Source organism: Durio zibethinus, chromosome 25 (genome assembly GCF_047325235.1).
Source record: "Durio zibethinus cultivar Kanyao isolate XHJ-2024 chromosome 25, ASM4732523v1, whole genome shotgun sequence".
Lineage (NCBI taxonomy): Eukaryota > Viridiplantae > Streptophyta > Magnoliopsida > Malvales > Malvaceae > Durio > Durio zibethinus.
In genome coordinates this window covers 8,013,675-8,080,352 of record NC_143186.1, presented here as the reverse complement: position 1 = coordinate 8,080,352, position 66,678 = coordinate 8,013,675, and the positions used below count along the sequence as shown (strand labels likewise).

Below are 66,678 nucleotides of genomic sequence, written 5' to 3'. Positions count from 1 at the left end.
ATATATGAGAAAATTCATAGATAAAAGGTGATATTTTGATAATAATTAAAATGTATTATCTTTTTTTTTCTTTTCTTATTAAAAAACACTAAATTGGCCTATATATATACATATGAACTAGTGAACTTTTGAGGGTATAGCCTCCATACAATTTAGGATTTGCCATTTAGAGTGGTCGGTGTAACCTAAGCTACCCTACCATAGGGAATGGCTCGTAAATTTTATGCCATGGTCCGTAGGCTAAGGCAAGGGTGAGCAACCCTATTTTCGCTACAAAATTAATTAACCTCTAGTTAACCACAAAAAATTCATTTCATAACCATTCAAGGAAATAAAAAACACAAAATATACACTCTACTTCTATCAATTGCTACTCATTAACTTGGTTTTTTTACTTTTCTCCATCTTGACAGTTTAGGCAAAATATTGTTGCCCTAAATTAATTACATTGATTATATACGTCATATATTCCTTAATCGCAATTAACTATTTCATTTGTTCGATAAGTTATTCGTTAATCATTGGGAATGTATCACAATTAATGTACCATCAAATTAAGTAATAAAAACCCTAACTATAACTTCTTTGCACCAATCTATTGACTTACAATAATAGCTTCATTTTAATCACCTTCTCCATTAGTTTTGTAATGACTTATGAGGCATTTATCATGCAATAAGCAATAATTCAAGAACAAGCATGTACATCATAATTGTCTGACATCAGCTATATGTATGTCTGCGCACGAAACAAGCATTATTTTCATCAATAAGATTTTACATATCACATAAAAAATTTAAATTACATTATTAATTTCTCTGTCTCATTTTTTTGTATAAGTTTATGTTGGTGTAGAGATTGAGAAAAAAAAACATTTATTTTAGTGTATTTCATACTAAAATTTTAAAATATTTAATGATATTGATGTTTTAATAAATTTTATGCCAAAAATTGAAAAAAAAGTAAACAAATAATATGTATAAAGTAAGAATATTAGATGTGTTTGAAAATGGAAACAATAGACATTCCAAAAATAAAATAAAAAATTTAACGGAGAAAATATGAGATAAACAACCATTGATAACAGTACTTATATTTTATTAATACGTAAATATTTAACATTTACTAATCATGTAATTTGTTAAAAGAATAAATCTATTTTTAATAACCTCAAACAATATGTTACTATAAATGATTAGGTGATAATTTAAAACAATAGGATGATATTTTGTATTAGGAAATTTATTGAAAAGAAAGGGATGACGTTGGAATGTTGTGCCTCAATTTTGGTTGCTTTGTGGTTTGCCATTGCGTGGTGAAAATGGCAATCAATAAAGCGTGATGACGAACGCCATAAATGTCCTTATTAGGTGTTTGATTATCAAAATTATTGAACTTAATTTAGTAGATAACGACATAATTAAAGTCGTTCACATTGTTTTTCTTTCCTTGAGGCCTTATCAAATAAAATTGTTAGAGTAAAAGAAAAAAATATAAGAAAATAATTATTATTTTAATTATAGCCTAATTGATATGTGACAACATTGTAAAATTTATAATTTATTTATGGAGTTTAAAATTTAATTGTTGATATATAGGACTTAATTTTTCTTTTCATTTTATTATATCATCATGTTATTCAAACATTTCATTTAATGGTAGGTACGATTGCTGGATGAAGATCTTCAATTCCTTTCCTTATAAGAATATATATATAATAACATTGAGGAAAGAAAGGGATTTAAATTTTAAATCTTAGTGTTCTCTATGGTGTGAGTAATAGCTATTGGATCAAATTGTTTGTTGTAATTTTGTTTATACTCAATGCAATTTCTTTTTACTAAATGATATGTCCTTGTTGTTCGGCTTTCCTTCTTCTTTACTACAACAAATAATTAGGATATAAAAGTAAGGATATAATTTAAAATTTTAAAAATTTAAAAATTTAATTCAATTGATTCACTTATTTGTATATAATTGTAATTATTTTAATTATATTATTTAAGATTGACTCAATTAAAAGACAAATTACTCCTTTAAACCACCTAAAGTTATCCTCTCAAAGTGCTTATGACAAATCTTTGCCACTAATTTATATTCACACTTATAAGGAAAAATTATAGATTTTTTTTTATTCAAAAAAACGTCTTATTACATGAAAAAAGAGAGGAAAGACTTGGTTGGAACCCAAACTCTAATATTTTTTTTAAAGTTCCTTTTGCCATTAGGCCAATATAAAAAAAAATTATAGATTTTATATAAAATAAAGAGTTCATAAATCCATAAATATCAATTTCATTTCACTTTTGCAAAAGTTCTTTTTAACTTTTTTCATCACCTTTTAAGAAGATAAAAAAAAAAAGTAACGGGGTTACTTGATTACTACTCCTCAAAAGAAAGATGTGACATAATCTTAATCCCAAAGAGTTTTTCATATTTGATTTTAATTTTTTATAATTATATGTTAAATATTAAAATAATTATAAATTTATTTTTAACACATTATCAATAAAAAATAACCATAATAATCTTACAATATTGTAAAATTTAAAATTTTTATCAATTATATATGAGACAATTTTTTGATAAAATATCCAATCAAATCATGAGATTGAAAAAAAAAAAAGATTTATAGGATTAGAAAAGGCAATCTCTTGGATGTATATGGAATCCAATGAATTCGTCAAATAATATTCCAAAGAAAATCTTAACGTATTGATGGATTACACAAATAACACGAAATTGATAAAAGCCAGATGTTTCACCCAGAAAAGATCACCACAAATTTGAAAGATTACAAAACTGTTTTTTTTTCAGTTAAAGGAAGAAACATTCGTACCACTTCTTTTTTACTGTCTTTCTCTGTATAAACAGCAGCACATAAGCGCGTGGAGTACACGTGATTTGAGTAAAGAAATTTCATTATACGTTTGTTTCTCACGCCGTAAAAAAGGAATGAAAAAGAGAAAAAAGTGACACGTAGACAGAAAACATAAGAGGGTCATGGGATAATGAAAGTCACGGAAATGTACTGCAATGGACTACGGTAAAGTAGCATCCCTCCGGAAATTGCGCTGCCCCAACGTTTTCTTGTACTTTTTACGCAAAAGTCGGTAAACCAGAATAAATGAAAAAAAAAAAATTAGTCGTTAAAATTTGAATTTATAATTTATTGGATATTATTATTCAAAGGTGGTAATATAAATTTTGAGTTTAACGTATTCTTCTACATTGTCTCTATCTTCCTCTTGCTTCCCAATTTGTTTATTTATTTATTTTATATTTTATAATGCCAAATTTTACTTGGATAAATAAATGGTTTTTTTTTTTGGCTAACTAAAGGCTTAATGATTTTTTAAAAATTAGTATATTAAGCAAATATCATTTTCAATAAATTAAAATTATTTAATTAATTGTCAACTGTTGCATTGAATACAAAAATATTATATAAGATAATATTTGAAATCATTTTTTAGATAATTATGATAATTTAATCACTGATCTTATTACCTTTAAATTTTGGTTAACAATCATTTATTATTAAAAATTAAGATCATATTTGGTGTATAAGATGGTGGATGGGATATGATAATAATAATTTCATATTATGTTTATTTTGTATATAAAATCATCATTTTGGTATAAGATAATTCAATCTTCTAAAAATAGAGAGAATTATTTTTAATCAATTGGATTAATTATACCTTTAAAAATTATATTAATAATTTAAAACTTTAAAAAATAATAATTTTTATCAATAAATAAATTATTCTATTTTAATTCTTATACATATTGGATACAAGATAGGATGATATTATTTAATTTAATCTTATTCATAATATTATCTGATCCTATCTTATCATATCTTGTATACCAAACACATATTAAAATTATTATATTTGATATTATTTAAAATTAAATACTATTTTATTTGAAAATATCAAAATAAACACATATATTAAAATAGTTATTCAAATTAATGATTTTAATATTGTTTGAAGCTAATAATTTGTAAAATATTAGAAATTTTTTATTTACTTCATAATAAAGTATATTAAATCATTAATTTAAAAAATATATATTTATTGATATATAAACCAATTTTTATAATATAAATTATATAAAAAACATTTAAATTAAAAAATAAATTTAAATATATTAAAAACATAGAAAAAGAAAATTAAAAAGATTATATTATATATAAAATACTAAAAAGGGTTAAAAGATAGCTCATAATTTATTTTTAAATTGGATAAAATGAATATTGGTTTGAAATTATAAAAATTTATAATATAAAATAATTATAATTTTAAGAGAAAATATGTTTTTAATTTTTTGGTGTCGTGCTCTGACCTGAGGTATTTTTATAAATGCAGAAGGAAAGAAGATTAGAGGTAAAGACAGGGGTGTTCCCTATGTTTGTACTTCGATGCGCAACTTAATAAGGATTAAGTTAGAAATGAAGTGAGAAAGTAAGAAGGAGAGAAAAATATGAGTTAAATGAACCTACTTTCATGGTGCCTAAGTCTCCATATTTATAGGTAAGTTGAGGGGGACAAAAAGAGGACAATTAGGATAGAGCTGAGTTGAGGTGGCACTGGAGATGTCAGACCGACCTGACTTGTCAAGTCGGCACAAATAACCAGATACCCTTAGTTGTTTGTTAAAGACTGAAATAGAAAAAAAAGATCATTATGCCCTTTTGATCATTATATGCCTCTAACACTATATCCCTCCATCAAACAGTTTGAGTATCATATCGTCAAACTTGTTACTAATGTCCTTCGTGTGGGGTAAGTGGTTGCATATTTCATTGAAGGTTGATGTTGTAGGGGGAGATCGACTCTGAATGATGACAAGCTTTAAGTCATAATTCAACTTGGCGGTTATTCGATCTTATGCGTGTGTTTTAGGATAAGTGCATAATTGATTTAAAGGTTATTGAGGTGATAATAGTTTGGGGTGATTCAAGATTATAGTTAGAGTTCGTATGGTAGTGGCGAGACTCATGTTTTCTTTCAAAAATTTAAACTTGAGTCTTTATTTTAAACTCTGAAAGTGAATCAGGCTCTCGATTTACCCCTGATAATTATTCAGTTCAGCTAGTCCGATTCGAGGTTCACTGGTTAGGCCAATCTGATAACATTAAATGAAGAGAAAGATGGTTTGAGTAGGGATATTTTAAGCAAGAAGGCAAGAAGACAAAAAGACATTTACCTGTCAATGCTCGGACACATGGCGAAGATCATGCCATCCCTCTAGGCTGAAGCATGTTTATATAAAGGAGCTAGTAGGGCTTTAGCTTTTCATTTTTCATTTTTTTTACTTTCAATCTGAGCTAAAATTTTTTATCTTTGCAGCTTTCTTACCTTCAAAGTTTTTTTATGCCTATTTCGATACATATTTATAACTATATCTTCTAGTATGAGTTTTGAAAGAATTGAGAGCTTTAGAGTAGTGCCAAGAGAGGTCAACAAGAGCAACAGGATAACGACTTGATCTTCTATATTATTGGAGGCCACAACTATATAAAGATAGCCTATTGGTTCAATCCGATGTTCGAGGAAGGCCAGCGACGTAATGAAGAGAATGTTCAGGCAAGATACGAGTGAGTTTTGAGCACTAAAGAGTTATGTGCTTAGATCAATTTCGAACTTCGAAATCCACTTGCAGGTCGATCCATCTTTTATGGCAGACCTTTTTTCTTTTTTAGGTATTCCTCATTTTGAGGTTCAATCTTTTCCAATTTTTGCCACTTATACTTTCTTCCCTTAATCAATTTTTCTTGACATCTCATCCTCTCATTAAGGTTTTCACTTTGTCCCTCTTTTTCTGAGATCGAGCTACTTTTATCCACTATTCTTCTTCAGAATCGACCTTTTACTTTAAAGTCAAATTTTTTTGACGAAAAGGGTTTCGAGGAAGAATAAGAGAAAGGGTGTACCTCAATCGAAAAAAGTGATGACGAAGAAGAGAGTCTTGTAGAGCAGGATGAATTCATCAAGATTCTTATATATACTCTATGTGACCTCGATGTGATCCCCAAGGGCATGATGAGTGAGCTAAAGGGCAAAACAAAGGTTCAGATTAGGTGAATAATAGACTAGAGCCATATCGACTCTATGTATATTAGGATTTGTTCATAGTCAATCTGAGGTTTTCACTTCATCTTTTATTTATTTCAATTTTTAATTCTTAAAATTTAACCATCACTCATCTTACCCTTAATTTTGTTCAATACATAGTCTCTTTTACCATTCTTTGTCAACATTTAAATATTCTTCCTTCTTTCCCTCTACTTAAGAAGTTTTTTTCTCTTAAAAGATATTTTAGAGATAGTAGGTGGTTCTATATCACAGTTTGATCGAATAAAAAGATTTTTTTCGATTGGCCAAGCTGGATAAAAAATTGAAAACTACTTTTCTTATACCTTGAAAAATAGAAGGCCAATAAAGATGATGAGCCTAAGGTTGGGCTTGGGAAATAATGAGTACACACAGGTCTTTTGTGAATGCACTGGTGGCATTTTTCATTTCTAATCTATCAAATCAAAATAAAATTTTAAATTTTACATGTAAGGCAAAGCTCGTTATCGATGCTCATGAGCTAACCTCCCCAGAAGTAATAAATAATACAAAGTATTATGATAGGTTTGAGGTAACCTCATTAGATTTTGTTTTGAGTTGATTTTTCATCTAATTGTCAGCTCAATTTTACATATATGGCTAAAGCCAGTGAAGACATCAACGTCACATTATATTAACATGTTCTAAGGCCTAATAGGGGAAAAAATCCAGCTTAGGGCTCTGTCATATAGCAGAGACAAGATAGTCAGCATAACTATTCCTCGTATTCCTTCAAGTCAAAATTTAAAGGCTAGGGTAGGTCGAAACTTGTCTTCTATGTCAGCGTTGATGCCACTTGTAGCCCAAAAAACCATGAGTAAATATGTTATCCACTCCTCTTGAGAACCCAAAGGCTAGGATGCTAAGACTTAGCTCAAAAAGAATAATCATAGGGTTAGAGTTTGCTTCAACAAATAACCCATTTTTCCAACTTTGATATTGCTAAAAGGTTTTTTAAAGTCGTAATTCCTCCTCTTAGTGAGTATCTCCTGACCGCAGCTTAGTTTTTTTCTTACTATTTTTATTTTTATTTTTCTAAGTCTAAGATCTTTCTGTGCAATTCAAAAAAATTTCTTACCTTAGCCCGTAGAGAACAATAGCTGAGCCCTCTATTACACTTATTTTGTAATAAGACATATGTTGAAGGCAGAAAAAGATATGGTTATCCTTGCTAAAAAGCATAAGAAGAGCTTGGAAGCATTGGACAATGTTAGATTAAGCCTCACTATATCCCACAAAAAGGAGGTAGAGTTGAAAAGAAAATTAAATGACATGGCAACAAAGTTGAAGGCCATTTTGGTGGATAAGGCTTTAGCAAAATTGATGAAAGAATAGGTCGACCTGAAACTAAATAATGTCCAGGCTAAAATTGTAAGATTGAGGTCCGAGCTGAAAGTTCAAGATAAAAGGGAGGAAAAACTACGAATGAAGGCTATGAAAGAGTACAAAGCCTCCAATGAGTGTCTTCAGGTGAAGGTAAAGTTTAAACAAAAATGTATTTATCTTCTAATTGGCTAAAGAAGAGGTGTAGTTCAAATTCTCCTATCTAAATCTTAATCTCTTTAATATTGATATCAATAATATTAAATCGAGGTCTGTTCTAAATCAGCATGAGAAATATGAGAAAGAATAAGAGAAAAATGAGAATGAGACCTTACAAAAGAAAAGCTAACAGCTACCATGGGGACAAAGAAAGAAAACGTGAAAGTTGTTGAAGCTGAGGTCGTTCCTCCCACTGCCACTGATGAGAGTACTCCTCTCATTGCTGCTACTACTATTGATGAATGAATTTGATGGTTTTTTTTTATTTTTGTTTTTGATTTTATAGACTTTTTGTAAATTTTTTAACTTTGAAGTCAGGTTTTTTAAAGACTTTTCATACTCCAACTAATGTACTTAGCAACATTGAAATGAAAAAGAGAGTTTTCTAAGTTTTAGCTTGATTTTAGTATTATTTTTTTTTAATTTACGTTAGACTGAGAACAGTTCAAATGACCTGGCAACAAAGTTGAAGGCCATTTTAGTGGATAAGGCTTTAGCAAAATTGATGAAAAAATAGGTCGACCTAAAACTAAATAATGTCTAGGTTGAAATTGTAAGGTTGAGGTCCGAGCTGAAAGTTCAAGATAAAAGGGAGGAGAAACTACGAGTGAAGGCTATGAAAGAGTACAAAGCCTCCAATTTGTGTCTCCAGGTGAAGGTAAAGTTAAAAAAAAAACGTATTTGTGTCTTCTAATTGGCTAAAAAAGATGTGTAGTTCAAATTCTCCTATCTGAATCTTGATCTCTCTGATATTGATATCAACAATATTAAATCGAGGTCTGTTCTAAATCACCATGAGAAATATGAGAAAGAATAGGAGAAAATTGAGGATGAGACCTTACAAAAAAAAGTTGAAAGCTACCATGAGGACAAAGAAAGAAAACGTGAAAGTTGTTGAAGCTGAGGTCGTTCCTCCCACTGCCACTGATAAGAGTACTCCTCTCATTGCTGCTACTGCTATTGATGAATGAATTTGATGGTTTTTTTTTAATTTTAATTTTTGATTTTATAGACCTTTTGTAAATTTTTTAACTTTGAGGTCAAGTTTTTTAAAGACTTTCCATACTCCAACTAATGTACTTAGCAACATTGAAATGAAAAAGAGAGTTTTCTAAGTTTTAGCTTGATTTTAGTATCGTTTTTTTTTTTTAATTTATGTTAGACTGAAAATAGTTTAAATGACCTGGCAACGAAGTTGAAGGCCATTTTAGTGGATAAGGCTTTAGCAAAATTGATGAAAGAATAGGTCGACCTGAAACTAAATAATGTTCAGGCTGAAATTATAAGGTTGAGGTCCAAGCTGAAAGTTCAAGATAAAAGGGAGGAAAAACTACGAGTAAAGGCTATGAAAGAGTACAAAGCCTCTAATGAGTGTCTCCAGGTGAAGGTAAAGTTTAAAAAAAAAAATGTATTTGTGTCGTCTAATTGGCTAAAGAAGAGGTGTAGTTCAAATTTTTCTATCTGAATCTTGATCTCTTTGATATTGATATCAACAATATTAAATCGAGGTCTGTTCTAAATCAACATGAGAAATATGAGAAAGAATAAGAGAAAAATAAGGATAAGACCTTACAAAAAAAAGTTGAAAGCTACCATAGGGACAAAAAAAGAAAACGTGGAAGTTGTTGAAGCTGAGGTCTTCTTCCCACTGACACTGATGAGAGTACTCCTCTCATTGTTGCTACTGTTATTGATGAATGAATTTGATGGTTTTTTTTAATTTTTGTTTTTGATTTTATAGACCTTTTGTAAATTTTTTAACTTTAAGGTCAGATTTTTTAAAGACTTTCCATACTCCAACTAATGTACTTAGCAACATTGAAATGAAAAAGAGAGTTTTCTAAGTTTTAGCTTGATTTTAATATAATTTTTTTTTTAATTTACGTTAGACTGAGAACAGTTTAAATGACCTGGCAATGAAGTTGAAGGCCATTTTAGTGGATAAGGCTTTAGCAAAATTGATGAAAGAATAGGTCGACCTGAAACTAAATAATGTCCAGGCTGAAATTGTAAGGTTGAGGTCCGAGCTGAAAGTTCAAGATAAAAGGAAGGAAAAACTACGAGTGAAGGCTATGAAAGAGTACAAAGCCTCCAATGAGTGTCTCCAGGTGAAGGTAAAGTTTAAAAAAAAATGTATTTGTGTCTTCTAATTGGCTAAAGAAGAGGGGTAGTTCAAATTCTCCTATATGAATCTTGATCTCTTTGATATTGATATCAACAATATTAAATCGAGGTCTCTTCTAAATTAGCATGAGAAATATGAGAAAGAATAGGAGAAAAATGAAGATGAGACCTTACAAAAAAAATTGAAAGCTACCATGGGGACAAAGAAAGAAAATGTGAAAGTTGTTGAAGCTGAGGTCGTTCCTCTCACTGCCACTGATGAGAGTACTCTTCTCATTGCTGCTACTGCTATTGATGAATGAATTTGATGGTTTTTTTTTTTTAATTTTTGTTTTTGATTTTATAGACTTTTTGTAAATTTTTTAACTTTAAGGTCAGGTTTTTCAAAGACTTTCCATACTCCAACTAATGTACTTAGCAACATTGAAATGAAAAAGAGAGTTTTCTAAGTTTTAGCTTGATTTTAGTATCATTTTTTTTTTAATTTACATTAGACTGAGAACAGTTTACCTATCTAAAGGTAGATAATTAGACTGTAAAGTTGCATCGTTATTTTAGATCAGATTAACGTAACTACAAGTTTTAGGTCAGATTTTTTCAAATGACTTTAGATCATTTATACACAAGCTTATTAAAGATAATCCAATTCATATGTTCACGCATAAAAATACATTTAGTGTGAGCTCGATTGGAATCAATCTAGTGATATTTTATATCCTCAAGATAAAATAATACAAGTATGAGCCTAGTTAGAGTTGAGCTATTGATAGTAAATCTTTAAGTTGCTTACATTCTACATATTTGGCATAATGTCACAGTTAGATTTTGTAATTTTAGGTCACATTATAGACGATTTTTTTAACAATATATAGTCCTTCCCATGTTCAAGCTAATTTGCCACCTCAGTCGTTTACCTTCGAAGTTTTAATTTTTCTAAGTATCAGGTCATTCTTGCTGATGTGTATCGTCTAACCCTTTTATTATAATAATTGGCTACCTTCTACTAGTAGGCTACAATTTAAGTTAGAGTTATATCTTTTTGTTCTTTAGTGAGGTCAAGGTCAACCTTAAGCACTTCTTCATTTTTTTTTATGCTAGTTCAACTCTTAAGCACAACAAACTAATCTAAACTAGACTATGGCTTTTATTTTAAAAGTTAAGTAAAAGGGAGTTTCACTAATAGTGTCTTATTTGTAGCTTCCACTTACCTATTGGACTAAGGATGGGCAAACAACATGAACCTAAGGTCGATATGAAGATTTGAGCACCATTTTTTGAAGCTTAGATTATCAAATTGTTTGCCATTGTCAGTTATTATGGACTGAGGTAGCCCGAATCTGTAAACTATGTTTTTTCACATAAACTTCTCAACTTGCACTTTTTTGGTAATAGCTAAGGCTTCAACTTTCAATCATTTTGTAAAGTAATCTACTACCACTAAGATAAATTTTCTCTAACCTATGGCCAGGGTGAATGGTTCGAAGACATCCATTCTTCATTGTATAAAGGGCCATGGGCTGATGATAGGAGTGAGCTCAATTGAGAAGAAATATTACACATAGGCAAACCTTTGATATTTGTTGTATTTTTTTACTAGTTCGATTACATCCCTCATGATAATAGGCCAGTAATAGTCTTACCTCAACATTTTATAAGTAAAAAGTTGAGGTCCGAGGTGTTTTCGTATATTCTTTTATGATTTTTCGTAAGACGTATTCTACATTTTTTTTATCCATACATCTCAAGTAAGATAGGCTAAAGGATCTTTTGTACAATTTTCTCATGGTCATTATGTATCGAGGTACTTTTTTCATCAGTGCCTTAGCCCAAACTCTTTTATCAGGTAATACTTTCATGGTCAGGTATGCTTTGATTGGCATTATCTAAGTTTTTTTCTCTGTGATCTATCTTATGAGCTTATCCTCGGTGTTTTTATGCACTAGTTCTTTTACTAGAACTTGGTCTAAGCTTCCTATTATTACTTCTGAAGCCAACTTGGATAGGGAGTCTGCTATTGAATTTTCTAACTTTGGTGTCTTTTTTACCTTAACTTTCTTGAAGCTAGCTATCAAAGCTAGTACTTGTCAAGGTACTTTCGAATTTATCTTTTTGAGCTTTGAACTTCTTATTGACTTGATCGACCATTAGTTGAGAGTCACTATAAGCGATTATATATTGAATATTCAGCTCAATCACCAACCTTAGGCTGGCTATCAGGGCCTTATACTTTACTTCATTGTTGGATATCCTAAACTTGAATCTCAAGGCACATGGTTACTGTAGCCTTTTCTGAACTTATCAAAATGAGGTCGATTCCTCCCTTATGCTTGTAACAAATTCATTGATAAATAGCTTTCAATCATCTTTATCTGAGTTTTATTTTCTATGACTATCCCTTCGATTTTATCAAGGTATGCTTTACTATGAAATCAGCCAGCATCTATGATTTTCATGTTGATCTGAGCACAAAGTGTAGATCAAATTTGCTAAGCTCCATTACCCATATGATTAGCTTTTTTGACATTTTAGGCTTCTGTAAGCTTACTTTAATGGTTGATTAGTCAAGACATAGATTGTGTGGGCCTAAAAGTATGACCTAAGTTTCATAACCGAAGTGACCATGGCATAGGCCAGTTTCTCTAGACTACTATAGTTAACTTCAGGTTCTATCGATATTTTACTTACAAAATAGATCGATTGTTGTTTCTTCTCTTTTTCTCGAACTAAAATTGAACTTATAGCTTGATTTGTGTTAGCCAAGTAAAAGTGTAGCGTTTCGTCAGTCTTTAATTTAAAAAAGATAGGCAGGGAGGATAAGAACTCTTTGAGTTCGTCAAAAGCTTTCTGGCATTGTTTAATCAACTTGAAGTCAAAGACATTTCTGAGAATCTTGAATAACGGTAGACATTGTTCTATTGATCTAGACATGAATTGACTAAGTACGACTATTTTGCCTGTTAACCTTTACACTTATTTTACCAAGGTTGGTGCCTTCATTTTTAAGATCATTTGAACCTTATCAAGGTTCACTTCTATCCATTTTTGGTTGATTATGTGGCTGAGAAACTAACCTAAAGTAACCCCAAAAGTACATTTGCTTGAGTTAAGCCTTATATTATATTTTCTTAAAGTATTAAAAGTTTATTTGAGGTCTTTCAGATGTTCGATCAAACTCTTACTCTTGAGTATCATGTTATCTACATATACCTCCATATTGTAGTCAATCTGATCTTTAGCCTTTGGTAGGTCACCCCTGCTTTTTTTAATCCGTAGGGCATAACTTTATAGTTGTAAACGCTTTTATCAGGAATAAAGGCTATCTTATCCTTATCTTTTTTTAATATTTTGATCTGATTGTAATGAAATAAACATTTATAAAATTAAGAAGGCCATGCTCTTCACTATAATCTACTAGTCAATCTATGCTAGGGAGAGAAAAGCTATTTTTCAAACAGACTTTATTCAAGTTGGTAAAGTCTACGTACATTTTTTATTTTTCGTTGTGTAGTTTGACTGTGACCACATTGACTATCTATTCAGGGTAGTAGACCTCCCTGATAAAGTTAGCTCACAATAATTTGTCAACCTCTTCCTTGATAGCATGTTGTCTTTCAAGGGCAAAAGTTCTTTGTTTTTGTTAAACTAGTTTGACCTTGAGATTATTATGTAGCCAGTGAACCATTACTTTAGTATTAATCTTGGGCATATTAAACGGTGTCCAAGCAAACAGGTCAGTATTATCTTTTCTAAGTTGAATCAATTGGTCCTTATGCTGGAGCTTGACTCCGATCTGCATGTATTTTTGAGAAATGTTATTCCAGAATGGAATTGTCATGAGGTCTTTAACTGGCTCGAGTCGGTTTGCATCCAAGTCTAATTTTTATCGATTATCTTTTTTTGTTCCATTAGGTCGATATCATTTCCTATGAAAACAGGTTTTGACGTGATGATTAGTATATTGAACAACTTGTTGACAATATTAGTAGGAGTGAAGTATATTTTTCATTTAATGTTGTATTTTGACTGGCATGTTAGCTCAATCGAAGTAACATTAATTTTTTACGTTGACTTAAGAGCTTGGTCGCTTTTACTATTGCTTCAAAAAATTTTAAAAATAGAACAAAATTAAAATTTTATGAAGTTTAAGAGCTCAGAGTGGTTTAAAAACGCGCTTCTCTCATATTGGTCGTACGTTTTTTGCTCTCGTTGTTAGTTTTCTGCTCTTTGTCAACTTTTTATGTCGGTTCCTCTTTGTCTTCCATTTCAGTATTAGCTGAGCTGTCTGTCTGCTTCCCAGTCCTACCCTTTATCATTGTAACATAACATTGTCATGCTGTGAACTGGTTTTCCTGAACTTCTCTAATTCTTGTAGGTGTTGAAAATTTCACTTTCAAGTGGGGAGCTAAGCCTGAATTGCATAACAAATAGGCTAGGTCGGCCTAATATCATGTTATAGGCAAATGAGATATCTACTACGATGAACTCCACAACCGAGGTAATTGTCTTTAGTTTTGTTCCCAAAAAAATCGAGAGCTTGATGGTTCCTCTTATCGGCACCTATTTATTTCCAAATTCCACTAATATTGTGATGATTGGCTTCATCTAATATTCACCAATCCCCATTTTATAGATGGGCACACATTTTTTATCACATTTTTTAAATTATAATTGTAATTATTTCAATTATCTTAATTAAGATTAGCTCAATTAAGACACAAATTACTCATTTGGACCACCTAAAGTTATCTTCTCAAAGTGCTTTTACAAATCTTTGCCCACTAATTTATTTTCACATTTAGAGGGAAAACTATAAATTTGATATCAAACAAAGAGTTCATAAATCCATAAATGTTGATGTCATTTCACTTTTGCAAATCCACTTTTTTAACTTTTATCATCACCTTTTAAAAGAAGATAAATAAGTAAAGGGGTTACTTGATTACTAGTCATCAAAAGAAAAATGTGACATAATCTTAATCTCAAGAGACTTTCATATTTGATTTTAGTTTTTCATAATTATATATTAAATATTAAAATAATTATAACTCATTTGAATTTATTATAAGTTTATTTTTAATATATTATCAATAAAAAATAATTATATATCTCTTTTTTGTTATCATAATCCATTTTTTTAACATATCTTAAAAAGATATAATATAATAATCTTACAATATTATTGTAAAATTTAAAATTTTCATCAACTATATATAAGATAATTTTTCGATGAAATACTCAATCCAATCATGAGATCGAAAAAAAAAGGTTTATAGTATTAGAGAAGACAATCTCTTGGATGTATATGGAATCTTAACGTATTGATTGATTACTCAAATAACACGAAATTAATAAAAGCCAAATGTTTCGCCCAGAAAAGATCACCACAAATTTGAAAGATTACAAAAATGTTCGTTTTTTTTTAGTTAAAAGAGGAGACATTCGTACCACTTTCTTTTTAACTGTCTTTCTGTGTATAAACAGCAGCACATAAGCGCGTGGATACACGTGGTTTGAGTGAAGAAATTTCATTAGACCTTGTTTCTCACGCAATAAAAAAGGAATGAAAAAGAGAAGAAAGTGACACGTAGACAAAAAACATAAGAGCTTAATGGGACAATGAAAGTCACGGAACTGTACTGCAACGGACTACGGTAAAGTAGCATTCCTCCCTAAATTGCGCTGCCCCAACGTTTTCTTGGACCTTTCACGTAAGAGGCGGTAAACTAGAATAAATGAAAAAAAAAAAATTAGTTGTTAAAATTTGAATTTATAATTTATTGGATATTATTATTCAAAGGTGGTAATATAAATTTTGAGTTTTAACGTATTCTTGTACATTGTCTCTATCTTCCTCTTGCTTTCCAATTTGTTTTATTTATTTATTTTATTTTTTATAATGCCAAATTTTACTTAGATAAATAAATGGGTTTTTGTTTTTTTGCTAGCTAATGGCCTAATGATACTTTTTAAATTAGTATGTTAAGCAAATATCATTTTTCAATATATTAAAATTATTTAATTAATTGTCAACTATTGCATTTAATACAAAAATATTATATAAGATAATATTTGATATCATTTTTTAGATAATTATGATAATTTAATTAGTGATCTTATTATCTGCAAATTTTGGTTAACAATCATTTATTATTAAGAATTCAAGTCATACTTGATACATAAGATGATGGATGAGATATAATAATAATAATTTCATATTATGTTTGTTTTGTATCTAAAAAAGGGATGGAATTACAAATAAAATTAGTCATCATTTTGGTATAGAATAATTTAATCTTTCCAAAATAGAGAATTATTTTTAATTAATAGGATTAATTATATCTTTAAAAATTATATTAATAATTTAAATTGTATAACTTTAAGGAATGATAATTTTGATCAACAAATAAATTATTCTATCTTAATTCTTACGTATATTAAATACAAAATAAAATAATATTATTTAATTTAATCATATTCATAGTATTATTTTATCTTATTTTATCATATTTTGTGTACCAAATATGTCTTAAAATTATTATATTTGATATTATTAAAAATTAAATATGATTTTATTTGAAAATATCAAAATAAACACATATATTAGAATAGTTATGCAAATTAATGATTTTAGTATTATTTGAAGCTAATGATTGGTAAAATATTAGTAAAATTTCATTTACTTCATAATAAAGTATATCAAATTATTAAATTAAAAAATATATTTATTGATAGATAAGCCAATTTTTAAAATATAAATTATATAAAAAAACATTTGAATTAAAAAATAAATTTAAATATATTAAAAGCATAGCAAAAGAAAATGGAAAAGATTATATTATATATATAAATACTAAAAATGGTTAAAAGATAGCTCAAAATTTATTTTTTAATTGGATAAAATGAATATTGGTTTGAAGTTATAAAAATTTATAATATAAAATAAATGTAATTTTAAGAGAAAACATGTTTTTAATTCATATAGTAAATAGATAAATTTGATTATAGTTAATTTTACATATTATTATAATAAAAGTTTCATACTATTTTAGATAAGAATTAGATATCTTCCAAGAAAATAATCTAATTATTTTTGTTGATACAAAATCACTATTACTAAAAATCACTAAATATTTTATCAAATATTATAATCAAATCATCATATGTAATCATTATAATTTTAAAATCATTAGCTTATATCATAAACCACCTAAATAGTATCTTAACAAACCTAAAAGAATGCTCTAGCACTTAAAAAAATTACTTGTTAGCAAAATCCTAAATAAACTAATCCTAATACCTTCTAGATGAATATAGCAATTTAAACATAAAAAAAGTTGGATAAATGCCAATAAGCTTTATTCTTATTCCAAATAAACCATATATTATTATCATAAAATTTGTGGATTTTTTTTTTGACAAATCTAAAAAAATTATTTTTATTGTATCAATCTACATTTTTAGAGTAGGAATAAATGACTCAATAGAATAGGGGTAAACATTAGACTAAAAAAAGGCTAAAAAAAAAAAACAACAAATGTCAAATTATCGCTTTGCTTGGTGAGTAGTTTTAACTTCTTTCAAGATTAATTAAGGAATTAATTACTGTTAATTAATTAATTAATTAAAGATAAAAAAAGGGAAAATTGGAAAAAGGCCAATAATTAATAATAAAGCTGTGAAGGCTTTAATTACTATATTAATGCTTTGAGTTTGTGTTAAGATGTATGAGAATTTAAATTTGATTCTTTTATAGTATGTAACTTTTTTTAAGAATCTGCTTAGTAATTTTTTTTTGGAAATAATGGATTTACTTATTAATTAATATAATAGAAATTTGGTTGCTAAATTGAATAACCTATTTATTTTTAGATTCTTTCTTGAAATAGTTTTTTTTTTTTTGTTAATTATAGTATTTTGGAACTAGTGTCCTACTTGTACTGATAATGTACACTCATCACAAAAATAAAAACTCTCAATTACAATGTGCTTTAGAAAAAGTTATAAATTATTTGAAATTTGGGTGAAAAAATTTATGAAAATACATTTTTTATATTTTATAAAAATACTAAAATTTTTATTTTTTAATATTATCAAAAAATTAAATCTTAATCACTTAAATTAAAAATCCACTTTTGATAAAGATTCTTACAAAATTGAAATCCAATACTTAATATTTATAAATTTCTCTTAAACTTTGGATTCTTCTGTATAAAAAATTTAATATTCAATTAATACATTAAACTTTTTTTATAAGTTGCATAAACTATATATATTTTTTATTTAATTTAAAAAAATTTAAAATCAAAATATTTAATTAAACTATTTATTAATAATTATTAAATCAAATATTCGTATCACTAAGAACAAAATGATTTAAATCAAATGCTCAAATATTAAAATGACACACATAATGAAGGCATTGTTTTTGGTTTGATAGGAGCTTTCTTTAAGCGTTATCGGTTAAATCATCCGTTCTTCACCTTTTCCATCCAGACAACTTGGTCGGCTCACCCATCACACCAAAAAAAAAAAGGAAAAAAAAAAAGCTTTTTGCAATAAAAGGTGAAAGAAATTTAAAAATAAATTAAAAAATTAAAAAAAAGTAATAAAATAATGTGAGTAATTGTACCTGCCAAGTACTCTTACCTGTACCCTCTCTCTCTCATCATCACCTTTCTATGTGCTCCTTCCTTCAATACTGCTTTCCTCTTCTTTATATATTCCCAATCTCACTCTCTCTTCCTCTCAACTCTCCTTCTCCTTTTCCTCTCATTTCCTTTGTCCTTCCGTTATTTTCCTTTTCAACCAACAAATCATATCGAACCAAACAGCGACGACGACAACAATAGCTTCACCTTCACATTCAAAGATTTCTTTTCTTTCCATAAAACACCAAATGAAGCAACTCATCCGCCGTCTCTCCCGCGTCGCCGACTCTTCCCCACAGTACAGCCTCCTTCGTCCTGACAACACCTCCACGCGCCGAGCTCAATCGTTCCGAGTCGCAGTTTCTTCGTTGAAAAAGCAGGCGCGCCGGTCGGTCCCCGAAGGTCACGTGCCGGTTTATGTAGGGGAAGAGATGAAGCGGTTCGTGGTGAGTGCGGAGTTGCTGAACCACCCGGTTTTCATGGGGTTGCTTAATAAGTCGGCTCAGGAGTATGGGTATGAGCAAAAGGGGGTGCTTCATATTCCGTGTCACGTGCTGGTTTTTGAACGTGTTATGGAAGCCTTGAGACTTGGGGTTGAGTCACGTGACCTCCAGGATCTCCTTCGTTCTTTATCCGACGACTGTTTTGTCGATTTCTAGGAGGAGAAACAGGAACAAAACGAGGTCCTTTTTTTTTTTTTTTTTGTGTGTGTGTAAATATACAAGGTTAAAGGCAAAGTAAAGAAATTTAGGGCTTTTTTGGATAGTCCTTACATGTAAACAGGACTGAACAGAAATGGATGAATTGTTCTTTTTTGCCCTATATATATATTTTGTTTTAATTTTCTGTGTTTTTTGTCAGAATTAATTTTCTCTTTGGTAATTAAGAAAATCATAATGTTGAAAGGAAAGTAAGGCAAGGGAATGTTTGAGATTCTGACTGCTCTCATTCATGCGTGAAGCGGTTTAAAATGCTGCAATTTTTCTGTTCGGTTCCAAGGAAAACTGAAGGGAAATTTGAAAAATACAATAAATTTTTTTTCTTTTAATTTTCTTTTGATCCAACGACTTTAGCCAAAAGAGGTTCTTTAGTTCAGTTGCATGTATTTTATTTGTCAAAATTAGATAAATTTTTGGAATTTCGAATTTTTATTTTCTTTTTTCTGATTCTTTCTTGAAATTTTTTGACATCCAAATAAGATTGATGTGTTGGGAGCATATCTGTAATTTGGCCGGACATTCGGTGCTTGTTGTCTACTCACGATGTAATAGGTGGTGGAGGTGGTGACAGCGGTATTTCGGGAAAGTTAAGACTTTGGGATACAGGCGACATTAAGGAAGTTATTTGAGGATTGGTTTGGGTTTTCAGTTAATTAATGGGGCCAGCGGGATATGCTCAAAGCATTTTAGAAAAGTGCGATTCCATTCACACTATTTTTTTATTCCTCACATTTTTAAAAAATTATTTTATTATTTTTTCTTTTAATATCTCATTCACCTTAAAGTTTTTTTATATATAAATCCGAAAATTTTTAATAATTTTTAGATTTATATATTTAAAAATTTTTATAGAATATTTTTTTAATTAATTTTTTCCCCAAATTTAAATATAATTTTATAATATTTATATCATCAATAGAAAATATTTTTAATTTGTAAAAATATTTTTTCTCACAATATTTTTATGTTCATTTGCATCATTAAAAAAATAAAAAAAATAATTTTGTAAATTGGTGAATGAAATCAAAACATTTCGTATATAAATATATATTTATATTATAGGACGTAAGCAAGAGTATTTGTGGTTTTATAAATCTCATCCCGTCTTATCTTATATTTAGATTTAAATCCGAAATATTTAAGATAAAAATAGGAATTTTAACTGTTACGATATTCATTTGGCAGCGGATAAAATTAATTTTAATATAGATTTTAGGAAACCAAGAAGAGCGAGGAGGCGTATAATCCGGCAGTTAACCTGTCAACACAAAATGATTAAAAAAAACTGTCAACAGGTTATGATATGATTAAATCAAAATCAGATTAGATTACTTTTATCATTCATTACCCAACTAATCACGTCGCCACCTTATAATTAATTTTATTAAGACATTTAAGATCGTTGATTACTTCCTCTGTCTCTTTTTTTTTTTTGGTTCATATATTTTTTTAAGATATTTTAAAATTATGTTTTATATTTTTTGAACATTTAAAATTTTTATTTTTTTTTATATTTTAAAATTATATTTTATGATTTTTTTTTTACTTTTTAACATTAACAATCATCAAATTTTAATTTTATAAAAAAATTAATTTTAATATTAAATACATTAAAGTCAATTTTTTTTTTTTTAAATTTCATGAAAGTCAATACAAGACAAATAAATTGAAACTTAAGGAGTACTTTTCAAGAAATCAAAATTATTTTCTAATATGAATTTTATTTCTACTCATATTTGTATTGTGATATAAGCAGTCTAAAGTTTTTTTTTAGTAAATTAGTCAAAATCTAGTTGGGAATGATAATAAATTAACTTATCAAGGATGATATCATATAATCTTTTAAATATTATTTTTTTAATAGGATCAATATTATGAATGATTATTAAATTATAGTAAAATATATAATATGATACTTGAATTTAAAAAATCTTAAATGTAATATTTAAATTATTAATTTATTAATTAATGTGATATTTACTTTTAATATGATTAACTTTAAATAATGATATATAACGAACAAATAAATTTTCAAGTAACAAATTAGTTAATAAATTTATAATTTAAGTACCACATTAAAATTTTTTAATAATAAGATATTATATTAAATATTTTACTATATTTTAAGGTCCGTTTTCCAATAAATTATAGTTTTGTAAAATCTTTTAATTTTCTCGAAACTTTTATATCCACTTAGGTGTATGACTATAACTTATGTTATGATTTATATTATACATAACTTATGTTCTCATTTAATGTACTCCAAATTATCTTATAATTTGTGAAGAAAACTTTGAACTAGTGACAAGGGGAAAATTCTAAAATTCTGAAGTCTTAAATTCAAGTTGCGTTACGTGTGGGATTGGTTCAATTTTACATTGAATTTATCTAATTAGATTCTAATTTATTGATTGGTTTTGTTTATTTAGTTATCAGTGATTTCTTGTATATGGTTGTAATACTTGATTATAATGATAACTAATAATTTACATGTGTTATAGTAAACCCAAGAGGTATTTTTGCAGTGAAAAAATATGTTTGAAATAGAAAATCATTATATTAGCCTTTTTTTTTAATATTTTATTATTTTATACATATTTTTTTAGAAATTTTAATTATTCACAGTATTTTTTCACATCAATACTAAATACTTAAAATTTTTAATCATAATTTCTTTACCAGATCTTTTAAACGCATTTTTTCCAAAACCAAATTTCTTTCAAATGCAATACAATTCTAAACTAACCCATATTTTGGAGATAAATAATCATATCAATTAGGCGAATCTGTAAGTTGCATCCCTTATATGTGAAATTGAACACAACATATGTTGAGTCAATTATCATCTCGAATTAACTCCCTCTTTCCCAATTTTGCAGCAAACAAATCATCATCTTGGGCAAAAGTAAAGAGAGATACCGTCTACTTTTCATATTTGGTTCCAAATCTGGAGGATGAATCAAAACATGCTTGTAATTAACTTTTCATGTTGAATTGCTAAAAGGAAAAGAAAAAAAAAAAGCCAATTTTATAGAAAACATGTGATGTGAGTAGGTTAGGTTAAGAGAGGTGACAAACAAGAGAGACTTTGGATAACAAGGAGTGGGAATATCGTCCTTTTCTCTTTCGGTATTGCACGTTGGATTATGACCCCACATTGCAAATTGGCTTACCTTTGATTTGAGATCAGCCTTTTCTTTTCCTTTCCCTAACAAAACAATGAAGAATATGTGTCATTATAAAACATTATCATCAACAAATCAAATTAAACCAATTGACTAAGAGCTTAATCAAGCAAAATTCATGGACCCTGGTCCACGATTTGATCCCTTAATCGAAAAATTAATTCGAAAATTTGTCTTTGTACATATAGATAATTAAGCTGCCAAAAAATTATGCCAAAGTGATGAAAAGTAATTCTTTGATCCAAATCAAGCTAAGATCATTAACTAATGGATGAATTAAATTATTGTAATAAAATAGTAATTAAAACTTTGATAAGTCGGACCGAAATATATGACCAACCTAATATCATTTGACTTAGGGTATCGCTCATGTTCTTCTAGTTGAATTAAAGGGTCCAATTTTCTCTTTGACTTAAAAATCTTAGTAATTTTTTTCTTAAATCGATGATGATTTGTGGGAGTTTGTTTTTGTAAAGGAACTAACGACTTTGCATATGACAAAAGGGTGGGAAGAGCAAGAAGAAGTCTTGATACTATGAATGACAGAGTGTTTTTATCAATTATCTATTCTACATATTTACAATGTTCAATCTAATCCAACTAATCACATATATAGTGGGTTAAAAATATTAGTTTTATAAAATGAAAGTATCCGAGTGACACATATATGAACTCCTTAAAAAAAACAAAACCCATAAATTATTAATTTACATTTTTTACATATAGAAAAAAAAGAATTTTTGTGGTGTGTACAAAGAATTTGTCTTGTTAGTCATCTTATATTTAAAAAAGAAATTTGGGTTTAAGTGTATTTGATTTGATGATCCAAAAGTCTTCTAATACGTGAAGTTGAATTTCAAGTTTGTGACAAGCATGAAAAATTCATTTGCCAAGTTTGAATAATTGGTATGTAAATTAATTAACTATCTCATTTTTTTCAAGAAAGTTTACATACTTGAGTTGCAATATATCCATAAAAATATCCAATCATGAACAAGAAAAATCAAATACGGTACATTTAAAGAATTTTAAAAAAGGAAAAGAGATTCAAATCTTTTTTGGTTTGACTGAAACATTCCACTATGATTAAAAAATTATTTTTTCATAATTTTTTAACCAATTTCATGACTCAAACTTTAAACCTCAGTACTTGCTTTGACTAGATAAAATATTTTGCTACGTTCTCGAGAAAGAAACCAAAATAAAAAATTAAAGCCACCTTGAGACATGGTCATGGGCTTTGACAAGTTGGCCACCACATGCTATAAAAAGGAAAAAGAAGAAAAAAAAATAGATATTTTTATTGAAATGGTATACAAGAAAGAAAAGGGGGTGGAATTAAGCTTGGAATATTCTATTGATCAGGCTTTCAAAGACTTTGCAGTATGAACGGAGTTATTACAATAAGCTGTTCACAGCTTATCATATTGAAACAAATCATAAAACTATAAATACTCTGATACGGAGACAACCAGTCAATACGTACATAAACATCAAGCGACGTGGTCTTATCGTTGCCTCTTTTTAATTATTTATATAAAATATTAAAATTACTTTTATATTCGTATTTAAAAGAAAAAAAAAAAGACGAAAGATTGACTTGCACGTAACTTGTGATTTGAAAACCCTAACGTCGAATATTTTGTTTTTAAATAAGAGGAAATCAAAATGATGCGAACAACGTGGGAAGCAAACATACTTGACCTAAAAAAATGAGAAATCACGAAGTTGTTTTTCAGATATCAAGAACATAACTCTCATTTTAGTTTTATTCAGTTTTGAAGAGCTCTGACAAATGTGTTTTAATGAAGGTTTTAATTTCAATTTGCAATAATTATATTTATTTTTGTAAATGATGAATTTTCGATTTTAGCAGTCAGATTTAAATTTTATTAGTTTTTTTTTATAAAAATCATTATTGTGATACGTAAAAAAAATATATATATATATATAATAAGATGGAAATGTAGTAAAATATAGTATTATATAAGAATGACATTAAGGATAAGCAAAGATTAATTAACAAGTCCAAGAACAATGTTGGACCAACTTTTTGACGTGTGCTATGCAAATGCATGCCCTTAATTTGCGGTTGAGGCCACATGCATCTTAGAATGCAGAGTCACGTTCATTTTCTTAATCATAATCATTCATCACGTATCTTTGAATAATATTGTAAAATATTTATTTTCCATATTATTTTCGACTTCCCAAAGTAGTTCGTTTAATTGATAAGAAAAATTTTCTTTCATCGTTTATTAGGGTATGATTTTTGTGAGGAGTGCTCTAATTTTAAAAAATAAAATCTCTAATACAGTAAATTAATATAAAAAAAATTAAAATCATTTAAGAAAGAAATTAAAATTAGAAAAAATTAGAAAATATTCTTAATTATATTATGAAAAAATATATATGATTCTCGAGAAACAAAGATATTTTTGCCCTTGAGAGTAGGGAGATGAGTTTTTAAGATTATTTTTTTAAGAGGAAATGATTGAAGATCCGGAGAAAAAGGGCAATGGAATTAGAGAAAGGAAAACATGTGAATGCAAGATATGAGGCACATGCGTTGAGCTAACTGTTACACGCTATTAGGATCTGAAGCTCTTAGTTTGAAAATACTTTTTTTTTCCCCATAAACTCAAAGTTACTTGTTTTTTTTTTATTCTTGATTAAAATAATATGGCTAGAAACAAGGTTTTTGGAGTCCCCATTTTAAGTACTCACATGAAGCACTAATTACTATTTATCAAAAAAAAAAAAAAGAGTGATAGACACAATGAATGTTTAATATATTTGATGTTTAACGAGTTTAAGATTGGAGTTATGATCAGTTGGAAGGAAAAAGCTGGCAAAGAAAATGTTTGAGTGATAACAAAGATTTCTACTAAAGGGCAAGGGTAGGAGCAGTCTATCCCACCACCCATTTTTCAACACTTGTATACAATAACAATAACAACACTTGATTATTGATAATCAAGTCAAACTAGAGTACTCATTCCCCATTCTCGCAACAATTACTTTGAATAGTACCTTATTTCAAAATTTTTACTTCTTGAAATCCATGATGCATATGAGAACTAAGCCCAAAATAACAAGTGGGGTAAGAAACTAAAATGAAGAAATTTAACGTCAAAAGACGGTGTTCTAAAAAATTTTGAAGTTCAAATTTCAGTTTACAGCCAACAATTCTTTGCTTTTCTTGGTTTTGTGCTTTGAGGACTTGCTTTGCATCTTGTATTCTTCATATAACTGTAAAGCCGACATAATTTGGTCCAACTCACCCTTTAATCTCTCATTCTCCTTAATGTCCCGAAGAAGCATGAAATCCCTACTAAGTTTCTTGCTCACCTCATTTTCATCGATCAAAGTAGGTTCAATACCAGCCGATGCCAAGGGTGCATTTCCTCTTTTCCTCTTGTTATTTGATTTCTGGGTGCTCCCCTGTCGGTCGAATAACTCCTGCTCTAGTGACAAGTTGTTAAATGCTTGTTGAGGAGAAATGGAGAGACAAACCTGGTTCTGTGTAGTAGCGTTCATGGTTGAGATGCTCAAAGCCAGTGCCGTCATGGTTGGATGATAGTGTTTAGATAGAAGACTCAGTTCCCAAAGTACTGACGCAAGTGCACCACTTTAAGTTGGGGTATGAGGGATATGGTTGGTATTACTGCAAATCAAATGGTTGTTTTGCGTTTGTTACAATTTCAGAGCAAAAACCAACAACTACATTCATGTCTGTTTCTAAAACAACCAAAATTCATAAGCCAGTGCAATAATTGTGATACAAATGACACCAACTGCAAGATTTTGGTACCAAAATGTCAAATATATCAACTAAAATTGAACGCCCTAAGGAAGAAGAAATTAAAGGGCTCAATACAATAGTAATTTAACAATTTTGTACAAGATAAAAAAAGCACAAATCACAAACCCGTTGTAAAATGCTACAGGTTGGCACAATATGTTCAGAAACTAGAAAATTCATGCTTCATTATTATTCTCAGTCTGTAATTTTACATCCCACTCCAAGTCATTCTTTCATAAACAACTCATAAAGCTTATAATGGATAGAAGTAACAGATTTTCCAAATAAGGATAAATCCAGAATAAATATGGGTCATAGAGGTAACAGGAAAAACTGTAAAAAGAATGACAAATGTATTTGCCAAGAATGAAAGGAGCATATGTCAATAGAACATTATATGCAACAGTTGTCACTATCAACACAATGCATATGAGAAAGTATTCTATCATTTTAAGAGTAGCAGAATAGCTTACTGTGATTGAGCCGAGCCTGACACGGAACCACCACCTACATCATTTTCTAATAGATTTCAGCACTTATACATTTTTCTGAAGAAGATGCCTTAACTTTACCAAGGCTGCAAAGTTCAAAAAGAAAAAAACAGAAAAAATGCCTTAAAATTACCATAATGAATCACTTGAAATCAAATAGTTGAGCAACTCAAATAATTAACACACCAGCCATGGATTCTGCAGATCCAAAGCACAAAGAAAATGTGGCTAAGCGTTCCACAAATGCAGCTGCCTTTTGCATGTCATGTTGCATATCATCACATAGCATGATCTTCAGAGCCTCATCTAACACTTCACCTTGATCTCTGCTTCATAAACAAACGTTAAGCACCAAATTTACTGGAGCTAAGTTTTTTGTGATGTTTTTAGAGAGACTCAATAGTAACTTGATACTTTGCTGTTTTGCCTCTGGTGACTGGCTTTTTAAAAATCTGTTCTTTGAGAAGGTTGATTTCAGTATTTGAAAAAGGCTTGAAACAAGCAAAGTCTCAACAGGCTTTTGCAGCAGGATAAGACTACCAAAGTTAACAGTTACTCCTAACCTATGATTTCATTGGATAAAATACAAGGAACAGCCGGTATCCTACTAACCTTCCAGGCCTGTACTCAGGTACAACATTGTAAAGCTGGACAAAAAAGTCTTGCAAATCAACATCAAAGCATCAAGGTTGCTCCTCATAACTCTAAAAGCAACAATGCAGCAGCAAAGGCACTCAGACACAGTCAAGTTTTGCACTATCCAGGCAGAACTATCTGAGTTGCTACCTCTTGCAGCAAGCCTGTTCAAATAATTCATAAGATCTCCAATGTAATCCAAGTCAATCAGATGAGAAAACTTTCCTAAACCAGTCAAACAAGGAGCTAGAAGTGGATGTGCCCCAGACGCACCAGGAAGTATATTACCATTTGCTTCAGAACTGGAAAGAAAATAACAGAATTAGCTGGTCCGCTAGAGATTTTGAAATATCATACAAAGGCAAGACAAGTTAAAATTAAATAAAAAGGAGATAAGTGTAAAAATTCATTTGGCAATCACTTTATTATGTTGTCAGCATTAACCTTCCTAATCCACCGTTGTTTCGAAATCTCAATCAATGTTAACAAAGTTATACTCTTCTAACAAATAAAACTCTGATTTTATGTATACTACTAAAATTGAGATGCATTTTGCCCCTCTTATGTTTATGAAACACGTATTGAAATTGCTATGTTTGGATTGAGGGGAATGGAGGGAAAGGAAAGGAAAAGAGGGAATCCTTTCTCTTGTTCGGATAACTAATAAATAAAACAAGGGAAATGGAGGGGGTACTTAACAACCCTTGGTTTCCCTTTCAAATTGGGTAAAAGGAAGGGAAAGGAAACGCAAAAAAAAAGTTTAGATGCTGAAATGTCTACAAAATTCTCAATTATTTCAGCAAACCTTACAATTCCATCTAAAGACTTTCCTTACAATTCCATATAAAGACTTTCTTTTTCTGGAGCATTGTCATGAAGAAAAACCACATAAAATGATGGATGAGATTTTTGAGTCTGTTTGCATGTTGGCATGTCATCATGAATATTTGATGAATACAAAAAGAGCCAATACCGTGGCCAAGACTGGCCAAAAAAACTGTGGCCAATAAAAAGCAAAGGTGTTGATTACATCCATTATACAGCCATAATTACTAGCATACAAAAAGACTATATTAACACATTTAAACAATAAAATGGTAAAGTTATGATTTTTTTTTTCTTTAAAACTCTTAATTTTGTTAATCTTCAATTCACTAGGTAGTCCAATAACACAACAATTAAAAACCACCATATCAAAAAAATTACCACAAACGATTCAAGGCAAAATCACATGGTTATTACGTGGTTCACATGAAGAAAGAAAGGTTCTGCACATAAAAAGAAAAGCCTATAGAAGCCTCGAGGTTGTATATATAAGAGATTATTGCAGAGGATGGGGAAAAATGAAAATGGTTTGCTGGGTTGATGTTTGGGAAAAGGAAAAGAGAGCAACATGAGGATGTAATGGGACGTGTGAAATTAAAGGGGCAAGTTATAAACAATTTTCCCTTATATATCTTAATAATATATGTATATTTATTTATTAGTCAAAATATTGAAAATAATAATTATGTATATCAACAAAATGTTATTTTTAGTTTTTAATTTTGAAAAAAAAATATTTTTAATATATAAAAAATAATTTTATTTAGAAAAGCATATAATCAGAAAAATATTATAATAAATCTTTTTTTTTTCCTTTTCACTTGTTAACCAAACAATGGTAGTTATGATTTCTTTCCTTTTCATTCCTGTATTAATTTTAGCCATCCAAACAATGGGGTAAATGTATCATTTCCTTATCTTTGAAAAACCTCATTTTCTTTTCCTTTCCTTTCCTTTCATCTATCCAAACATGGCGTTAAGGAGAGAGTAAAGCCTTGAACAAACCCAACTTTCATTAATTTTCAAGACAAATCAAGACAAAAACCGAAAAACCCATTTGCAGTTAATGTCATCGAGATAGCATGGAGGAGATAAAGAAAAAAAGTTCCTAACTGCCTTCCTTTTTGAGAACCTGAAGGAGTCATCTTTCTTCAAACTAAAGAGTGATGCAGACTATCGAAAATACATATGATCTTTTCTGGCTTATTTTCTTCAACCACTGATACCTTATGAATCAATCAAACTACTCATGAACTTTTTTTGCATTATTTTGTAAACCTACATGGCTGATGGTTAGCACCCCCATGCCAGCACTCAATTGCCCACTAAAAGCTGGACTGATGATTTCGCATGTCCTATATTAAATTGCTATGACTACAGGTTGGCAGACATAAGTCTCTGTCTCTCTCTCTAGTTCTTGATCACTTGATTTGATCAGAAGAGAAGAAGAGAGACGAGTGGGGTTGGGGGGCCCGTGAGGTTTGATAAAAGAGCCACCTATCTGAGATACAAAATGTCCCTGAAACAGCAGTCATAATAGAAAATGCAGGGGCTCATTTTTGCAATTGGTTAACTAATTGCATTTCAAGATACACTGCATCTGCAAAAAATATAAAAGTTTTTTTTTTTTTAGGAACATTTTCAATAAGGTTAGAGGGAGTTGAATCCCTATCTTTGACCCTCACTTGGAGCCATAACAACTGTTAAATGAAGCCAAGGCTGTCAGAAATTAGAGTTCTTGCTATTTTCTGCTTTTCATGTATATAGTTGTCTTTTATCCTCCATCTTTCATCAATACGATATAGAAGCAGCAATTTTCACTGCCCGAAACAACTCGTGGACAAATTCAGAAAATACCACTAATCAACCACACTGATCATTGTAATAGTGTAATAATCAAACACACCTGGCTACAGATGATTGCATGGTATGCCTCAAAATGCGGAAATATGTCCCAAATACAGAAGAAATTGTCTCAGATTGCATCTTCTTCCGTTCCTCAACATCTGGACTATAAGCAACAGCTTTATAATCTGCAGCAACCTAGGCGAAGCATTCAAACATCAATGCTGTGATAATTGTAACAAGAAAGGTAATGGAAACATCAAGATTGTTGCTATTTTAGGGATTAATACCTCTTCCTTCATCTTTTCTATCATTTCTTGCTTACTTTTCTTTCTGTCATTTCCTTGGAAATGATTTAACTCCTCAATATTCTTTCTCTTTTTATTTTTCTTGTTCTTAATTTGTTATTACTGTAGAAACTGAATGTATATTGAAAAATTGTTTATCTTCAATTATACAAGAATCTTAGGTTTATATACCACTAACTAGGGGTTAAACTAGAAAACTAAATCTTCCTTAATTCTAGGGATACAAATACTTAATTCTAGAGATACAAATATAAATATACAGATTACAAGATTACAACCAGTTATAAATAAGTGTTTTCCCACACTCCCCCTCAAGCTGGTGAATAGGTGTTTTTCATTCCCAGCTTGGAAATAATTTCTTGAAATGTTGCACTTCTAAGACCTTTAGTTAACACATCTGCAAGTTGACCCTTGGTTGATACATAAGGTGTACAAATCAACCCACTATCTAGTTTCTCCTTTATGAAATGCCAGTCTACTTCAATGTGTTTTGTTCTGTCATGTTGCACAGGATTGTATGCAATGCTTATGGCAGACTTGTTATCACAGTAAAGTCTCATTGATCCATCCCACTTGATCTTCAAGTCTTCTAGGATAATCTTTAACCATAGTAGTTCACAAATTCCTTAAGCCATTGCTCTAAACTTTGCTTCAGCACTTAATCTTGCCACCACATTCTGTTTTTTACTCCTCCAAGTCACAAGATTACCACCTAAGAAAGTGCAGTAACCTGAGGTGGATCTTCTATCAGTTACCGAAACTGCATAATCAGCATCTGTATATACTTCTAGAACTAACTCCGAATTTCTTTTGAATAAGATACCTCTCCTAGGATTGACCTTCAAATAGTTCAATATACGATAGACAGCCTGTAGGTGCACTTCTTTAGGACTATGCATAAATTGATTTACCACACTCACAACATATGCTATATCAAGTCTAGTATGTGAGAGATAAATGAGTCTTCCAACTAATCTTTGGTACATCTCTCTATTTACAGCAGCATCTTCATTAGCTTCTCCAATTTTATGATTAGGATCTATAGGGGTATTTGCAGGTTTACATGCAGGCTTCCTGGTTTCCTTCAGAAGATCCATCACATATTTCTGTTGTGAGATAAAAATACCATGCCGTGAGTGAGCTACTTCAATTCTTATGAAGTACTTCAATCTCCCTAGCTCTTTTATCTCAAATTCTCTAGCCAAACACTATTTTAGAGATTCTCTCTCTTTTTCATTATCTTCAATTACAATTATATCATCAACATACACTAATAGAACTGTGACTCTCCCTGAATCAGAGTGTTTGGTAAACAATGTGTGATCTCCTTGACTCTGTTTATATCTCATTGCTAGCATCACTTTGGCAAATCTCCCGAACCAAGCTCTAAGAGACTATCTAAGGCCATATAAAGCTTTTTTTAGCCTGCATACTTTGTTTGCTTCTAGATGATCTCCAAATCCCGGTGGAACCTTCATATATATTTCTTCTTCCAAATTCCCATGTAAAAAAGCATTCTTTACATCAAATTGTTGAAGCTGTCAATTGTAATTTGCAGCCAATGATAACAAAATCCTAACTGTATTCATCTTGGCAACTGGAGCCAAGGTTTCCTGGTAATCCACTCTATAGGTTTGAGAGTAGCCTTTAGCCACTAACCTGACTTTATACCTTTCAACAGTACCATCTGCATTATATTTTACAGTGAAAACCCATTTACACCTCACTGGATTTTTTCCTTTAGGCAACTCTACCAGTTCCCATGTCTGATTTTTCTCTAAGGCCTCCATTTCTATTTTCATGGTTTGCCTCCATTTCTCACTGGATAATGTTTCGGATAATGTAGTTGGAACAGAAATAGTGTTTAGGCTCACAAGAAAATTTTTGTGGAATGGTGAGAATTTTTCAAATGACACAAAATTAGATATTGGGTATAGTAGATGCTTGGTACATTCTCTGGTTCCTTTCTTAATGGCAATAGACAAATCATAATCACTAGTTATAGTTTTAGGAGATTCATGCTCATTTTGAGAAACAGTCAAAAACTATGGTTACCTCATTTCCAGAGTTAGGATCGGGTTCTTGGACTGGCACTGGTTCAGGATCTGAAACTTTCCTTCTTGAGTACACTTATAATTCCTTCATAGAATCAAGAACAATATTATCCTGTCACATCTTCCGTATTTGAAATGGGTTCAGACTCAAATTCAGTGTTTGACTTGGGCTCAGTAGAAATAGGTTTTGACTCAGAAGAATTAATGGGTGTAAATGTTGAAGAAAGGGGCAAATCAAGCAAAAAGAAGTCTTTATCCTTATCTTCTATGAATGAAGTCTCCCCCTGAAGATAAGATTGAATAAAAAATGATTTATTTTCTTCAAAAATGACATCTGCAGACGCATAAAATTTTTTGGTAGGAGGATGATAGCACTTATATCCTTTTTGAGTTGAAGAATACCCCACAAAAATACACTTAATCACTCTTGGATCCAACTTTCCCCTGTTATGACTGTGAACATGAACAAATGATGTACAACCAAATATCCTAGGTGTGAGATTGTTTGTGGTATTGAGGTTGGGATAAAATTGTGAGAGTAGTTCCATAAAAGTTTTAAATCCCAAAACTCTTGAATGTAACCTATTTATAATGTGTGACAATGAGAACAGCTTCCCCCCAATAAGATTTAGGTACATTTGCTTGAAAAAGAAAGGCTCGAGTTGTGGCTAGTAAATGGTTGTTTTTCCTCTCTGCCACTCCATTCTGCTGTGGAACATTAACACAAAATGACTCATGGATAATCCCCTCTTTTTGGAAATAGGTGGATAGACTCTGATTGAAGTAGTCTCTTGTATTATCAGACCTAAATCTCTTGATTCTTAATCCAAATTGATTTTGGATCATGTTTTGGAAGCTTAAAAACATACTATTCACATCTGATTTGGATTTAAGTAAAAAAACCCAAGAGACCCCAGTATAATCATCTATGAATGAAACAAACCATCTCACACCAGAAATATTAAGAATTGTAGAGGGACCCCAAATGTCACTATGAATCAAGTAAAAGGGAGTAGAACTTCTTTTGTTATTGATTGGAAAAGACACGTCTATGTTTTGCAAATTCGCAAATATCACAATGAAAATCTTCAACATTTAATTCTTTGAACAAAGAAGGAAACATGTTTCTCAAGGTTCCAAAAGAAGAATGTCCAAGACGAAAATGATAAAGCCAGATTTTGTCTTTATTGGAAGAATTTTCAGAAAGAAATAACAAAGGTAAACTATTTTTGATACTACTTGTGTTATTTGATGTCTCAAGATAGTATAGTCCATCCTTCTCCTTAGCAAGTCCAATCATCTTCCCCGAACTCTGGTCCTGAAATTCACAATAAGAGGGATAAAAAATTACTTTGCAATTCATATCTCTGGTAAGTTTTTGTATAGATATCAAATTAGTAGACAATCTAGGAACATGAAAAACATTTTTGAGAACAAACGAGGGATTAACTTGAACATCTCCTAATCCTACCACTGTGGTAAGTGAACCATTAGCAACATCAATTTTCTTATTACTAGGACACAGGTTATATGTACTAAACTTTTGTGGGGAATGTGTCATATGGTCTGTGGCTCCTGAGTTAATGACCCAAGAACTTGTAATAGGTTTAGCCGAAACATTTAATCCATGAGAATCGAAAGCTTTACCTAGACTAGAAACTTTACCCAAAAAAATACCATAATAGGCTTTTCAAGGATTTTCAATAAGTTTCTCAGCTTTTCAATCTCTTTCCTGTTGAACTCTCATTGTTTCTGAGAGATCTGTAGTACTCCAGTGATTTTTTCAGTTAACATTTCCTCAAATTGGGTGATAGTGATATCTTTCTTTGAAAGGGTTTGGCAATGAAGGCCTAAACAGGATTCGGCAATGAAGGCCTAAAAAGTCAGCAATGAAGGTTGAAAATTTTTCTTCCCAAGAAGAGCCTAAAGCTCTGATACCACGTGGAACCTGAATGTATATTGAAAAACTACTTATCTTCAATTATACAAGAATCTTAGGTTTATATACAACTAACTAGGGGTTAAACTAGGAAACTAAATCTTCCTTAATTCTAGGGATACAAATACTTAATTCTAGAGATACAAATATAAATATACAGATTACAAGATTACAACCAGCTGTAAATAAGTGTTTTCCCACAATTACCTTTTGGAACTTCGGGCTTCCCAAGATCCTCATCAAATGAAAAATACATCAAAACCAGAAAAAGTATAGAAAATTAACAAAAAAGGCATTAAGGAACAGCGAGAGACAAAGTTACACAAAAAGCACATATGATGCGAATCACAAGGGAAGCATTTCTTCTAACGAATTCATCCCACCTTCCAATTATCATTAGCTAATTTGATCAAATACCAATTGGCAAAGTATACACCAGTTAAAAATTGATGATAACATTTCCACATCTTATTAAATCATAAAGATAACATGCAAAATGCACTCCAAAGTTTTCAGTTGCTGATAGCTCCAACTTAAAATGTTTATAACTACAAATACCTTTTATACGGGAAATAGATGAACAAACAAAGAGGAAAAGGAACTTCAACAAAGTTATTACCTTCTCTGGCAAGGTTACGGGGTTCAAACTTAGGAGCTAGGCCATAGTCTTTACTTGGGAAAATAAAGGAGATACAAAACAGATTCCAATCATGCCAATGAGTTCAGCTTTACCAATATTTGCACAAAAAGCAAAGTGTACAATTAAAAGAAAGATAAATGCAGTATGAAATAGGTACGGCTTAAGACTATTCAACACCTCAACAGAATCAGGATGCAGTTGACAATCATGAGCTTTCACATGATCTGCAATCTACCGAACAGTCCAACAGTAGCTTCACCACCAGGCTGCCCCTCATTGGTAAAAAGTGAATTAATAGCAGCACAACAAGGTCTCCTGCAAACTAGTAGGTACTTAGTTTGAAAAAGACAAAAGAAACAAAAAGATACTTTACGTGATCATCACTGAAGCAATTATATTGGTAAGTTTTGAGGAGGGGACAGGTAATTACTATCTTTCCACAGTGATCTAGGGTGATACAAGAAACTGCACTAGCTATGGTGGAGAACATTATAATATTTCTTTCATTGATGATATTAAAGCTGCAAGTGTCAGAAATAAAGTGAAACAGTAGAATGTAGTCTATTTCATAATTTGCAGGGAATTAGTCTTTGGACAAGGATTAATAGGTTAGCACAGTGTCTGAGTAGCAGACAAGTACCAGGGGGAGCTTTCTTGAAAAGGAAGCCACATAACAATTACCATTCCTCTATGCATAAAATGATCAAAGGCAAGGTCTGGATATATAATAGAAATAAGCTTCTTCAGCATAAGCTCAGGCTCATTTGACATGGTAGAATGAAATTATGATCTCCTTCGTGCTGACTTCTTGAATATTTTTGAAATACCATTTCTTTAAGTTTGTTTTTAAAAGTTCTTTTATTCAAAGATTCATTTTAATTAATGGGATTAGAATAAAGCCCAGCCTCTATCCCCTCTTCCTATTAATCAGTAAGGTGAAAGTAATGCGATAACTAAAATACCCAATATATATTATATATATTTGCTTTTTAAAGGCCAACTATATATATTGATGAACATTTCATTTTCTATTAACTTGAAAGGATGAAGTATTATGATGATGAACGTAGTTATAGAAAGGCAATGAGGTGAAAGGGAGAGGGCAGTGGTGGCAGTTGAAGAACTGGTTAGAGCTGAGATACCACGGGCAATGCATGATAATGACACAGAACTGGACCGATAGTATAGAACATGCCTAGCAATTAAGCTAAAAGGATTTTTTGAATATTTTAATTTACACTTCTTATTACTCTGTTTCAAGAGCAAAAGCACCAAAAAATGATTACATACTAATGAAATGGCTCCTCCAGCCAAGTTTCCATTTCTTTTTACCAGAACAAAGCAGCAAAAAAGATGCAGTGCTGAATAGGTTCTATGTCTGATCTTATAAATATGGAAAATAAGAAATAAAATGAAAAGAAGCAACAAGAATGTAAACTATTTATCTCTCAATGGATCAATCTTCCAATCTCAACTTAAAAGTTTTAGAATAATTTAACATAGAAGACCAATAAGCATCAAGCCATGTGACTAATGAAGCCCATCCATCACAGAAGCCATCTAACCACACTAGATGAGAGTATTAAACTGCTTCCCTGAGGTTTGACATGCCAGTCCAAAAGATTGTTAAAGTAAATAGCTAAAAGAGGATTTTGACATTAAATCAAATTTCATTTTCCTCCACAACAGTTTTAAGTCATTGAATAAGTATTTCAATCTCCTAAAGCAGCTTTTTAGAATTTTGCAAAACAAACATGTTGACTTTTACAATTGTCATCATACTGCTTTTGAAGTTTAATTGTGGTGTCCAAGCTCAAATTATAATACTAATACATTAAATTCCCAACGTTAATCCTTCAAAAGCCCTCAACAGATTACTAAAGGATTTTTAACTTTTCAAAGCACAAGAAAGCACTATACCTTCGACATCATCTGAGGAGCCTATGTTTCTGATAACAGCAGCTAACAAGCTTTTGCGGAAGTTGAAGCGAGGAACAGCATCAAGCAATGTACAAATACAACAAACCACAACATGATGAAATATGGGCTGCTTTTCTAAGGCTAACAACTTTTGCAGGTATCCCTGTTGCACATTCCCAGGAATGAGAGGACTAAGATGAAATCCAAAATTAATAATAATCTCTTGCACAAACAATAAACTCAAGTATGTGGAAAGCATAAAGACTTATTATTAGAAATCCTATAAAACCAGCTAAAAACCTCTTTGGGAAGGCGAAATTTCCCACTAGCAGCATCTTTAGACAATCCATTACATATCTTCACAAGATAATACAAAATTTTGTTCATCTTCTTGTAGAGGCATTAAACAATCTTTTCATATTCACCAGGAGGATATAATATGATTGCACAACTCCATGTGCCAATTAAGCCATGTTATAGGCTTTCAGATAACATCAGCCTTTCTATAAAGAACATGTGGTAGATGTAGCATGCTAAATATTATATACACCATAAACCCTTTTGTAATTGTGAATCAACGAATGAGAATACCCTCACCATGCCAATTCCACTCAAGAACTAAACCAAATCATATTAAAATTTCAGAATACTGGTCACAAAAAGATAGCAGTTCGAACCTTGTATGACGATATAAGTGTTGATTCATGGTACCGCATTTTCTTAACTTCCTTGGAAACTTTCATTTCTAGCTCTTTTTCAGTAGGAAGCCTAATCCGGTAGCTGTATTCACATGTCTAAAAGTTGAGTAAAAATACAAATACAACACAGCAAAAAGGAAAATTAATTGTAAAATAAAAATTAAGAAGCAGAAGAGAAAAAAAGAAGTGATAGGTACCCAGGAATAATGTCTTCAAGGACAGCCAATGTAGACAGCAGTCCAAGCTTTACAATAGAGTGATTACCATCTTTGGAAAATTGCATAATCCCTTTCAGCGACTTAATATTTGCTTCTGGGTCTGCAAGTAGTGCCATTCCAAGCTCAACTAGCTTACGCTTTTTGCCTTCAAATGCTTCCTCAGCTGTGAGGTCTTCTTTCACCTCTGCCTAAACAAAGAGTAATATTTAAACATTAAAGATAATGACCGGAGCATGAGAATATAGCATCTATGAATTCCCCATTGAAAATACCAAATGGTAGAAACAAATGCAAACAAGCATCTAAGCAGGGATTTAGCATAAGTAACAGCATACACAAACACATGGAGGCAAAAATTCTCCATTAATGTATTACAACAGAAACAAGGATTATTCAGAACATCAGAGCAAGAACATAACAGTATGAGCAAAAGCAATCTATGCAAAATTTTAGAACATAACAAGGTGTTCAAGCTCATAAGTACAAGAGAAACTAAGATAGCCACTCTTCCATAAAATTATAATACTTAATGATGCAGATAGAGAAGCAAGATAAAAAGCTTTTTGCACCATCTTAATATGTAGCAAAGGGAAACCCTTCTAAGAAAATGCCTATACATTTATATAAAGATACTAACAAACCATTCACTTAAATTTGCAGATTCAGCTAGAATTGGTTTCTATTAGATTCAAGTAGAATTGTGATAAGTGGCAAGTGTTACTAAAGCTTACACTGCTTTCCACCCTTTTCTTCTTCCCTTAGGACAGCTAAAATTTCCTGAATTACTAAAGACAACATAAGAACACTTCCAATAAACCTGAAATCTCCTTGTCTAAGGTAGGACAAATTAAAAACTTTTCTTATATACTTGACAACTAAAGGTCTCGACATATTTTCCCATCAAATCCTACCAATTAACTCCTCCAAACATATCATTCAAAAGGTTGGCTAAATACGGTAATATATTTCTTACCTTCCAGCCACTCTACTTTTCAAATCCTGATTCAATGGAACACTAAATATTAACTTCTATTAACAAAAATCCTAAAAGCCCACTTTTAAATCCAAGTGCTGCACATAACCCAACTAGGGAATTAACTTGAATCCAACCTATATCATCCAGTTCAAAAGATAATACTTATCACAGTATACAAACTCTGTTTCCATCTTGTTCCGGTGATTGGTAAAGGTACCATAGAGATAGTAGAGGCTAGCAAACAAAACAGTAACTGTCAAAATGGTCAAGCAGCTGCCCCTTAAATTCCTGAACTTACTTAATGCACTGCAGCATGTAATCAAGTTAGTATAGATTGTTATAATTGTCTGAGAGGCCATTCCAGCTTCATTTTCATATAGTGGTATATGACAGGCAAAGTTTAAGGTACGTGATAAGCCTGCTATGCTAATATATGTACTAAATCCTGCTACATCCCTAATGCTCAAAAAGAATGCTCCAGCATAGTGTTTTAATTTGATTGAATATAACTAAGATGAAGACTAAGAAGATCATCCTCACCATATGCTGAGTTTAAAGAAATTTGAACCCCTTCATTTCAAAAGGTTTCTGTATTACCAAAATTGTCTAAGATGCAAAATGTAAAAATCTAATATTCATTCTTTTATTGTTGAACATTGCAAGAGATAAAGAGTAGCAATGTAACAACATACTAGTACAGCTTCTTGTTGAGTAGGTTGCACTTCAGTTTTAGCCAATTCCTTCCCTTGTTTCTTAGCCTCTTTCTTACTCTTTTTAAGCCTTGCCCTCCTTTCCGCTTTTGTCAGCTTAACCATGCTCTTATCTTCATTCCCTTCTTCATTTTCAGCTACTTCTGTTGCCTGAGAAACTGCATTCTATAACAATATAAAGCATTTCATTCTCTGCCTTTAATGGACCCACTTTCTTTACCAGAAAAGAAAGTAAAAATAATTTTTTTTTTCTTTTTTAAGAAATAGATAAGATACATGTTCGCTAGTAGATTTCTCCATCCAAAGTCTTGACAGGAAGGGCATCAACTGGATCAACTTGAACAACAGTTTTCTCATTCTCTTTCTGCTTCAGTTCCTTCCTTCTTCATTTCTTATACAAAGCATCTTCACTGAAACCCTCCACCCGAGTGACTTGCCTACCCACAAAAGAAAGTTCCCATAGTTAGGTTGAGATAACTAATTCTCATTTCAAGTTGTCACAGCTGAATATCATTTCAACTTTAACTAATTTCCACATCCAACTATAAAATCTCAGCATGTATAGCCAAACAGAAAACCCTAACTTTTTACTTACACCACAAGAAAAAGCAATGACACAGTACAACACCTAGAGACAAATTGACATTGATCAAATGCAGCTAAAATAAAAAGAAAGGAAATGCCCATTGTAAGTTGAGATTATCGATTATTGATTCTCACTATATGTTACTGCAGTCAAATTTACAAAGGCATAATCTGATTCCATTTGGTTGTTATTTTTTTCTTGTATTTTCTTGTTTCCTAACAAATTATTATACCATAAAAACAACTGACAGAAAGAAATCATACAATCAATAAAACTTGCAGAAACGACTAGAATTATAACACCAATTCCAACATGATCGTTCTCCAAATGAAACATTCATTTATAATTTTAATTATAAAAAATACAGCTTGCTTTCTTTTCAAAAAGATTTTTTTTTGCTTTCGGAAACAAAAATTAAGTAGCAAAATTCACAAATAAATCGATAAATAACATAAAAATCACTTGTGAAACAATTATTCTAACAAAAGGGAAAAAAATTTCTAACTGTAAGTTGTGATTATAAAAAATTCCACTTCTAGGATTACTGCAATGCAAACAATTTCCAGTAAATAATAAATTATTCTCTTGTTAATAACTAAGCTTTATAAGAAAATAAAAATTGGAGAGAAAATAGAGAAAGAGGTAACGGACATGGTGATAGAATGAATGTCCAAGCGAGAGACGAAGCCAGCGTAGTCTTTATTTTCGTCGACGAATTGAAGGTCCTCGTCGGAGACTTCAATCTCATCCTCGGTTATTTCCGGAGGGGGTTCCGGCGGCAGAGTTATTTGCTTCCGCTGCTTGCCCTTGCTCTTCCCCATCGCGGAGCTTAAACCAAGACGTACTATGAGTTTTAGGGGTCTGCATTACGGAGCGCAGACTAATTTATATGATTTTCCTCTCCGCTGACAAACCTTTTTATTATGATTGGTCTCTTTAAAACCTTAGCCCAACTCCGGTCCAACGTGAGCCGGGTCGGGCTTCCACCAACCCATTAGTAGGAATATTGTAATTTTATATATTAATAGTGAAAATTTTAAATTTTATAAGTAAAATTAAATAGTTTTTTTATATTTATTTAATAATTAATTTGTTAATTTTCATAAATATATACTTTAATAAAACACTTAATATCATTTATTGAGTTTTTTTAAATTATTTTCTTAATCAATTATCACATCATTAAATAATCACTTTTTTTTTTATCGAAACATGAAAACTTTCATTATGCAAGAAAAACATCAACATTTGTGATGGAATCTGGGAGATGCTCCCATACAGATATTTGGCCCTCAATACAAGATAGCCGGGCAACGTTATGAGCCAAAGTATTTGCAGACCTGTTGACATATAGGAATCGACAACTTCTATATTGTGATGCTACCCTCAAAATCTCCATTGTTATTCTTGTTCTCTCCAAGTAAGAGTCCCCCCGTCTTTGCAAGCTCCTGTACCACCATTATTGCATCAGCTCCACCTCCATTTTCTCATAGCCCCATTCCCTAGCAATACCAATCCCAAAGAGAACAGACTTCATTTCTGCATGAAGAGAACAGCTTACGTTCGAAGTGCTCGTTGTTGCACATAGCACCACTTTACCTCTTTTATACCAAGTGACCATTCCTAACCTTGCTGTCTTGTTTGTGCACTTAAAAGATGCATCCACATTGATTTTGAATTCAACATCCACAGATGGCATCCACCTCGTCATTGTCTCCCTGCAATTCCCTTTCTTATATAAGCCTTGTTGCAATTCCCTGCCTTCCTGAAAAAATCGGTCCACCTTAAACACCACCTCACGTACAGTTCCACATGTAGATTCTTGGAGACATCTGTTTCTATTAAACCATAGCATCCATAAAGCATACATGCACGTTTCCAACTTTTCTTCTTGTGTTGCCTTAATCAAGAAAACAGTCCAAAATTCTGGACTTGAACACAATTGGACTTGAATATAAGACCTTAATATTCTAGAACCTCTTTCTTATCACTAAGCCAAAGTCGCATTAACTTGATTTATGGAGTTCAAAAACTTCAATTTTGGATAGATATTATTCCTTAATAAAATTAATAAATCAGAAACTTTCAAGCAACCTTAGGACTATAGTTCATTTTCAAACGTATATAGGATTATCAACGAATAATTGATTTAAGTGGTAATGAGAATGTGTTCCTTTATTTATTGTCTGAGTTTCAATCCATTAAAAGGTTACGAAAAGATAATTTTTTTTGAATTTTTCAAATCGAACGAAAATAAATTTACTTGGACTAATCGAAAAATAAAAGATATACCGAATGAAGTCCAAAAATCTCTTACTGTTAAATAAAATATATAGAATTTGATTGAAAATCGGTGGTAAATTATATACAACTAAGAAAATTCCATTAAGTACCATATATTCACTTATTCCCCATCGGTCCTAATCCTATATTCTTTGTTCCCTTTAATTTTCATGATATATATATATATATATTAACACTAACTTGGTTGGGGAATAAACAAAAAAATTTAAAAATATATTATAAAAAATATAATATTAAAAATACATATGTCTACTCACTTTAAAAAAAAATATTCACCCTTTTTATAGATATTTATCTTTTCAAAACACAATTTTTCTTTTTAAAACATTATTTTTCCCTCCACTTAGTGTGTGTCAAATTCTAATATAAAAATAAAGTCGATTTTGATGTAATTTATATTAATTTTTAATTTTTTTTATAAAATTAATATTTCATGATTTACGTGAAAAATTTAAAAATATGAAAAATAAATTTAAAATATAAAAAATCGATAGTATGAAGTATTGAAAAAGAAAGTTGAAATAGTTTTGAGTTACAACATAAAAACAAAACTCCATAGCGATTAACATTGTTTTTGTTTTTTTTTGGTATTAGGGAAAGAAAATAAATTACAACTCCAACATATATATCATTGTTAAAAAAAAAAAAACCACACCAATATGAAATTATATTTTCAATTTCATTTATTTTTAAACAAAAATAACAAAATTGAAAGAAATTTAACACTTTTGTTAATAAAATATTTTGTAAAATTAATATTTCAATTATATTACTTTTATTTTTTTTGGCTCGGATTTTATTTTTATTCAAAAATCAAAAAAATTAAAAAAAAATATAGCAGCAAAATTTAACAAAATTGAAGTATAATAACAAAATTCAAAACTGAACAAGAGTATAATAGTAAATTTGAGCTTTTTTTTTTTTTTCCAAAATTGGTCCAAACCTAGAATTTTTATTAAGGTGAACATATGAATGTATAATAATTGCATTATAATTAATAAATTAGAATTTAAAATTAAGTAAGATTCATCAAAATATTATGTGTGATCTACACACTTATAAGTAGTAAAATAATTACATCATAGTTAATTGATTAAAATTTAAAATTACGTAAGGTCTATCAAAATATTATGGTCAGTCTACTAATGGATATTTATATAATTTTTTATTATAATTGAATAATTATAGAATTATAATAAAAAATTACTGGTAAAATGCTCTGCTCCTTATTAAGGGCGGAATTTGCAAGAAGTTTTGAGCTCCTCTGTCTCTGGTAAGTCCACTTGTCTACCCAAGCTGAATAGCTACCTTCCATGTTACTCACATGCTCATAGCCCTGTCTTCAACTATAACTTCGTTTCAAATTATTAAAAATTTTGTTGTCCTTTTTTGTAAATACCATATATATAGATATAAACTTAATATCATGTTTGGAAAAATGAATTTAAAAAAATAGATTTTAATTTGATTTATTATATAAATTGTGAAAATAAAATACACATATATATACAACACAAATTAATTAAAATTTAATATACCTACTCATTTAAAAGATATAAAAAAAATTTCAAATTCTCGAATATTTATAGAATTATAAATTTAGCATTAAATCCATAAATCAATGAATTTAAGAATAATCATGAAAATCTTATTTACATATAATTTATCATACAATTTATACTAAATTTGAAATCTATATTTTTTTCTTTCAAATTTAAGTTTGCAAAAGCAACCTAATTGTTAGAATTTAAAACTTCCACTTTAAATTTTTGAGTTCAAAGGCTAAATGCACATAATTTTATTATCTAACATGCATCCCAAAATTTACTCTTACACCCATAAATTGTTATTACAAAATCACCATTGCATGAAATTACTTAATTACCCTTTATTAAATTATCTTTTTAACCTTTCCTACATCGTTTTCTACCTCTCTTCTTTTTCTCTTCATATATATCTCTATCACAAATCTTAAATCTTTTAAAATATTATTTTTATCTTGTACATTGTCAAAATAAATAGTCAGATAGAAAACAAAATTGGTGACGATGAAAACTGTAGACACCCAATTTGGTCCAGGCCCAGATCAATTGGGCCTGGCCCAAATGGGTAAGCCCAAGTCGGTTCTTATTTTGTATTATTTTTATTTTTATTTTTTTTTTGTATTTTATGTATTTTATTATTTATTTATTATTACTATTATTAATATATGTATATCTTTATTTATTTTTTTCTATTAATATTTATATTTATTTTATTTATATACTTATATATTTATTATTATCTTGTAATACTTTTTGGATTTATCTTATTTTATTTTTAATTATCTGTTAATTTTTTTATTCATTTATCTAATTTTTTTGTTTATCTGATTATTATTTTTTTTTTGGGCTATGATTGAAGGCTGAAGAATCCTATTATGAATGGAGATTCAATCAGAAGAGTTCAGATTGGATTCAAAGATTGAATCCTCGTCCAAAGAGGAATTGGGATTGATCAGGAACTCCTGATCAATCCCTATAAAAAGGACCCTCTGGAACAGAATGAAAGAGAGAAAAGAAAACAGTGAGTAAAGCTACTGATTTTAGAGAAAAGGGACGGATAGAAGGCTAAGAAAAGGTGAAGAAGTGTTCTAGGAATTAGCAGAAATTTTTTTGAAGATTTTTGGCTTTTTTTTTCTGGGAATTTTTGGAAAATTCCAGATTCCGGTTGAATTTTTCGACGAAACTTGAATTTTTCAGTGAACATTTCGGCCAACTTTGAAGTTTTCGACGAGCTGCCCAATTTTTTACGAAGGATCCTAGAAACCGACCAACTTTCAATGAACTTCCGACGAAAAACCCAGATTCCGACGAAAAATCCCAAAATCCGGTGAATATTCAACCGGAGTTCTTCAGCTGTTTAGAAAGAAGCGAGAGAAAAAAGGAAGAAGAGAGAGAGAGGGAAGGAGCTTTCTGTCGAAAAACGAAGGGAACTGCCTTATATACCATCTCAAAACGACGTTGTTTTTGCCTTAAGTGACCTAGAGGATCCGCGCGTTTTGTCGAGATCCGATCCGACCCGAGCGTCGACCCGCTTCCTGACCCGCGTGTGTACCCCCTCCGAGCCGATAGTCGAGCTGAACTGGGGTCCCAAGCTATTTCTCCGAGCCGTTTTCTCTTCCTTGAGCCGAGCCGTACTCCAAGCCGCTCCAGGTTTTTTTTTTTTTTTTGAATTTTATTTATTTATTTTGTTAGATTAAGTTTATTTAATATTTTTTTTCTTTATTTTATTTTTATTTTTGTTTTATTTTTGTTTATTTTATTTTATTTTATTTTATTTTATTTATTTATTTTTCACTTTTATTTTTGTTTTATTATTCTATTTTCTTTAAATAAAAATAAAAATTTTCCTTAAAAATAAATTTTCAAAAAAAATATTTTTGGAAAAAAGTTGAAAGTATCAATTTTCTTTAAAAATAAATTTCCAAAAAAAATATTTTGAATTTTCCTTAAAAATAAATTTCCAAAAAAAATATTTTGGGAAAAAGTTGAAAGTATCAATTTTCCTTAAAAATAAATTTCCAAAAAAAGATTTTTGGAAAAAAGTTGAAAGTATCAATTTTCCTTGAAAATAAAAGTTTCAAAAAAATATTTTTGGGGAAAAGTTGAAAGTATCAATTTTTCCTGCACAAGAACAATCATCCTTTCCTTCCTTTTTTATTTTGAGTTTCATTTTTATTTTTTCTTTAAATAATTCGACGATGGAGCCTCTGCAAGTGAAACAATAGTTTTTCTTGCATACTCTTAAGGTGAGGGAACTTTCTCAATTTTCTGCTAAAAGTATTAGAGTCAATTGAAAATAATTTTCAATAGTTAATTACTTGGTAAAATTTTAAGGCTTATTGGATAACACAAAGTTATGCTGATACCATCTTTGGATGGGCGTTGTGAGGGTGCTATAACCTTCCTCACATGTAACCGAACTCTCGAACTCTGTTCTGGTTAGTAGACTTGAACCTATTCTTTTAGGGGCCCTTAAACTTAGGTGTTCACTGAAAGGACAAATTCTTTAGGTGGCCAATCGCACCTAGATAAAAAAAGATTGGTGGCGACTCCTAAAAGTCAATGTCTAGCGATAGATCCCCGGATCTAGACGTTATGACAGCTTGGTGACTCCACTGGGGACTTTGAGAGTCAGGCCAGCAAATAATTTGTGTTATCCAAAAGCCTAATAAAATTGAACCTGTTTGTATATATGTGTTATTATTCATTCATATTTATTTACCTTGTTAATTATGTCATTCATATGCATGTGCATAACATGAGCTCTATACCTGAGCTCCGTCCCTCTAGGAGGGAGTAAAGTACCTATTACTTTCGTGAGGTCTAATGCCTCCGCAATGGCTAACGAAATACTCCTACTCAAATTGAACCTTTTTCGCTTGTAACCTGTAATGGGTGAGGATTAGGGTGCCTTACTAGTTTGTGATGGACAATGATGTAAGGAACAATTTGAGGACCTTTAGACTTTGACCTCAAAACCGCATATAGTGAACCTTAAGAGTGCCTAACCTATAGATAGAGCCATCACTCTTCCCTTTTAGAATTGACCAAAAGCATATGATTCATCCCTTTTACTTTGTATGATGTTTAAATTTACTTAGTTATTTATTCTTTTCCTGAGTATACTAACCGTTTTCTTATTCTTTTGCCTTGGTTCATACGCATATCATAAAGTTGCATAAAGAACATTTGCTTGAAAAATGGTCTTTAACAAATTTTTTTCATGGACGTCAATGAACGCTTAGTTTGCTCTTCATCAGTATTAGCACCCTGTGGGACACCCAATGAAGTAAGGGCCCTGTCAGAAAAGACTCAACTGAAGATGAGAGATTGCTTGCCAATTGGGTATGATTCTACTATGTCTCAGAAAACATCTATCCTCTTCAAACAGAACAATTTAAAAGATTTGGTTGATATCTGGAAGAAGATGAGTCCGTCAAGACAAGAGCAGTTTTGTAAAAAACATGGGCATATAGCACACCTTCTAGCAGTGGCTATTGATGATCAGTTAATCAGAGCTGCAACATAATTCTGGGATCCTGCATACAAGTGTTTCATCTTTAATGAAGCTGATATGACTCTTACTATCGAAGAATATTCGATCTTGGTAGGTTTGCATCTCAAGACTCCTGACAAGATATATGTCAAAAAACATAAGTTAGGATTTCGTAAAAGTCTAGCTTAACTCATGGGGATAGACAAGAAAGTTGTGGATTCTCATACAAAGAAGAAACATGAACAGGTTTGCCTACCTTAGAAGTTCTTTCATGAGTTTCTGATACAACATGCCAATGAAGAACGGGGGTTAGACATATTTACCTTGGCAATATACGGACTGGTAATCTTTCCAAAGATTTTAGGACATATTGAGATAGTGGTGGTTAATTTCTTCGAAAGTGTGATCAATGGTTGTAATCCTTCAACAGTGATATTAGCAGAGACTATAAGATTTTTGAGTTATTGTCGTCAGAATGGAGGGCGCTTCATAGGATGCATACAATTATTGTACTTATGGATGAAAAGTCATTTTGAACAAGGAAATGGCGTTTTCTCGAAGCTTTACATCCGTAATCGTTTTCCAATCAAGGAATTCTACGAAAGTGAGTGGTCAAAGCGAAAGTCTAAACAAGAATGGATAACTTTCTTACAAAAATTAGAAAGTGCCCGGGTGAGATGGTTGGCCCCATGGATGAATCGTGAGCCTATGTTATACCAATGTGGGGATAGTATAGTAGTTTCGCTTTTGGGTTTATGAGGACTAACAAATTATGCACCACTCCTAGTGAGAAGGCAATTAGGGGAAGAATAGTTCATTCCTATGACTTATAGGCTTCATCAGTTAGATTTCTCTTACAGTAAGCCTAAAGCTTTTAGAGGATGAATGAGATGATCAAAGCATGGAATAATCCCCAAAGAGTGAGTCTTGGACCATTCACTGAAAAAGTCACCCCAGGTTACTTGGTTTGGAGAGTAAATAGAAGACAAGAAATGGTATTCACTTATGAAATCTCTCAACCACCAACAGAAGAAAAATTTGAAAAGACACCATTAGAGTTAGAGTTGGCAACAAAAGAATTTGAGTCTGAAAAGAGTAAGTTAAAGCAAGAGATTTAGAAGCTTCAAGAAGAAAAAGCCCAGTGGAAAGGTAGAGCTGAAAGTTATGAAGTTAAAGTTTATAAGATTGCTAGAGAACGAGATACAGCTACTGAAGATCTAGCAAGGTTACACCAGGAGCATAAGAGGCTATGTGTGAGAGAAAGAGCCAAAGAGAGAACCATTATCGAGCTGACTGAGGAAAATACAAGATTGAAACAAGAGTATACCGAATTGGAAGAAGAAAGCACCGAAGCACAAACAGAAATTAACATGCTAAACAGTTATTTGAGCAGGCTAAGTCAAAAGTTGGATGAACAAGGAGACCACATTGCTGCATTAGTTAGAGAACATAGAGAATTATCATACCAAGTCTGGTGTGGTAAAAGAGAGAACTTAGGAAGGCAAAAATACATTGATCACTTAACAACCCAAATCCATAAAGGGGTATGTAAGGCAAGAGAGATGGTGAAAGAGGCAGAGACATTAAGACAAGTGGTGGCCCTAGTAAGAGAACATGGACAACGTCTCTTGAACTTCATAGAAGAAGCCAAGGCCTAGTATGAACATATCAAGCAATTTTATGGCTATAATCCTAGGATGATAAACTCAATGTAGATCAAATTTTTTTTGGAATAAATGAAAATTTTTAGTTGAATACCATTTTAAGGTAAATGTTCTTTGCATACATGCATTTTTCATTCATTGCATTCTCATTCATTACACTTAACAAAGTAACCATGTGATGATCATGCAAATTTACTAATTCTAAGATATGGTACTCAAGGTTCCAGGATAGCTCCATCTAGCGAAAATCCTGCCCATCGACACAACACAAGATCCAGAGTAAGGCAAATAGAGCAGAAAAATTCTCATAGATTTGAAAAGATAGAAAAAGCACATGAGAAGATTGAAAGTGAGCTAAGCAAGATTCTGGAGGCTCTTAATAACATGAATAAAGGAAAAAGAGTTGAAGAAAATACAAGCTAGCAAGTTCCCTCATTATAAGAAATGGTTAACCCTTTGTATCCTCCAGGTTTTGGCCCACCTCAAGCTCAGTCTGCTCAAGAGATTCCACCACAACACTTCACATATTCGACATATCTTGGAATGCCATCAGCTTTCAACCCAGGACAGTATAACAGCTATGTAAATCCTGTCTTCGCTGAAAAGGTAGCAAAACCAATTCTTGATCTAGATGATTTAAAAGAGAAAGAGAAAGAAAAGATAAGAGTGGAAGTTCAGGAAAGCTCCAAGATTAGCATGCTAGAGCAAAGGCTACGGGCTATGGAAGGATTTAACTTTTATGGGTCAGTTGATGCTGCTGGGTTTTGTCTAGTTCCTGATGTAGTTATTCCCCATAAGTTTAAAGTGTCAAAATTTGAAAAATATGAAGGTACAAAGTGCCCTAAAACCCACATCACCATGTATTGCAGGAAGATGGCAGCTCATGCACATGATGAAAAACTCTTGATGCATGTTTTTTAGGATAATCTTACTGGCTCTGCGGCCAGATGGTATGTTCAGCTGGACAAAACTCGCATTCGCTCTTGGAACGATATGTCACATGACTTTATCAGTCAATATCGACATATCATCAATTTGGCCCCTGATCGATTGTCTTTACAGAATCTGGAGAAAAAGACAAATGAGTTTTTTAAAGAGTATGCCTAGAGGTGGAGGGATATTGCTTCTCAGGTACAACCTCATTTGACCGAGAAAAAAACTACAGTGCTATTTGTTAGCACTTTAAAACCTCTTTATTATGAAAAGATGATAGGAAATACAATGAAAAATTTTATTGATATGGTAATATCGAAAGAAATCATTGAGAGTGCCATCAAGAATGGCAAGCTAGAAGAAAATGAAGCATCTAACAAAAGAATCCCGAAAAAAAATGAAACTGAAGCTCAGGCTGTGAGCTTTGATAGACAGCAACTTAGAAGTTATTCACCTTACCCACCACCAGGATATCTACCGTATCACCTCGCTGTAAATAACACTTTTTTTTACCCATACCAACTATTTACATAACCACCATACCCCTAAACATATCAAGCCCCTCATAGACCCCAAAATATCGTGTATAGTCCTAACATTCAACCTACCCCAAGACCCCAAAATCGCCCAACTAACCCCATTGGTGGCTCGCGGGAGCAATGAACCACTCGTGAGAAACCCGTTTTTGACCCAATTCTAATGACTTATACAAAATTATATAAGGAGCTCTACAACAGTCATTTGGTTGCTCCAAGTAAATGTGAAGCCGCTTAAACCACTCTACCCAAAGTGGTATGATCCTACAGCCCACTGTGACTATCACTATGAAATTACTGACCATTCTACTGAAAATTGCACTGCTTTAAAGCATAAGGTGCAACGATTGATCAATGATGGAATGGTAAGTTTTGATCAAGGGAAAGCAACAACACCTAATGTTAGTGTTCTGAGTGAAAGTCAAGAACAGAAAGGATCCGGAGAGTCACAATGACTTGAGGGGCAAGATGTCAATAGAGATTCTTCACCCGATCACATAGGGGGACAATTTTAAAGAATGGAGATAAGGCTGGTTGAAGGTTTCTTTTGTCATGTTAGGATTTCTTTTCGAGTGATTGTTGGATTTCTTTTTGCAATATGATTTTATTTGTTATCATCTTAATAAAGGTAAGCTAATGCATTTCATTACATTTTTCTCTTTCACTTGACCATTACTCCATGCTCTGTTACCTTTCATAACTTTATACTCCCATTCTTAAATTTCAGATGATGAATATTTAGACAATGATAACAATAATTCTGAGATTTAATTATGAGAACTCATCCACATTAATATGATGAGATGATTTGAGCAAAAAAATAAAATAAAATAGGGTAAGCCATTACCAGAGGTGAAAGAGATATATCTTGAAGATATCTTTTATACAGGATATTGAGCTTTGTTCAATAGATGATGTTTCAGAAAAGTATTCACAATTGAGATGAAAAATGGTTATCTTTCTTTTATCATTCGAAAAATCATTTATTGCTACCCTTTTGAGCCTATCATGATTTTTTTTCTTGAAGAACCCCAACCAAGGATCACTCTCTACACTGGAGGGTAATTTTTGAAAAAAAAAAGAAAAAAGAAAAAAAACACCACAAAAGGTCTCAAAGATGGAAATAGAAAGAAAAGCAAAAGAAAAATAAATGCCACACATGATTTGGGGTAAAGTAATGAGAATCCTTTGTGTGAGGAAAGAAAAAGCAGTGAAATGATGTGGGGTAAAATGTCAAGTTGTATCAAATGATCCTTTGGTTTTAAACTTTTTTAAATACATTTTTGAGCCTATTATATCCATTTTTTTATGACCCTTCATCTTGGCCTACATTATAACCTTGAAAAGTCTATTTGGATCAAGTGTGAATACTTAACTTGAATGATCATATGTTGAGCGAAGGTATACTCATGATGAAGCAATGGAATCATGCTACATTGCTCTAAAGTTGGATGTATGAAAGATATCAACAATGGATGAAAAATGAGCAAAAAGAAAAAAAGATGATGAAAAAAAAGAAAAAAAAAAGAAGGAAAAAATGAGAAAATGAAAAAAAGAGATTCAAATTGAAAACCTGAAAGGGCAATTTTGGTAAAAAAAAAGATTCAGGTCAAATGGCTCACATGAATGGAAGATCAAAGACATCTGAAGATCCCTCAAAGACTGGGACAAAGTTTACCAAGCTTAAGATGACTTCAACTGTAAATGGAATGAGTTTTTGAAAAAGAATCCTAGATTAATGTTGAGAATTGTTTGAATATTCATCGTTTGGACATACCATCCATCCCAATGACATGTATCCAATTCATTTCCTTTCCCATTTGCTTTGTACCAAAATAGATCTTCATTGATTATCTTTACCATAATTCACCTTATGTTCTCTTATTGTTACACCCCTAGAATGAATTGAGAAAATGCTTGATTGCGTTATATTTGTCAAGATTTGATAATGAATGAATGAATATGTGCTTAAAAGAGTCTTGCATTCATTTGAAAAGAAATCTAAGATGATAAAGAAATGGTAAAAACCCAAAAGAGATGATTTGGAAAGATATGTGATGTGATCAAATGGAGAATATGATGGGGCAAATCTTGAAAAATGGTATAACCAAGTGATGAATACAAGGATGAATTGGTCGATATGACTTGCAAGTTATGATTGAATGATGAAAGCAATCAGTGGATAAAGTTTGTTTTGGAATGGTTAATGTTGAGACACCTATGAGTAATGATTCAGTGATGGTGGATCAAACTTGTTCTGAAATTTTAGTGCTGAAAAGTCTATGAACGGTGGTCAAGTGATGATCGATTGATGAAACTTATTCCAAAATATGGAGAAACTGAACAAGGAAGACATGTGGAATGGTGGAGTTTTGACGTGGAGTTGAGTATGTCAGACTAACCTAATATGTCAGATCAATACAAATGTTAGAATTATCATTGGCTGTCTACTGAAGGCTTTTAATGAGAAAAAAGATCATTATACCCTTTTAACTATCAAATGCCTCCAATATTTTATCCCCCTATCAAGTAGTCTGAATATCAAACTATTGGACGTATGGTCGACATATCCTATACAGGTCGGATAAGCAAAAAAATATGACATGAAATTTGATTACTTGCATCTAACGTCATCGTAGAGGTTGGCATTGGCGACAATTAGCAGTAAGTCATGGTTCGACTTGGTGGGGGTTTGACCTAACACATATCTCTCGAGTTAAGTGCATAGCTAGCTTGGGAATGCCAAGGTGTCAATTGTTCTTATGATCGAGTTAAAGGGGCCAACATACAGATCAAATTTAGGTTAATAAGATCGAGTTCTCTAATGTCCCAAAATGGTGTCATTTTTTATCTTTATAAAAACTCATAAATTTACATTTATTACCATTTTTTTTTGTTTCAGTCTCTCTAACAAAATTTTCTCTGCCTCTTTCTCTAAAACGAAATGAACTTCGATGTGCTTAACTAGATCCTAACAATACTCCGTCACTTCTCCATTTTCTCTATTTTTAATACCATCGATCACTGTCTTTTTCTTCCATGCTAGCCTTTTTTTTTCCTTTTTCTTCTTTCATACTAGTTGCACTAGATTGCTTCTTAAGGGCTCACTTTTCTTCTTTGACAATATAGAAATAAAAAAAAACTTACAAGGAAACCCAAATCCAAATTCTTTTTGCAATTTTTGATTTGCTTGTACATGATCTTTCTTCTTTATGGTGTTTGATTTTTTGCTTGATGATTTTTATTTTTTGAAAATTTTTTCGAATCATGTATTGGCTAACTATGGATGTTGCTAGTTTATTATTACTATGAATGCATACTAATAGATGGAATCTGTCTATGTTTATGGGTTGTCATTGTTTTACTAGGTTTCAGATGTAGGCTATCAGCTAAGCTCTTAGCTAGGTTTTTTTGTTGATTTTTTTGAGATTGTTGTTAGTTTTTATAGTGATGATAGTAGGCTTTAACTAAATTGGCGATCAAGGTCAGTTGCTAATGATGAGGGTTGTTAATATTAGCTATAAAGATTCAAGTAGTTGCTATTTATGTTTCTATATCTTGATGAACCTAGGAACAAACCTTTAGAACTATGCATCATTTTTTTTGTTCAAATTGCTTTGACCCTCTGTTTTAGAGAATGTCTCTACTCATAAAAGCACAACTGAAATAAGAACTTTACTACAAAAAAAAAAAAAACCTTTAATAGATCTTTTATCCTCCCTGTATACTTCTCCCTTTTTGTGTTAAATCTCTATTGCATTTATAAAGAATTAGTCTTGATTGGAAAATGATTATATAGTAACCTCAAGTTTAGGTTCAAAAGACTTAATTTGAAGTGTAAAAGTTCTTAATTAAATTAAAAGGTTCACAAATAAATTCAAGGATGAGCAAAACTTTCAAAGATTTTTAAAATATTCAAAAGTTCACAAAAGACTCAGATTCTTAAAAGAGTTCAAAGATTCACAAACGTTACAAAGATTTTAAAAAAATTTATAGGTTTACAAAAAGATAAAAAGGTTTGCAAAAGATTCAAAGTTTTGGAAAAGACTAAAGACTTGTAAGAAAAGAAATTCTTAAAAATTCAAAAATTTGCAAAAAAAAAGAAATTAAACATTCATATGGTTTTAAAGATTTGTAAGAGTTAAAAAATTTGCAAGATTTAAAAAATTCACAAATAAAATCAAATTTTCACAAATAAAATTTCAAAGTTTCACAACTGTAAAGATTCCCAAGTTATTTTAAAGATTCACATTTGAAAAATTTTAAAGATTCTCATTCAAACAATTCTAGAAATTCACATCTAAATTTTCAAAGATGTGCATTTGAAAATTTTCAAAGATTCTCATTCAAAAAATTTTAGAGATTCACAGCAAAATTTCAAAGATTTTTATTTTAAAATTTAGAGATTTACATTTAAGATTTCAAAGATTCATAGTCAAAAAATTTTAAAGATTCAAATCTAAAATTCAAAAATTCTTATTTGAAAATTTTAAAGATTCGCATCTAAAAATTAAAGATTCACATTTAAAAATTTTAAAAATTATGCTTAGAGATCTTATAAATTATTCTCAATATTGAAAAAAATCCTCATTAGTAGAGGCTTTAAAACTTTATGAATTTAATCTAAAAAGGTACCTAAAAGATTTAAAGGTCATACATTGAGGTCTTATAGATCACGCCTAGAGATTTTTGTGATTATGCCTAAATGTCTTACAAATCATACTCGGAAGTCTTTGAGATTATGTCAAGAAGTTTTACAAATCATGTTTGGAGGTCTTTTAGATTATGCCCGGAGATATTACAAATCATGCCTATCTTTGAAAAAGCTTTTTAAAAAAAGGCTCCACAACTTTAAAAGTTTGAAATGTTTTTCTTATAAAAAAAATCTCATCATGAAAAATTTTTCTTATTTGAGGATTCAAAATCTTATCCTGAAAAACTTTTCCTCATTCAAAGAGTCAAATTCTCATCTTGAAAAGTTTTCTCATTTAAGGATTCAAAATATTAAGTTTGAAAGTTTTCTATATTTGAGGATTTACAAATTCAAAATTTCTTCTCATGAAATTCTTAGCCTTTCATCAAAGTCAAAATGTTGTATGCAATGAATACCATGATAATGATGCAAATGCCTTCTAAATGATGTAATAATCTAATTAATAATTTAGATTTTCACTACATGATGCAAACGCATGTTCTAAACAATGATGCAAATACAATAACCAACAAGGATTTATATACTCACCAAATGATGCAAATACATGATTCAATCAATAATGCAAATGCAATTAATCCAATCAATGAATCTATTTAACCTAAAAATTAACTCTTGACATATTGATTTGAAAATCATCTCTAATTTAACAAAATGCAACAATTCAAATTTGAATGTTTTAAAAAATTTGCAAAAGAATGACAACAACAATTGCTCCAAAAAGATCATTAGAACTTCATATTTCCAAAATGTTGATATTGTCATCCTAAACTTATTAAATATCAATAGAAAATTGTACCACACAAATTATTTTCCCTTTCCAAAGTAAAAATGAATTAGTTCTTCATTTAAAAATATATGATCAAATCTTTTGAGAAAAAATGATTACTAGCTACAATGAATGGGGTAAATCACAATTTGAACTTTTCAAAAGGATGCAAAGGTTAGCACATCAAGATATTAATTATCAAATAAGCCTTTGCCATAGGATAAGAAAGAGAAAATAATGATTCTTCGTCAAGGCTAAAAAATGACAGTTTTCTTTTTAAGTACAATCTTTTTTGGCACTTTTTTAAGTTTTTAATAATATGTGACATTTTAACAAATGTCAAGACTGGCTATGATAAGCTCAAAATTTTTTAGAAAGAAAGAAAAGTTCAAATTCATAACAAATCTTCAAAGCGAGGCTAATCTTTTTGGGCTTTTTAAAAAGGTCTATAACGCTTTTTTTTTTTTATTTGAGCTCATTTCCTTCTAAGGTTTCTTGCTTTGCCTTGGTACATGAATTGCTTTTAATCTTACTTTAAACTACCTTTTTAGGTTTTCACCTTAAAGCTTTATTTTTTTTTTCTTTTCTCGTTGATTGTTCTACCATGTATTTGAGAACTCAAAATTCATAAAAAGCCAAATAGTAATGATTTTCTAAGGAACAAGCTTTCCAACTTTGGTCTCACACATAATTAAAATAAACTTTTAAAATGATGCAATGTATGTTAGGGTTTAGGGTTCAGAAAGAAAAAAAAATAGGCCCAAAAAATGTATTTAAGAGTAATCAAACCAATGATTATTTTTTAAACAAGGACATTTGTCTTTTTCACTTCTCAAACAATCTTTTCATTTCTTTTTCCTTTTTTCTATTTTTTTTTATTTTCTTCACATGTTTCCACTTTTGATAAGTTGAGTTCAAAGTTTAAAACTCAATTTACTTCAAACTTGTCCCTTAATTTTAGGCATTGTTTACTTATCCTTAACTTAGAATCTAATATTTTCTCAAATAGATCCTTATTTGTACTTGCCCCCTAGTGTGGGGGTGATAGCAATTAAAAATATAGAGATTTACAAGTTCAATTTGGTTGAAAAAATTTAAAATTTTAGATAAATTTGGTGCTTTTAATGTTTGTTTTCTTGATCTATAGGTTTTTATACTTGAAGTAGAATTTCTATCCATTTTTTTGCAAGGGATCATGCAAGACTAAGGCAAACATCATTCATCAAAGATTTATTTTAACCAAATTCTACTTAAAGTAGGATTACCAAATTTAACTTGAAGTAGGAATTATGATGACACTAGGATTACCACATGGATTCGATCTTCCCATATTCAAGAGAACTTCTTCATACACATATGTTATTTGAAGAGTTTTGATTAAGGAAGGACTCTATAGCTTTTGGCTAAAAGCAATTTGATTCAACCATGTTTCTTTGATCACCCAATGAAAAAGTTGTATTTCAAAAGGGAGTTTGCAAGATAAATCCAATGAGTTTGGATGAAGAACAACAACATGGTCTTGAATTGCAAGCTTAGCTGAATACACTAAGACTGCAAGCTCAAGATGATAGCCATGCAAGATCAATGGCCAAGATTGCATTCCAAGAGGGATAATCGGCCAAAGCTCTTTCAACTCCAAGAAAACTATGTTTGGCCAACACTTATATATTAAGATAAACTTCATTGTTTGGTGTTTTGATAGAATTAAACTTGTATGCTCAATTTCAATCCTTCAGCCGAACTCCCATCTATAAAATAGAGAGGGTGGCTCTTATTTCCAAAACACCTCACACCTTACATCCCACATTCCATTCTTCGTTTCTCTTTTCAATTTTTTGTAGTTTCTTTATATTTTAGTTTCTTTGTATTAGGCTAAGTTGATAGATTAGCCATTACTAGAACTCTTGTCTTTCTAAGTTTTCTTCAATTCAAACTTTCTTTTATTTTCAAAGATCTACTTTCTACAAGAAAGTTTTCTTTATTTAATTTTGATTTACAAGTTTTCCAAATCTTCTTACTTTTAACTTTTACAAATTTGTTTCTAAGTTCCAAAATTTCAAGTTTTACACAATCTTTTCTTCAGTATAGTATTCGCCCGTTGTTGGTTTCTTTAATACAAGATTTGGTTTTTTTTATGCAACTTTGCTCTATTTTTTTTTTAATGTTATTCCAAGTTTCAACAATCTCTATTCTTTGTTATTTAAAGTTTCAATTATTGTTCTTTAATCTAGTCCATTCGACCATATTATATTGTTTGTTAAGTGATAGTTGGTTAAGTAAATTAGGCTTACACAATCATTCTTTCAATCTCTTTTTACTTTTATTGCAATTCAAATCAAAGTTTCTATTAGTTTAGATATAAGAGTTTAGTTTATCAACTTTGAAAATTGAATCCACCCAATAATATAATTCTATAATCTTTATGGGATGATATTCTACTTTTATCACTGCTATTACTTGATTATGATTTGTGTACTTGTAGGCATTAAGAAAAATTTTAGCATCGTTGCTGGGGATTATAACGGTGTTTGATTCAATATCAATAAGGATTTTATACTCTTTTGTAATCTAAACAGTTACTTTTATTGCTTTTATCTGTTTTGATCTTTTCTTGTTTGTATGCATAAATCTAAAAGTGTTAAATTAGCTCCACTCAACCAAGAAATTGAAAACAATTCTAAGGCATTTAAAGAGAGAGCAAACAACACTACCTACACCAATGGCAAATGTGAACAACAAAAGGACAAAAAACTTTGAGAGATTGTATTATCCCTAATGTTAATACTTTTCAACCATCTATAGGAAGGTTAGACATGCAAGCAAATAATTTTGAGTTCAAGCCTTTAATTATCCAAATAGTCAAAACAATGATCCTAACCTTCATTTGTCCAATTTCTTGAATTATGGAATACCTTTAAATATAGTGGCATTTTAGATGATGCAATAAGACTAAGATTTTTTTCTTTTTCTTTTAGGGACAAGGCAAAAGGCTCATTAACTTCATTATCATTTGGATCAATCACAACTTGGGAGGATTTGGTTCAAAATTTCCTTGTGAAATTCTTTCCATCTATTAAGAATGCCAAATTGAGGAATGAAATAACTACCTTTATACAAGTGGATGGTAAGAATCTCTATGATGCTTGGGACAGATTTAAGGAGCTTTTGAGAAAGTGTCCACATTAGTGTTCCCCAACGGCTACAGATTCATATATTCTATAATGATCTCACTTCATCCATGAGAACTACCTTAGATTTAGTTGCTGGAGGAGCCATTATGAGCAAGACTGCTGAAAAGGTACATGAGCTGATAACGAGATGGCAACCAACAATTATCAATGGGGTATGAAAAGAAAGGTACATAGAAAAATTGCCCATATAAACTTAATCCTATGTTTAAAATTATTTAAAAATTTGTTGCCATTTTTATGTAAATACAATATATATAAACTTAATACTATGTTTGAAAAAATGAATTTGAAAAAATAGATTTGCATTTGATTTATTATATAAATTGTGAGAATAAAATGCACATGTATACATATACACACACAAATTAGTTAAAATTCAATATGCCTACACATTTAAAAGGTATAAAAAAAATAAATTTGAAATTCTCAAATATTTATAAATTTCTAAATTTACCATTAAGTGCATAAATCAATGAATTTGAAGATAATCATGAAAATTTTCTTTACATATACTTTATAATATAACTTATACTAAAGCTCTATTTGGTTTCAACTGCATCTCCAGTGAGGTGCAGTTGCCAACAAAAAATTGTGCCCATTGGTGTTTAACATCCATTTGGATGTCAAAGCTGTGGCACGATTGTTTACTTTTTTTCACTAAAGGATTTAGCTCCATTTGAAAATATGCATCGAGCTTCAATTTTTTTTTCCTTTTGCATCCTATATTTTATATTACAAAGACAAAACTATTTTTATATTTTGTTTAAAAATTATAAAATAAATTTATTAATTTATTATAATAAATAAGTTTTATTTATTATATAATAAATTAATATATAAATAAAATTCTAATTAATTTTATAAATATTAAATAATTTAAATTTTTTGTTAATATAATTTATACTCTAATATCTCTAATAGTCATTTTTTCTTTTCACTTCACTACCACCGCTACTTTTGCATCCAAACGTATATCTCATTATTAATTTTAATCTCACTACTACAATATTCAATATTATTGCTACAGTAATTAATCTCACCTGTACAACTATTTTCAATCTCACTGAAGTCAATCTCATCGCCCATCCAATTGGTCCTAAATTTAAAATCTAAATCTTTTCTGTCAAATTTAAGTTTACAAACATGCAACCTAACTATTAGAATTTAAAACTTGCACTTAAAATTTTCAATTTCAAAGGCTAAATGCTCTTAATTTTATCATCTAATATTTATCAAAATTTCAGTTCACTTTTTATTGCTTTTCAAATGAGAATGTAATCTTTTTTTTATTTCTTTATTCGTTTATAATACTCACTTCTAATATCGTTAGCTTATAATAATGATACACGTGACTAAAAAATAGTCTTTTAAATATCACATTAACTAACATATTTATGATTCAAGTATCAAATTAAAATTTTTAAAATTTAAATATCACATTAATTATTTTACTATAATTTAAAGGCTATTTGTAATATTATCTCTTAATGAAACTAATAAAATGCAAATTAACCTATATTTCTTAAGGATTACCCCTGCCCTACGTGACAATGATTAATCCGGTTAATTTCATTTAGTACATGTTCTGCTTTTTGCTTTTTGCTGGTTTTTTTTTTTATTTTGTATTCAAATTTTGTTTTTTTTTCTATATTTTTTTTGGTAAAAAAACGAAAAACAAAAATATTTGTCAAATGGATCTTAATTTTCCATTATTTTTTTAAATGAATAAAACCAAAAAGATTACATCCTAACTTGAAAAAACAATATATTGAATACTCAAATGAGAATTTTAATAAATGTAAATGTTAAATCTTAAAATGAATATTTTTTTTATTGATTAGGGTATTTTTTTATATGTAAAAACTTGAAAACACATGACCACAGGCACACGGATTATATTAATAATATTAATTTTGGTAATGTCCTGTCTATATTACTCAGCGTTCCGCTCACAATTCTTCAAGTTTTCTTTTGTTTTTTTTTTTTTTTCAAAATTATTTTATACTTAATAAATATTTTTAAAAGAGTTTATTTTATAGGTGAGCCCTAGTGAGCCCCAGTTTATAGTAAGCTTTCTTTTTATTTTTTTTGTTTGTTCCTTTTTATTTTTTTCAAAATTTTAAATTTAATTTTTTGGACCTGTTGATATTAACGATATGTTACATTTTATATTGTTTTTCTTTCTTATATATTTAATGAATTTTTTTAAAGATTTTAATTTGTTTTTATCTCATCAACTTGATATGAAAGGTATGTCACATGTTAAGTTTTTTTTTTCATTTTTCTATTTATTATTTTTTTTTCTTGTTTTTCTTTTTAAATATTTATAAAACTTTTAATATTTTAACTTTTTTTTTAATGTAAAGTCCATTTGATTTTATTGATTAAAAAATTTATTTTCTTTTTTTATTTGATAATTTTTTTGAGAAAAGAATATTAAGGAAAGTTTGTTATTATTAATGTTGCGTGGTAACTCTATTTGCTTCCTTTATATATTTTTTACTTTTTTGTTTTTTGTTTTTAATTTTTTCTTCAGTTGTTTTTTAATAGATAAGTTTATTAAAAAAAACCAACAGATTTGTATACATGGTAGTCACTTTCAATTTTTTGCCTACCAAATATTTTTTTGTTTTTTTAATTTTTTTAACCAAATAATTTACAACAAAAAAATTGGTAAATAAATTAAAGAAAAAAATCAATGGAAGTGTAGATAACAAAATAACTTATATCTAATGGGTTTCGATTCAAATAAGTTTTTTTTTTTTTTATTTGAGATCAAATCAATTTTTTTTTTGAAAATTAAAGTCGAGTTAGTGACGAGTTTATAACATTCAGTATTGCCTTAATTCTATTTTTATTTATTTATTTATTTAATTTTATATTTACTAATATTATACTAATAAAGATATTATTTAATATATTAATTTAATAAAAATACTATATCTAGTCATAATTAAGATGTAATCATTTAGTCATCCATCAATTGTATAAATTGACTCATTTTGGCTTTTATTTGACTCTCAATCAAAGTCTCAATGTGCTATCTTTATGTTTTTTTCCTTTTTTTTTTTTTCTCTTGTTTCCTTTTATTTCAATTTTTTGTTTTTAAATTTTTTAAATTTTTATAAATTTTGTGAAAGAAGCCTTTGTAAATATCCATGTGACACCTCAATTTTTTTCTTTTTTTCATTTTTTAATTAAATGAATTTTGCAACAAAAGGAACTAAAGGATAGGAATAATAAAACAATTCATATCCTATGGTTGTCTCAATTGAGATGTCTACATAGCACCTCAACGTGCTTTCTTATCTTTTTTTTTTTCCTTTTTTGTCTTTTTTATTAAAGTAATTTTGTGAAAAAACTCAATTAAAGTGTCAACGTGACACTCTATTTGACTTTTTTTTCTTTTATTTTTTAATTAGATAAATTTTACAATGAAATAAGTCAATTGATAGATATATTAATACAATTTGTATTTGATGAGTTTTAATCCATCTCATTCTGATAAGAGACAAATTTTTAAAATCGAAATTGACTTGAGATGGTCAAGTCTTTTAAAGAGAAACAAGTTCGGGTCAGAAGCTTATTTATGGTGCTTTGTCTTGTCTCATTTTGAAGTCTATATAGAAGTATATATTTTATTATATATTATATATATGAATATATTATATTAATAAAATTATTTTTTATTTTAATTTAAAAAATTAATATTTTAAACTCATAAGGGGTGCCAATGTGGCACCTTTTGTGAGTTTTTTTTTAAATTTTTAAATTTTCTCTTTTTCACATTTTTAATTTTTTAATTTTTTGGTATTTATCTTTTATTGAATAAATTTTATGAAAAATGAAAACCAACTAAGGTATCCATGTGTTCTTCTCATTTATTTGTTTATCTTTTGTCTTTTTGTCTTTTAATTAGATAAAATTTTAAAAAAAATATATACGATGAATAGAAATGACCAAAAAAATTTTTAAACCACAGTAATGCAGAGATATTTTCTAGTATTATTAAATCTTAAATTTTGAGTGGTAAAATAAAAGATAAACTATTGCTCCAACAATATTTAAAATATACTTACTGCATTAACAGGATCAACACAGGTACGTTGAGATCTTCCTCCCCTGTTGCATTCCTGCCAAATTATATAAATATATATATATCAAATTAATTGAATTCCTTACATTAATTCAATATCACTTTTCAAAATGCCAATCTTATTATCTTACCACAACTATGTGCTCATCCTTCCTCAAGATTGTGGAGACCTCCTTAATGAACTCAGGGTTTTTCACTCAACCTATTGCCACAAGAAATAAATATGTAAATAAATAAAAGAAATTAAAGAAAATTTTTATAATGGAAAATGATATTAAACATTTTTGAATATAGATATATAAAGCTTCAACGGATTAATGTAAAATTTTAAAAGAAATTCACCTGGCTAAAGCTTCAAGTTGATTAAGTTTTTTTTTTTTTTGGTACTTAAGTTTTTCATTATTGGATAATTAAATATTTTTTGCCATATATGAAGAAATCTATTTCCAATCATAGGCCATAACCCTCTCAAAAAGGGATAATTAGTATTAGATAAATATTATATGATCATAAAAAACTCAATATTTAATAGACGTAAAATAATATCATTTAACAATCCTTAATGTTTAGTAATCAACGAAAACAATTATATAATTTTAATCCAAACCAAGTCGATGTGCAATATTCCTACATAAATGTATGTAACTTTGTTTTTTTTTTTTTTTTTTTTTTTCTTGTATATGTATATCTATATGCATATATAATCTTGGATCATATATGTAGAAAGTAGTCTTCTCGAATCTCATAAATCACTTCTTCAAAATTCTAATAAGAGCTTCCAAATTTAGAGTCTTACGTTCTTAAGTCTTAGCCGATAGAGGTGTTTATGGTTAAGGTTGAAAAAATAATAAAAAAAAAAAATGAAATACAAAAACTTAATAATTCTCTATCGGAGAAAATTAATTTGAGTTGTAAGAAATCATTTACATCCAAATAGCAATGGGTTGGTCCAAGCAAATCTTTTGCAGTATGTACATTGATAGTGGCAATATCTTCAGGCCTACAGTTGTGAAAATATGGGGTTAGGCGGTTCAAAAATTTGCAATCATTTCAATTTAATTGAAGAGTTGTGGGTTATATTCTACAATTAAAGCAACATTATCTCTTTGGGAAATCCATGAAAATGAAATTGTAATTAAAACAAGAATGAAATAAATTTCTCTTCAGTTTTTCTAATCCTGAAAATTTCTACAATTAAATATACCAATCTCCTCTTCTTTACCCTTGACTTTGTCATTATTCTTGAGAGAGTTGACTTTATAATCATTGTTGAGAAAGTAGACTTTGTAATTTTTATTAAACAATTTTGGTTTAATACCCACATAAACTCTCAAACTTTACTTCAAAATGCAAACAAGTCCTCAATCTTTTGTTGCATGAAATTAAGATTATGAATTTTTATTTTATTGTAATTATACTCATTAAATCTTATAATTGGATGAATAATGTGCGATTGATAAAATTTTTAAGATAGTATTCCTTTAAATATTTATCATTTAACTTATCCAAATAAATCTAAGTAAGCATTTTTAATAAATTAAATCATCCAATTAAAAAATTTAAACAAAGGATTGCATATTTCATATCATAAAGGTTCTAATTATAATAAAATAAAAGTTTATAATCTTAATTTCATGCAATAAAAGATTGAGAGCTTATTTACATTTTAAAGTAAAGTTTGAGAGTTATTTAGATATTATACCAACAATTTTTTATGACATTACTTATAGAATACAATACCAAACATCTTTTAGATTTCTCATTATATATTTGTCATTGGATGTGTGAGTTATTAACAAAATGTTTAAATTTTAATTTTAGTGATTCGATTCAATCTCATATAATAAGAGATTTTTTATTCTTTGTCTAATTTAATTGAATTGTGTTTAAGAGTTTTAGCAATTGGACTTCAATGGTCTTCAATGTATAGGCAGGAGCCACCTCTATATTAATTTAATTTTACAAGATTTGACTTTAGAATGGTTTTTTTAATGATAAATATATTTAATATGAGTTAATATTTATACATTATCAGTAGAAATTAAAAATTTAACAAGTTAAGATATTGATAAATATATTATTTATTTTTGTAATTAATTTTTTTTATTTTTAATATACCTTAAGGGATATGTATCACTCTACCATCTCTACTTTTGGAATCTAAAATCACTATTAATAGTGAATAAAAATAATTTCTCATTTAATAAATTTTTATTTGTTTTTCAAATTTGAATTCTTTCTAGAAATGATTTAAAATAGATTACTTACAAAAACATTTTCAACTTAAATATAGCAACCGTAATTAATATAAAAGTGCATTGAAAATTTCAAGGAAGAATTTTCTTTGTACAGAGAATTTTAACATTTTAATGTGTCAAATTATATATACTACATTTCAAGCTTGCGCTTCATCATGGCTGTAAAATAAAATTATATATTTTTAATTTAATTGTAAAAGTAAAATAAAATTATATATTAATAATTTAAACAGAATAATATATAAGAGAAAAATAGTTGTGTACCTATTTATATTAGTTGAAGTCAATGATGATGAGATATTAAAGATATGAACTCTTTTACTGATATTCTTTTAAAGGGGGAAGAGTGGGATTGTGGGAAGGGTGGGTTGGAAGCCAAAGCAAACCCTATAGACCATAAAGATTTATAGCAAAAGGAAGTAGTTAGGAAATGTGTCTTGCATCTAACAGGATCCTAAACTCTAAATCCTCTTACATTTAAACTACCAAATATGCATTAAATTAATTCATTAAATGCACAAAAAATATGACATCTAAATAGAAAAACTTGTCATTGAAAATCATACCAGTGCATTAAGCATTTTAGCATCTTGTCCTTTTAATGAGTCAAGATATTGGAGCAACTAATCTTTTTTATTGATAACTACCAAGCATCAATGTATACCTTTGTGTATGGGGACAAAGATCTATGCAAAATGGAATAATTGATTTACAGATAAATACAATGTTCAATCATGCCAAATAGATAATTGTAGAAAGAAAAGTTAAATACTTACTTTGTCACAATCAAATAGGCAGTACCCCAGCTCCTTTGTGAGTCCATCTTTTGACAGCTCTTTAATTATAGCCAGTCTCTAAATTGACTAATTGAGCATAAAAATTCAGAGGGGAAAAAGTAGTTGAGAAATTGATAGTTATACAAATTTACATGAAAGAACAAAGTAAGGTATGCGAAAATTGAAGATAGCCTTGCTCTTTCAAGTAGCATAGCTCCATGAAGCCTCTAATTGAAAATCAATGTTAGCCTAATTAAATAGCTATCAACATTTGCATTTAAAAAGATGTTCAAGGCATTTAAACAAAAACAAAAGATTGTGTTAGTATTTTAGAATGGGCATATGTTTAAGGCATCATAACCAAAAGTCAATAGTTTCAATGACAAAACTTATGGGATATAAATGT

The 66,678-nt window shown here is 29.9% G+C and overlaps 1 long non-coding RNA gene, 1 other non-coding gene and 2 pseudogenes across 3 annotated transcripts; 1 reads left to right on the top strand and 3 right to left on the bottom strand.

The window, feature by feature from the left end:
* Positions 1 to 18,467: 18,467 nt before the first annotated feature.
* Positions 18,468 to 19,285, top strand: LOC111276622 (auxin-responsive protein SAUR71 pseudogene; annotated as a pseudogene).
* Positions 19,286 to 25,224: 5,939 nt separating this feature from the next.
* LOC149511579 (uncharacterized) lies at positions 25,225 to 25,834 on the bottom strand. The gene is made up of 2 exons (XR_016333491.1): positions 25,695 to 25,834; positions 25,225 to 25,595 (listed from the first exon to the last, which is right to left on the bottom strand). It is a non-coding gene; the product is annotated as an uncharacterized LOC149511579 (long non-coding RNA).
* LOC111276059 (nucleolar complex-associated protein 3-like) lies at positions 25,829 to 40,887 on the bottom strand (annotated as a pseudogene). Its single transcript, XR_016333490.1, has 12 exons — positions 40,646 to 40,887; positions 39,685 to 39,845; positions 39,391 to 39,566; positions 37,702 to 37,910; positions 37,484 to 37,586; positions 36,807 to 36,969; positions 35,064 to 35,208; positions 30,007 to 30,143; positions 27,252 to 27,577; positions 26,826 to 26,965; positions 26,622 to 26,725; positions 25,829 to 26,010 (listed from the first exon to the last, which is right to left on the bottom strand). The product of XR_016333490.1 is annotated as a nucleolar complex-associated protein 3-like (transcript).
* Positions 40,888 to 59,035: 18,148 nt separating this feature from the next.
* LOC149511578 (small nucleolar RNA R71) lies at positions 59,036 to 59,140 on the bottom strand. The gene has a single exon (XR_016333851.1). It is a non-coding gene; the product is annotated as a small nucleolar RNA R71 (small nucleolar RNA).
* Between the last annotated feature and the right edge of the window lie 7,538 nt (positions 59,141 to 66,678).